Raw genomic sequence first — 60,020 nt, 5'->3', positions numbered from 1 at the left:
TTTGTGGTGGCCCCGCCGCCGCCGCCTGCCTGAATATCTGTATACTCGCCTACCGCATCAGTTTCCGTGGCAGCGGTGCCGCCTGACGTCTTGTTCGGCAAGCCATCAGCCTTATCCTCTCCATAGACGTCACTTGTGTCAGTTTTCACGGGGGCGTCTACGGCAGGCGGCTTGCTAGACAAACTCCCCGTCTTGTCCTCCTCGTATGATTTGTGCTTAGTGGACTCTTCAATGCTTGCATCAGCTCCCTTGGTGGCAGCAGTATCAGTCTCTGCCGCTTCAGTGGTGGGGGCAACCTTCACACCAGCATCAGACGCGGTGTCAGCGGCAGAGGTGGCGGCGGGTTTGGTATTGGAGGACTCATATTCTTTGAGATAACTCTCAGCCTGGTCGACATATTTACCAACTCCCTGCGTTTTATCAAGCTTCCCGTACTCGGAAGCGGCGTTAAGAATGTCAGCGGTGGCCCCGGCGACCTCAGTATTCTCATAGGTCGCCGGTTGATGGCTGAAATAAGACTGCGAGGCCCCGGCCACCACCTTGGCGCTGCTGAAAAGGTCAGTGTTGGAGGGTTCAGTGGTACTGTTTGGCTCCTGACTCTTCGAAGCTGGCTTGGAATGATCTGCAGGTTTGGTGAATTTTGAGAAGAAATCCATTGATGCAAAACTTGAGGATTAAATTAAAGCGGAAATCGGAGAAAACGAAGATTAATGGATGAACTGAGTTGGATTTGTGAGAAAAAAATGGAGGAAACCAGAGTATATATAGGGGACTTTAAGAGACTTTTGCTTTCATCTGTGGCTGGAGTGTCTCCTCAGTGTCGATGACGCGTGGCAAATTATGATAGTTTAGCCTTCGAATTAGTTTAGATTAACTTTTCTTCCATAATTTGATTTCATTTTTTTTAAATGATATTTCGTATTTGTATTTTAAAAAACTTATAAAACAATATCTATTAAACAAAAGCTTCACTTGATTTTAATCAAATATATATTGGTTTTTTTTTTTTCCATTTTTCCTCGAGTGCGATATTAACCGTCAGATACATAAGTAATATCTGATATCATGTCAATAATATGTATGTATTATCAGTCGTGAGATAAAAAAAAAGTTAAAAGTGAAAACAACATATGTATTGTACTAAAACTAAAATTTAATCTTTTTTAAAAATAATAATCAAGCTTCGACTAGTTACAAAACCAAAAATATAAGGTTATTTTATGTTTTTAAGCGAATAAGATGTTTGAAAATTGATCGCGTGAATTTATTTATTTTGGATTGGTGAAAAAATAGTGATTGGATTTTGATTATGTGAATAAATGAAAATTGATGAAATTATATTCTTTTAAAAAATTGACGAACTTAATGATTTTTTTTTAAAAAATTTATAATAGAAGAGAAGCGCAATATCTATATAGATAAAGAGTGAGTCTCATGTGAGACCGTCTCACGGGTCATAATCCGTGAGACGGGTCAACCCTACCCATATTCACAATAAAAAGTAATACTCTTAGCATAAAAAGTAATACTTTTTCATGGGTGACCCAAATAAGGGATCCGTCTCACAAATATGACCCGTGAGACCGTCTCACACAAGTTTTTGCCATAGATAAATTAGCCATGGAAGTTGAAACTCCAGATAAACGAAAAAGTTGATAATGAAATTATAATATAATCTAATTAATTTTTTTTGGAAGAGAATAAATAATTACCTACTAATTATTTAATTAAAAAGCGAACTTAAATTAAATTTTCATTTAACAAATATTGGTTCATTAAACTAATAGTGATACCCCCGGATGGAGGATGGGCTCGGCCCGCTCCCGATAGCCCATCTCGTGGGAAGCCCAGCGCTCAGAGGAGCGCTTGAAGTCATCCGCGGGAGGTCATCCGGGAGGTCATCCCAACCGACCTCCCATGTCAGCAGGACCGTCGATTAGAGAGGGTGGCCGAGGTCCCATGCCGATCTCCCGTGCCGACCTCCCAGCAAGATGCCGAGCCGACCTCATACGTTGCGATATCGGGACGGTATGAGACGCGTTGGCCGAGCTCCCGAGCCGAGCTCCCATGCGGTCCTGGCTTCACGTGGGCTCATGCCTACAAGAGCCCTTCCTCAGATGCAAAGTGCGTAGCCCACGGAGATCAAAGCCCAGAAAAGTAAAGCCCATCAGATATCTAAATCAAATCTGGGTGAAGATCTAATCAAATCTTCCGGAGATTCTGGAGATCGAAACCTACCAAAACTAGGACTCTATTGTTCTCCTATAAATACCAGGTTCCGTTCATTGTTTTAGCAATTCATACTTTTTCACATTCTCTTTACACACACAGTTTTCTCTCTCTCAGTTTTCTGACTTGAGCGTCGGAGGGGCTACGCCGGAACAACCTTCCGGCCCCCTTCTAACACTCTTGTTTGTGTTTCTGGATTTCGAGGTGTCTGATCCGAGCTCCCAAGGTGAAGATCCGACCTCCCAGACAGCGTTCAAACGTTTGGTCCGAGCTTTCCAAGCAGGGATTTGACTTCCCAGCTAGCATCACCGATTTCAGCGATATCAATTGGCGCCGTCTGTGGGAATATACTGAGAAGACGTAGACTTGTGGGGACGAACAGGTATAAGAACAGGCCCTGCGCGTGGTAACCGAGGTCCCGGAGGTGGCAACCAGGGCCATGCAGATGGCAACCGAGGTCCCGGAGGTGGCAACCAGGGCCATGCAGATGGCAACCGAGGTCCCGGAGGTGGCAACCAGGGCCATGTAGATGGCAACCGAGGTCCCGGAGGTGGCAACCGAGGTCCCGGAGGTGGCAACCAGGGCCATGCAGATGGCAACCGAGGTCCCGGAGGTGGCCAAGGCAGAGGTGTGGCTGATCTTAGTCTAGACCAATTGGCCCAGTTGATTAATAGGTCTGTGAATGAGGCCCTCCGTCGAAATCGTACTCCATCACCACCGCCACAACAACCTCCTCCTCCTCCTCCCCCTCCTCCTGAGCATATGGAAGCCATTTGGGAGGAAGTCAGGAGGCTTGGCAGGCGGATGGGGGGCCGACCTCCCGTATTGGACAGAGAAAGCCCACTCTCCCTCGAGATACTAAATGAAGACCTCCCCGTTAATTTCCGTCAACCAACCGTCAAGGATTATGATGGAAGTACGGACCCCGAAGAACACCTCGGAAGGTTCAATAATTCTGCTTTGCTTCACCGATACTCAGATGGGGTCAAATGCCGGGTCTTCCTTACCACCCTAGTGGGACCCGCCCAGAGGTGGTTCGATTTGCTCCCGCCACATTCCATTACCAGCTTTCGAGAATTCAGCACCCTATTCATAAACCAGTATGCTACAAGTAAGAAATACTTGAAAACCTCATTGGGTCTGTTCAATTTGAAACAAGGAGATACAGATTCACTGAGGGACTTCATTAGGCGATTCAACAGTGCGGCCTTGGAGGTCCCAGCTGCAGCAACGGAAACTCTGGTAAATGCTTTCACACAAGGGCTCCGAGGGGGACAATTCTTCAACTCCTTAGTCAAAAAACCCCCTCAAAGTTATGATGAGCTCCTGAGCCGAGCTGAGAAATACGTGAATCTTGAGGATGCACAAAGGCAAAGGCGAGTGGATATCCGACCCGATGATAAAAATAAGGGGAAAGAGAAAGTGGAACCAAGTAGGAAGAGGCCTGCAGAAAGAACAGAGGAACGGAGCCGAGGTCCTGGACCTTTCCCTTATGCCCCGTTGGCAATGAGCTTGGAAAGAGCTATGGCCATTTGTGAAGAAAGAAGAAAGCTGGAGCGACCGAAACAAGCCGAGAAAGGGCCGCGTTTACCGCCCTCAGAAAAGTTTTGTGAGTTCCATCAAGAGTACGGTCACGTCACCAATGATTGCCAGAAATTGGGGGAAGAGGTCCAAAGAATCATGCAAAGAGACCCTCACATGAAGAACCTCCTAGCTCGATCAGAAGGAAGATATCGAGATGATCGAAGGGATCGAGGACCTCCTGGGGTTAATCAGAGGCCACAACCCCGGGAGAACCGACCCAACCGCGGGGGTCGAGATGACCCCCCGCGACATCAAGGCCCTCAGGTCCAGCAGATTGCTAATGATCCGACCAGGGTATAATCCACATGATAACGGGCGGCGCCACCGACGGAGATTCGGGCAGAGCTCGTAAAGCTCATGGTCGGAGATTGGAAAGTTTGGGGTTAGACCTTGCCCCCAAAGATGACCCCGTCATTGGCTTCGGGCCGGATGATATGAAAGGTGTTGTGGCACCTCATAACGACGCCTTATTAGTCACTCTTACTATCGCCAACTATGACGTCGCAAGAATCTTTGTTGACACCGGAAGCTCAGTTAACGTTATTTTCAAAAGAACCCTGGACCAAATGAAAGTGGAAGGTTTCGAGTTTGATCATATCTCTACGCCTTTATTTGGCTTCACAGGACATGCGGTCCAAACTGTAGGGCAAATCATGCTCCCCTTATCCCTAGGGGCGGGACCTCACCGCATCACAAAAATGACATGTTTTACTGTGGTGGATGCCCCCTCTTCCTACAACGGAATACTTGGCCGACCTGCCCTGGCCGACTTCCGAGCTGTAAGCTCTACCTATCATCAAAAGCTGAAATATCCTGTGGGGAATGAAGTAGGAGTCGTCGGGGGGGATCAGAAATCCTCTCGACGATGTTATGTGGATGAGGTAAGGCAAGAAGTCAAAAGATCTCGGACCGAGGTAGGGATGATTGTGGCCCAACCAAATATGACCTCCAGAAGAGAGGTTCAGATCACCTCAGAAGAGGAGCCAGAAACGGTGGAAATAGGGGTCCAACGGAGTGTCAGGGTGGCGGCTGATCTTGATCCCGAAACCAAGCATGATCTACTGGCTTGTTTAAAAACTAACATTGATGTATTTGCTTGGTCTCCACAAGAGCTTCGGGGGATCAGCCCCGGGATAATGAAACACCACCTCAACACTCTCCCTGAAGCCCGGCCAGTCAAACAGAAGAAGAGGCATTTTGGCCCCGAGAAAGACAAGGTAATAAAAGAACAGGTAGACGAGCTTCTTAAGGCAGGACACATTAGGGAGATCTTTTTCCCAACATGGCTATCAAATGTTGTCCTGGTCCCCAAGAGCTCGGGAAAATGGAGAATGTGCGTCGACTTCAGAGATCTTAATAAGGCTTGTCCAAAAGATTGTTACCCCTTGCCGAGGATAGACCAACTGGTTGATTCCACCGCAGGTCATCAGTACTTATGTTTGATGGATGCTTATCATGGATACCATCAGATCCCCTTAGCAGAAGAAGACCAGGACAAAGTGAGTTTCATCACTTCCGAAGGGACGTTTTGTTATGTAGTGATGCCTTTCGGATTAAAAAATGCGGGAGCCACCTATCAAAGGCTCATGGACAAGATTTTCTCAGCCCAGGCCGGAAGAAATGTGGAAGTGTATGTGGATGATATTCTTGTAAAGTCGAAGAACTCGGCTGATCTCATAAAGGATCTCCGTGAGACCTTTGCCACTTTGAGATCTTACAGGCTAAAGCTGAACCCCCAAAAATGCACTTTTGGGGTCAAAAGTGGGAAATTCCTTGGGTACATGGTAACAGAAAGGGGAATTGAGGCCAATCCTGAGAAAGTAAAAGCTATTCAATCTATGACACCTCCTGGGAATCTCCAGGAGGTCCAGAAGCTCGCCGGGAGAATCGCCGCTTTGTCACGATTCATTTCAAGAGCGGCACATCGTAGTTTACCCTTCTTCCGAGTCCTCAGGAAAGCTAAAAAATTCGAATGGGATGAAGAATGCGTGAGGGCATTCGAGGATCTGAAGAAGCATTTGGCGGAGCTCCCCATATTAGCCAAACCAGCCCCAGGGGAACCATTGTATGTCTACCTCTCGGCCACTGAGATGGCTGTTAGTTCAGTCTTGGTCAGGCAGAAAGGCACGGAACAAAGCCCCGTATATTACATCTCTCACGCCCTCAAGGGAGCGGAGCTCAGATATACAGTTGTGGAGAAGCTCGCTCTGGCCTTGGTCACAACAGCTCGAAGACTAAGGCCTTACTTTCTATCTCACCCCATTATGGTCCTCACCAACAGCCCTCTCGGGAAAATAATGACGCATGCTGATATCTCAGGAAGGTTGGTAAAGTGGACCACTGAACTAGGGGAATATGACATTCAATATGGGCCTCGAACCGCAATCAAAGCGCAGGCCTTGGCCGATTTCTTGGCCGAGACTTTGCATGTGGAGATGGAAGATCTTTGGAAGGTCTATGTGGATGGTTCATCCACCAATGAAGGCAGCGGAGTTGGTGTGTTATTAATCTCTCCAAAAGGGGATGAACTAAAGTTAGCCGTGAGGCTAGACTTTAGGGCATCCAACAATGAGGCAGAATACGAAGCGGTCTTAGCGGGTCTAAGAGCAGCACGGCAGGTCGGAGCAGCTCGAGTCCACATCTTCTCTGATTCTCAGCTGGTGGCCCACCAAATGAATGGATCATACGACATCAAGAATGAAAGATTGATAGAATACGTAAAAGCGGTGGAAGCAGCTAAAGAACTCTTTACAGAACTGGTTTTTAAGCAGATCCCCCGAGAGGAAAATGAGGGAGCCGACGCCCTTGCTAAAATGGCCAGCTCGCTCCACAGCTGGAAATCAAGAGAGGTGGTGGTCCAAGTAGAGCTAAGCCCTTCTGTGCACTACCCCTCTCCTGAGCACGAAGACAATGACTGGCGCGCCGAGTTATTAGATTACATGAAAGATGGGGTGCTCCCCGAAGATCCGAAGAAGGCTTACAGGATGAAGCGAAGAAGCCTTCGGTTTGTAATGATCAACGGAACTCTTTACAAGAGGTCAGCCTCTCGGCCTCTTCTCAAGTGTTTGGGTCCCAAGCAATCTAACTATGTACTAAGAGAGATTCATGGAGGCTGTTGCGGGAATCACTTGGGATCTTACTTTCTAGCACGAAAGGCACTCTTGGCCGGATATTTCTGGCCCACTATGTTAAAAGATGCTCTAGCCATCGTCATCTCATGCGACAGCTGCCAACGTCATGGTAAGCTCCAACATCAACCAGCTGCCCTAATGAAGAGTATTGTGGCAGCCTGCCCGTTTGACCAATGGGGGATCGACATTGTGGGACCTTTTCCCCCGGCCCCAGCCCAGAAAAAATTCTTGCTCGTGGCCATAGATTACTTCTCAAAGTGGGTAGAGGCTGAGGCTTTGGCTAAGATAACTGAAAATGAGGTACTCAAATTTCTCTGGAAGAACATCGTCTGCAGGTTTGGGGTCCCGAGGAAGTTGATATCCGACAACGGAAGGCAATTTCAAGGAAGCCGGATCCAAGCCTGGTGTAAAGAGATGAAGATACAGCAGCACTTCACCTCCGTGGCCTACCCTCAATGCAATGGCCAAGTGGAGGTCACCAACAGATCCTTAGTGCAGAGCCTGAAGACCAGACTCGGGAGCGCGAAAGGTAATTGGGTGGAGGAACTCCCCAGCGTGCTTTGGTCGTACAGGACCACCCCAAAAATAGGCACGGGGGAGACGCCTTTCAGCCTAGTCTATGGAAATGAAGCCGTGCTTCCGGCGGAGATCGGTGAAGAGACACCTCGCGTCACATTCTATGATGAGCAAAACAATGAGAGACGAGCAGCAGACTTGGATTTCGTGGAAGAAAAAAGAGAAGCCGCGGCCATAAGAATGGAAGCTTACAAGAGACGCATAGCCCAGTCTTACAACAAAAAGGTCATTCAGAGGAGCTTCCAGGTGGGAGACTTGGTCTTTAAGAAGGTTCAGGAAGAGAAGGTCGGAAAGCTCGATCCAAAGTGGGAAGGGCCGTTCAAAGTGGTGGAAAAGCTCAGCTCGGGTGCCTACTACTTAGAAGACTGGACAGGGAAGAAATTGAAGAGGCCGTGGAATGCTTATCACCTTCGCAAATATTATGCTTAGATATTGCTAGAAGCTTTAGTTTTTTTTTATGTCATTTACTTTCGATGCAAGGACGTCAGGCTTTGATGCTTTATTCAAATACATTAATAAAGTTATGCATTTTGTTTGAAATTGTTATTATTGCAGAAAGGGTTTTCACCCTCAGTCAGGAGCCCAGAGCTCACCTCATCTTGGTCACGCCAAGTATGGGAAGGGTTTTCACCCTCAGTCAGATCAGGAGCCCAGAGCTCACCTCATCTTGGTCACGCCAAGTATGAGAAGGGTTTTCACCCTCAGTCAGTTCAAGAGCCCAGAGCTCACCTCATCTTGGTCACGCCAAGTATGAAAAGGGTTTTCACCCTCAGTCAGTTCAGGAGCCCAGAGCTCACCTCATCTTGGTCACGCCAAGTATGAAAAGGGTTTTCACCCTCAGTCAGATCAGGAGCCCAGGGCTCACCTCATCTTGGTCACGCCAAGTATGAAAAGGGTTTTCACCCTCAATCAGTTCAGGAGCCCAGAGCTCACCTCATCTTGGTCACGCCAAGTATGAAAAGGGTTTTCACCCTCAGTCAGGTCAGGAGCCCAGAGCTCACCTCATCTTGGTCACGCCAAGTATGAAAAGGGTTTTCACCCTCAATCAGTTCAGGAGCCCAGAGCTCACCTCATCTTGGTCACGCCAAGTATGAAAAGGGTCTTCACCCTCAGTCAGTTCAGGAGCCCAGAGCTCACCTCATCTTGGTCACGCCAAGTATGAAAATGGTTTTCACCCTCAGTCAGTTCAGGAGCCCAGAGCTCACCTCATCTTGGTCACGCCAAGTATGAGAAGGGTTTTCACCCTCAGTCATTTCAAAAGCCCAGAGCTCATATCATCCTGGTCACGCCAGGTATGACAAGGGTCCGGTGTCAGGGGGTTCAGACTTAACCAGCTCACCTCAGCTCGGCCTGAACTTCGCCGCTCAACCCAGTACCAAATTTGACCAAGCGTGGGGCCGAGCTCATGTGACCGAGCTGACCCTACTAATCTCGGAGCAGGATCTTATGGTTTATTATTTTGTTCAAGTGCTTGGCCGATCTCCAAGAGCCCAGCCGACCTCTCTCAGTGCTACCTCGTCGGTTTATTATTTTGTTCAAGTGCTTGGCCGAGCTCCAAGAGCCCAGCCGACCTCTCTCAGTGCTACCTCGTCGGTTTATTATTTTGTTCAAGTGTTTGGCCGAGCTCCAAGAGCCCAGCCGACCTCTCTCAGTGCTACCTCATCGGTTTATTATTTTGTTCGTGTTTGGCCGAGCTCCAAGAGCCCAGCCGACCTCTCTCAGTGCTACCTCGTCGGTTTATTATTTTGTTAAGTGCTTGGCTGATCTCCAAGAGCTCAGCCGACCTCTCTCAGTGCTACCTCATCGGTTTATTATTTTGTTCGTGTTTGGCCGAGCTCCAAGAGCCCAGCCGACCTCTCTCAGTGCTACCTCGTCGGTTTATTATTTTGTTTTAAGTGCTTGGCTGATCTCCAAGAGCTCAGCCGACCTCTCTCAGTGCTACCTCATCGGTTTATTATTTTGTTCGTGTTTGGCCGAGCTCCAAGAGCCCAGCCGACCTCTCTCAGTGCTACCTCGTTGGTTTATTATTTTGTTTTAAGTGCTTGGCCGATCTCCAAGAGCTCAGCCGACCTCTCTCAGGGCGACCTCATCGGTTTATTATTTTGTTCGTGTTGGGCCGAGCTCAAAGAGCTCAGCCGATCTCTCTCAGTGCGTTCGTCGGTGTTATTTTGTTCAAGTGTTTGGCCGAGCTCCAAGAGCCCAGCCGACCTCTCTCAGTGCGACCTCATCGGTTTATTATTTTGTTCGAAGTGTTTGGCCGAGCTCAAAGAGCTCAGCCGACCTCTCAGTACGTTCTCGGTTTATTATTTTGTTCAAGTGTTTGGTCGAGCTCCAAGAGCCCAGCCGACCTCTTTTAGCGTGAGTTAAAGTTATTGCTTTGGGTGCTGACCTAAATACGAGAAGCTGACCCGGTGCGAAAGATGAAGGAATAATACTCTTATATAAATTAAGTTCACGAATTTAATACAGCTAGGGGGAGGACCGCTGCTCATACATCGGGAGGGAGGTTCTCCACGACCTTCTTAGCATCCAAAAAGTCGGCAGAGGTCCCCTCAGGAGGATAACCCGCTTCTTTGAACTGGGCCACTGCACCATCGAAGCCTACGTAAACAAAGTTCAGAGCCTTGTCAGCAACAGTCTCCCAAAACTCCTCGGACTTCAAGAAATCCTCCTTAAAAACCTCGGACCCGTTTGCAAGGTCGGCCCGCGCTGACACGACCTCCTGCTGGGCCACGGTAAGTTCCTCTTTAGCAGCCTTCGCCTCCTCCTGAGCAGCATCTAGTCGTACCTCGGTTAAACGCAGCTCGTTCCTCAGCTTCCGGGTCTCAACAGCAAAGCCCTCCCGCATCTCGGCCTCCCTCTGCTTCGTGTTGGCCTGCTCTTTGGCCAGGGCCTCTGTCATAGCGGTAAGCCTGCTCTCCAGCTCCGCCGAGGTTGATTGAAAGGACCTCGCCTCCTTGGAAGACTGCTTCCGGATGTTATTGGCTCTGAAAGCCACCTCAGCGTTCAGCAGAGCGGCCTGTATGGGAAAATGTTAGCCAAATTCAAATAACATAAACGAATTAACCTACGGCAGATACCTCAGCACTGGCGCTGGTGGACCTCCTGACGAGCTCAGCCCAGTTAAGCCCATCCAAGAATTCCGCATCGGCCTTCGAGGCGATGTCCCGGAGAAGGGCCCCAGCCAGAGGGGATGGCCCTGCCCCCACAATGCGCAGGTCCTCCCGGTACATATCATACAGGTTGGAACGGCAACGGAGAACTTGCGAAGATGTATCTGACCTCATCTGACGCAGGGGTAAGGCTTCAGTGAGAGGGGGACCGAGCTCCCCACTGCTTGGAGACTGCCCATGAGGGCGAGGGGTTTCCGGGGCTCTGCGCTTCCGAGAGGAGCTCTGAGGTGCCGTTTGAGCCTCAGCAAGCGAAACAATGGTGACCTCCTCCGTGCTAACCTCGGAAGCCACGGCCTTGCCCTTATCAGCAACGGCCGAGCTGGCCTTCTGTTGCCTCCGGGCCTCAGCCTTTTTGACGAGAGCGTTCATGACTCTGGCAGCTGAGACAAAAACAAAAGCTCATCAAAAAAAAAAAAAAAAAAAAAAAGAAGAGAAAGGGGGACGGGGGAGCCAACATTGGCCGGGCTAAGTTCCATACCCTCGTTGCCGTAGGAAGGAATCCCGGCAGAGCTGAGCCCATAATAGCACAAGAGGTCCTCGGCTAGGAGGGTGGGTGTATGGAAACGCCGACCTCTGATGGCCCCAAAGGGTCTGAGAAAAGTGTTGTTCTTGCGGAAGCCTGAGGGAGGAGCAGGGAGCTCGGGGAGAGCTGCTCTCCACCGAGAGCAGATGTCCCACGAATCTGAGGGTTGAACGAAGAAATAGTGGTTTTTCCAAAATTTATTGGAAGAAGGTGCCCCCTCGAAGAATTGGCAGCTTGGCCGAGCTGAGAAATAAAAGGGCCCCTCTTCCGACCTCTTGGGGAGATAGAAATGGGAGAAGGAAATCGGATCGACCTCAAAACCTAAAGCTTTGAAGAGAACTACATAACTACACAAGGTACGAAAGGCGTTGGGGGTGAACTGGCCGAGGTGAATTTGGTAAAATTGGCTGAGCTGTTGAAAGAAAGGAGGAAGGGGAAATCGAAGTCCAGCTTCTAGCTGGTCCTGATAGAAGGTGTAGTAGCCAGGGGGGGGGATTATTAGCCCTCTCCTCAGAGTGGGGAAATATGAAATTATAGTCGGCAGGGGCACATGAGATAGCTCGGATGCGGAGTTCATCCGAGGCATCCAGCCACGAGGGATGGAGCTCGAACCAGGGATCAAACGTCCTGATTGGCTCCTCTGGATGACTGAGGCTGAGCTGGTTCAGGGCTGCGCCATCATCACCAGCAGAGAGGCGGGGGTCGATCCCCACCGACTCGGGACACTCACTGGACCTCGAGATAACCTCTGTGAGGGGATCGTACTGATCCACCTCACGGAATATCCCTTCGGAGGTCGACAAGGAAGAGGGGTGGGGGGAAACCATGATAGCAGTACCTACGGAAGGTCGGGGGAATAAGGCAGGGAGTTGGAAAATGAGAAATCGTGTGGAGGGTCGGAGCCGAGGTGAAGGAATCAAAGCGTAAGAATGGCTGAGTGGGGTTTGAGAGGGTATTTATAGAGGGACCTTGAGGAAATCGGACCGTGGATTTCGGGTGACGTGGGCGGCTAGGATGTTCTCGAAGAACGTGCAACCAGCTTTTGGCTTGACAGGTGGCAGCGGCGGTTCATATTCAGGTCGGGAACCTACGAGACTGAAAGTGGGGCGCCTCAGCTTTTCACCAGCTCAGCAGACGTCATAAATGGGTAACTCAGTGAAGCTCGGGACCGCTGGTCTCAGCTCAGCCCTCATAAGAATATTTCAGATCAGCACAATGAGTAACCTTTTATGGCAGAACGGTGTAGTTAAGGGAATTCGTCTGATAGCCTAGAACTGTCGAAGAAGCTCAGGACTCCGCCCGGCTAGAGGATTGGCAGATACTGACACAATATTTCAGATCAGCACATACTGACACGGTGTCACGAGAGGCCAGCACAGCCAAAAAGCTTCTAAGCTCGGTCTAGCCAAGGACCACCAAGAGCAGGCAACTATGAGCCTCTGGTTTGTTACTGCAGCTCACCCAGTCTCTCAATCATCTTGAGTTCAGCGCGATTCAATGATCTTGGGCCCAAAGTAATCATGGCCTACCGGGAGCTCATATCACTACGAGCTTCTGGTTTTCAACGTCAGCTCGACTCGAGGGGGGGACTCGTGATACCCCCGGATGGAGGATGGGCTCGGCCCGCTCCCGATAGCCCATCCCGTGGGAAGCCCAGCGCTCAGAGGAGCGCTTGAAGTCATCCGCGGGAGGTCATCCGGGAGGTCATCCCAACCGACCTCCCATGTCAGCAGGACCGTCGATTAGAGAGGGTGGCCGAGGTCCCATGCCGATCTCCCGTGCCGACCTCCCAGCAAGATGCCGAGCCGACCTCATACGTTGCGATATCGGGACGGTATGAGACGCGTTGGCCGAGCTCCCGAGCCGAGCTCCCATGCGGTCCTGGCTTCACGTGGGCTCATGCCTACAAGAGCCCTTCCTCAGATGCAAAGTGCGTAGCCCACGGAGATCAAAGCCCAGAAAAGTAAAGCCCATCAGATATCTAAATCAAATCTGGGTGAAGATCTAATCAAATCTTCCGGAGATTCTGGAGATCGAAACCTACCAAAACTAGGACTCTATTGTTCTCCTATAAATACCAGGTTCCGTTCATTGTTTTAGCAATTCATACTTTTTCACATTCTCTTTACACACACAGTTTTCTCTCTCTCAGTTTTCTGACTTGAGCGTCGGAGGGGCTACGCCGGAACAACCTTCCGGCCCCCTTCTAACACTCTTGTTTGTGTTTCTGGATTTCGAGGTGTCTGATCCGAGCTCCCAAGGTGAAGATCCGACCTCCCAGACAGCGTTCAAACGTTTGGTCCGAGCTTTCCAAGCAGGGATTTGACTTCCCAGCTAGCATCACCGATTTCAGCGATATCAAATAGCAAGACGGAATCGAATATACAAAGACACAAAGAATCATGGTGTAACAAAAACAAATTTTTAACAAATATTATTTTTAGTAAAGCTATTTTATTTATATATGTATTATATAGGTAACATTAAAAAATTGGAAAAATCATATTATTTCGACTTTTAATATATAAATCACTATAGTTTGTCTTAACATAATATATTACATTTTATTTTCAACTTTTGATTCTTCCTTGTCCGATTAATAATATGACGTTGAACGATCAATAATATCAGATGTCACGACAATAATATTCATCACTAAGCAAGTCATTTACGACTGAATTAAAATGAAACTTTGATGACTCGTAAAAACAAAACAAAAAAAACATAACAAAACAATTTTTTTATATGATCAAATTTTAATAATCTAAAATTCAAGTAAATACAAATACACAATCAAATATTTGGAGTGATTGAGAGGTCGGGGCCTAGTATCTCACTCGATTATATTGACTTTTCTTTTTTCCTTTTTCTATATTTTTGGGCAACTTGAAAAGGGACATGCAATTAACTGTCCACAACTGCCACCTCTCGAAAAGTCCAACGTAGAAGCTATCAAATATTTCCACTGATTTATTTGTTCACTAATCTTTAATAATAGCGTCGGCAAGGATTATTGTATGGAGATATTTTCTCCCCAAATAACACCAATATGCGAATAAATTTAATTTTAGATTATATATTTTGTAGATATCTATTAGGAAAATTTTGGCTCGTAATTTATTTATAAATATATAGCATCTTTAATAAATTCTATATTAGAGAGAAAAAATGGTGTCATGGTGATTTTTGATATTTTTTTTTAATTTTTTTCAACTTGCAATTTAATATTTATTAATTTTTACAATTATAGTATAATCTTAATTTAAATATAATAATTTCTTGTTGCATTATTGTCCCTCTTTAATTTTTTTTTTTAAAATTATTATATTACTCATGCTTGAATATAAATAAAACTAAATATAAAAAAATAATTTACAAGCATGCAACAATATGTTGCATTGGTTATTACTTATACAAAGTTAATTGTTGATCTTCCATCAACTTTGTGATAAAATGGCATCTGTTTTCAATCAAATTAATTATTATTAAAATTAAGTATATTGATCATAGAATGTTAAGAATAAATATTTAAAAAAATGTTTCATTTTAATCTTCTTATTTTGTTTACTTATATTATATAACTGCAGCATCATATTTAACATGCACTTTTTTAATTACTTTTGAATATGTTGTTTCAGCCGTCATTTGGTTTTATATACAAGTTTTTATAAATTTTTCAGATATTAATATTTCATTTTGTAAAATAAAATGCGTGAAAATCGTTTTTATAAATTAAGATATCAATATGTTTTCTTTTACATTATAAAATACAAAATAACAGTCCTTCGAATATCCGAACAAGAATATCAAAGTTGAATTAGAATATACTTTATGTTTTGTCACAATTAAAAAAGAGACAGCTCGAGTTGGTAATTTGTATGCTGACTATATATTATTAACCATATAATTCAAAAAGTTTTATAATTATTAAGAAAGCAATATTGTCCTTACTAAGATCCATGAGAGTGATCGAAGCATATAATTTTTGAGCTATAATTCAATTTAAAATATTTGAATTGCATTATTACCATTAACTATAAGTTTTGATAAATTGTCAAGTGTTCGATCACATTATTGGTATCAGAGTCAAATTTACTAGTCAATTCATATGGATTGTGATGTGTAAAATATTGTGTGAGAGATTGTCAATTAACGAATTATTGTCCTTTTTAGAAAAACAATTAAAACATGATGATTAGATTATTGTACATATTAAAACATTTGAGTTATAATATTATAGAAAAACAATTGAAACATGACTCTTAGATTGTTGTACATTTTAAAATGTTGAGTTGTAATATTATAAATAACTAAAATGTTTAATAAAACGAACGTGATGACTTCTACAAGTGTACTTTCTAAAAATTTTACATAAAAATTAGTGAACACAATAAAATTTAATGCATTATATACACATGTTATATGACAAAAACTTTATATATAAATATATATATTATTTTAGGGTCGAGTTAAAGTCTAGATGGATTAATAAATTCTTTTTAGATTTTTCTTCTAAACTGTGTCAAATAGTGTGACTGATCTTGATGATGTTAAATATCAATAAAGATCAGCAGTTTTTCTCAAGTCTTAAGAAAAATTCGGACCACAGATTGTGCGGAAATGGTCTAATGAATCATATGAATAATTTATGCTCAAATAAGACAATTTAATTAAGATAAATAAATGGAGTAAAGAAATAACATAAGTGTTTTTATAGGTGTTCGGAGACTCAAGCTCCTACATCATCCCTTCTCCACTTATAGAAAGATTTCACTAGAAGACACTTTGGTTTTACAAATCTTGTAGCAATCCGCTTCAATCTTAAGACATATCAACTACCTAAATTGAAACTACTAGCAGATGAGCATTAATGCAAAGACATTAATGTTTTCATCATTTCTTACTTATCGTACATTTCTTTTAATGAGCAGATCAATATTTAGCAAATATGATAGAAAACGGACACTGAAAACATAAAAAAACTAACTCTACACATAGAATTTTGTGAAAAAATTTCCGATCTTCTGACATCCTGTTTGTTGGATATAGTTAGTCTACCAACGTTTCTGAAAAAACATGTAAGATCCTTGTAAGATATATTGACTCGACCGTTTATAGATATTATTAAATACAGTGAACGGTTGAGTAGTTTGCCACAGACTAATGCACATGAGGCGATCATATAGCTTAATTTTGCAAGATTGGTTGAAAGGATTCTACTGAAGCGACTGAGTGCATGTAATACAGAGCAAACATTAGCTTGATCTAATACAATAAGTAATTGATTGTCATCATCAAAACTAAAGAATATAATATTATATATATTTATATATTGTTAGTTCCTTTAGTCTTAACGATGACAAACAATATCATTAATTTCATATAAGATGATATGTGTATTTTTTTTAAGTTTCCACAAGATGCTAAGTAAATATCATTTACCTAATTAAAAATAATTTAGGGACTAATAAAGCTGCTGTTTGGCGTCGGTACCATTTATTGTAATTTACTAATATCACTGACTTTTTATCATTTTTATGAAGTATTTATTAACTTCTCCTCTTGACCAAATTCAGGGTCCCATGCCTCACTCATGCAATGAATGTGGGGAAGACGACATCTTTTAAGCTATCACGTGACATGTTAACGTGATATATATTTATAATAAAAAATAATATTTTAATATAAAAATAATATTTATATAATATTATTTTCATAAAAAAATTAGAGTATATATCAAATTTAGGATACTAGTACATTAAAATTTTGTATCATTATTCGCAAGATTAGTATTTAATAAATTGAAAATTCAAATAAGTTCAAAGATACATAAATCAAGACAATAATGGTTTTCACGTAAAATAATTGTCAATATTCAATTTTAACCACACTCATTTTGCCGTCCAAATTCATTTTAGCCTAAGAAAAGTTTGGTATATGATAAGATAGCTACATATACAAGATATATTTTTTTTTATACTTGAAGGACCATTTAGCTTATTATGATACATATAATATAATATAAGACAAAAATTTGTATGAGACGGTCTCACGATCGTATTTTGTGAGATGAGTTTCTTATTTGGGTCATCTGTGAAAAATATTATTTTTTATGTTAAGAGTATTACTTTTTATTTTGGATCGATAGAGTTGACCCGTCTCACATATAAAGATTCGTGAGATCGTCTCACAAGAGACCTACTAATGATAATATAATGATTTATAATTAAAAGAAGAGCATTATTTGCACTCTAAAAAATGTTAATAAAACTCTAATTTATTTTTAAGATTTCTTACTCGACAAATTTACCTTTATTTATTTATTTCATTATATTATAAGATTTTTATTTGATCTTAAATATCCAATTAACATTTTTGCAGGTTTCTCACTAGATTTTTTACGTTTTAAATGAAGATCCAACCAACATATATATTATTGGAACCTGATGTGTATTTAGAAATAAAATGGATGAAGTGGATTAGTTATAAGAAATAAAGCTAGACTTGTAGCTCGGGGATATAGATATGAAGAATGAATAGAATATGATGAATCATTTGAATCTGTAGCTACACTTGACACCATTATAACATTTCTTGTATTTGCTGCTTATAAAGACTTTAAGTTCTATCAAATGGATTTCAAGTCGACATTTCTTAACGGTCTGCTTAATGAAGAAGTATATGTTGAAAGACTCCAGTCTTTGTTAGTCATACTCACCCTAGTTATGTATTTAAACTTGACAAAGCTTTGTATAGCCTTAACCAAGCACCTCGTGCATGGTATTATACTTTAACCAAATTATTGCTTGAGCATGATTTTATGATTAGAACCGTGTATAAAACATTGTTTAGATTCACTAAAGACGATCATTCCTTTGTTGTGAAATATATGTTGATGAAATTATATTTGGTTCCACTAACCCAAACTGTGTGAAAGATTATTTGAGAGTATGCATAAACATTTTAAGATGAACATGATAAAAGAATTAACATTCTTCTTTGGTTTGCAAGTAAAGCAGCTTGAAAAAAACATTTACATCAACCAGACCAAGTATACAAATGATTTTTTTAAAGAAATTTGGCATGAAAAATTGTGTTGTGGCTTCCACTCAAATGAGCTCATAAATCAAACTAGAATAAGATGAAGGGGAAATCTCAATAGAAATCACAATGTATTGAGGGTTGATTGGATCACTTTTGTAAATGACCGCAAGCCGGCCAAATATTATGTTTGCAGTTTGTCTGTGTGCTCGTTTTCAAGCTAATCTTAAGAAATTTAATTATACTGGCACTAAACACATACTTAATTACTTAAAGTAACTCGACGTGTGATCTTTGGTATCCTAAAAACTCAAGTTTTAACTTATTGGATATTCAAATGCAAATTATACAGGTTGCAAAATTGACCAGAAAAGCACCAGTGGATCATGTCAGTTTCTAGGAGATAAATTGATCTCTTGGTTAAGCAAAAAACAAAAATCTATTGCTATACTTCAATGGGTAAAGGTGAATACCTAACAATTAAAAGATTATGGAAGTCAAGCCGCTGAATCCCCAATCTTCTATGATAATACAAGTGACATAGCAATAACCTAAAATGACGTTCTTCATTCTCAGACCAAGCATTGACATAAGGCATAATTTTCATCCTAGATCATGTAATGAAGAAGAACATCCATCTAGAGTAAATCTCGACAGACGATCAAGCCACTGACATATTTACTAAACCACAACTAGACGCTAATTGTTCTTATTTTCTTAATATACTTGTTTTAGATTATTTTGAATTAATCCATATATTTAGGAGAACAAAATTTTAGCCAGTAGAACAATATATTAAGTTATAACACAAAAGTTGACCGTAACGACTGTAGTTTGCGGAAACTTAATCTTGCCTATTGCTCTAGCAGTTTCTCTTTAAAATAAATTAATCTTATTTGAATGGTCTAATTCTAAATATTTCAATTTTTGAATTAAATTTAATTTCGTATTTATTGTTCTGACTGTTAATATCTATTTTCAAAATATATTTTTACTTGGACATATGGATCACTTAAAGTAACTTTTTATCATTTCAAATTTTCAATTGACATACAGACATGTGGACTATCATGTCTGCCAGATTGGATCGTATATAGGTGTTGGGATCGACTAGGGGGATCACCGTTGAGCTACAATAGCTCGGTTTTTGAAATATTGAACACCGATGAATTAAATCAAGTTTGGTTAAAAGACCAAGCGGAAGATACTCGAAATAATTCTTTGTAGAAACCGATTAAATATTTTGTAAACCATTTAAAATATATAAAAATTGAACGAGTAAAAATATTTCAGTTGAAGCATTTTATCAAAAACTTGTATGCAATATTTTGGTATTTGAAGAACACAAAAAGTGCTTCAACAATGCATCTTTAAAACTATGAAAATGATAAGTAAATGCAATAAACAAATTGACACGAATTTGTTTATGGATGTTCGGAGATTTAAATACTCCTACGTCACCCCTTCTTCCCCTTGGGAAGGATTCACTAGAATAATTTGATTTATACAACACTTTGTACAAACCCATTCAGCTAGGACTTACCTACTGCCTAAACTGAACTCCTAACACTCAAGATTGTATGCAACACCTCACAATCAGCATATTGTTTAATGTCTCATATGCAAAGACTACATACACAAGTTTTACGTCTTTTTGCAAGACTCACTCAACTAATCTTTGAACTTCAACTCTCTTGTATATGTGTGAGTGATCGTGTGTGAGGAATTTATCAATTACAGTGTACATCTCAAATGTATCCTCACACAAGGATTTGTGCTCTCGACTAGCTGATTTCTTCATGCTAACTGCCCATGCTTTGAATCCTCTTCGAAAGCTCTTGTTTGATCTTCAATATGTTGTATTTATAAGCATCAACAATGATATATACGTTAGACACAAGAATATGACCGTTTGGAAAGTTTCTGTACTGTTTCTGAAATTGCAACGGTCAAATTCAGCTTGCTGGGCATTTTTCCGACTGGTCAACTCTGGTCAACTGGTCAACTCTGGTCAACTCAACTGGTCGTTCAGTTCAACTAGTCAGCAGCTGGTTCAGTTCAGTTCAGTTGGTCAACTGCTGGTTCAGTTTAGTTCAACTGGTCAGCAGCTGGTTCAGTTCAGTTGGTTGGTCAGCTGGTCAGCAGCTGGTTCAGTTGGTTCAGTTTCAGCTGGTGTGCTGAAATCAGCCTAGCTGATTTCAGTTTGTGCAGAACCAGTAGCTTCATCGTCATTTATCAGCATTGTAAGCTTCGATTCAGACTTTGACTTCTGAAGATGATTTGTAGATCTTTGTTTTATCTTTCCAACGCATACTGAATCGCTTCATTTCGATAACTGAGCTAAGAGATATGACCAAAATACCGCAGCTACTCAAACCCAACTGATTGTTGTTTTCGTGTGATCAATTCGGTAATTGAGCGATCAGTTAGACCATGATAACATCCGATTTTTCCCAACTGACGTGAAATATGACTTGTTCCAAATTGAGTTTTCTGATAAGTTCAATTGGTGGATTGTCATTTGAATCATCCAGCTGGGAGATATCATCAAAACGCCGAAGCTCGCCAGAAATTCAGTTTGTGCAGAATTCGGTTTCAGTTTGCTTTTTGTGTTAACAACTTCGCACTTGAGTAAATATGTTAGAAACACAATAACAAGTTTTGTTAACATCAAAATAAAGATTGCGAACTTGATAAGTTCCAACAATCTCCCCCTTTTTGATGATCACAAAACTTGGATAAACAATCAACTCAACTAACATATTTCTTCCTCTTATTGTGTAAATCAAAAAGTCATATTTTCAAAACATTTTAAACAAAATTTTCTCCCCCTCAATATTTAAAAATAATAACTCCATTAAAATTTTAATGAGTTCTCCCCCTATATTTTTGAAATCTTGAAAAATGTAAAAGAAGATGGATAACTAACAAATTTTCTTTATGGCTCATTTTCTGCTGCAGCACATATGCTCTGTCTTCAACAAATAAACTGTATTTTCTCGTGCATAATTAGGCTGCAAATTTTATACCGCTGTAAACCTCTACGAGTCTAGTTTGCAATGCAAAAAGCGGTTCGTCATTTGGACACTCGAGCAAGGATATATGACATTTTTCCCATGGTCGCTAAAAGCCACTGCCTAAACTGAACTCCTATCACTCAAGATTGTAGGCAGCACCTGACAATCAACATATTGTTTAATGTCTCATATGCAAAAACTACATACACAACTTTTACTTCTTTGTGCAAGACCCACTCAACTAATCTTTGAACTTCAACTCTCTTGTATATGTGTGAGTGATCGTGTGTGAGGAATTTATCAGTTACAGTGTACATCTAAAATGTATCCTCACACAAGGTCTTGTGCTCTCAACTAGCTGATTTCTTCATGCTATCTGCCCATGCTTTGAATCCTCTTCGAAAGCTCTTGTTTGATCTTCAATATGTTGTATTTATAAGCCTCAACAATGATATATACGTTAGACACAAGAATATGATTGTTTGGAAAGTTTCTGTACTGTTTCTGAAATTGCAACGGTCAAATTCAGCTTGTTGGGCATTTTCCCGACTGGTCAACTGGTCAACTCTGGTCAACTCAACTGGTCGTTCAGTTCAAATGGTCAGCAGCTGGTTCAGTTCAGTTCAGTTGGTCAATTGCTGGTTCAGTTCAGTTCAGCTGGTTAGCAGCTGGTTCAGTTCAGTTGGTTGGTCAGCAGGTCAGCAGCTGGTTCAGTTGGTTCGGTTTCAGCTGGTGTGCTGAAATCAGCTCATTTCAATAACCGAGCTGAGAGATATGACCAAAATACCAAGCTGCTCAAACCCAACTGATTTTTTTTACGTGTGATTAATTCGGTAATTGAGCGATCAGTTAGACCATGATAACATCCGATTTTGCCCAACTGACTTGAAATACGACTTGTTCCAAATTAAGTTTTCTGATCAGTCCAATTGGCGGATTGTCATTTGAATCATCCAGCTGAGAGATATCATCAAAACACCAAAGCTCGCCAGAAATTCGGTTTGTGCAGAATTCGGTTTCAGTTTGCTTCTTGTGTTAATAACTTCACACTTGAGTAAATATGTTAGAAACACAATAACAAGTTTTGTTAACATCAAAATCAAGATTGCGAACTTGAAAAGTTCCAACAATAAGTTTCATACTCCAAAGCTTCATCTCTTTCCAATTACTTGCAAACTTTCAGCTTTCACTGCTATATTGCTTTCTTGCTCTCTTGCATTCTGGCCATTATACAAATCAAGTAAAGCTGTTGCACTTAAATAATTTGAAGATGAATTCTTTCTTAGCAAAATTCTTGATATCAACTTTGTATCTTTGACTAGCCATGAAAGATGAGGCCATGGTTACTATGTTAAAAATGTTTGAGGCATCTAGACTCCAAAAGTTTCTAGGATGGGCGTGCACTTATCTGAAACTATAAAAATCCTTTTTTGATTTAAACACATGATTCAGTCAGGTATGATTTAAAAAGCATGTAGGTTTTTCAACATATACTTTTCTTGCAGTAGTCAATTCAAAAAGTCACTCTTAACATCCACCTGAAACACCTTGAAATTTTTATAAACATCACACACAAGAAAAATTCTAATTGCTTTTAATCGAGCTACCGGTTCAAAGGTTTCCTCAAAGTCTGCTTTTTCTTGCCTGAAATCTTGTGCAACTAGTCGATCTTTTTTTCTTCCAAATTATAATTTTTTTCCATTTAATTTATTTTTATACACATCGAGTTCTTATAACTGATTGATGAATAGGCGTAAGTACTAAATACATACATTATTTCTTTTAAATTGATTCAGTTCATCCGCGTAGCTTTTATCCAATTACTATCCTTAAGTGCTTCATCAATTTTCTTAGGTTTCATTTGTGAAATAAAGAAATAATGTGAATATTAATTATAATTTGTTGCCTAATTTTAAGAGGTGCTGAAGGGTTACCGATTACCAATGAATCTGGATGAGTAATGCTCCATCTGTAGCATGGTTTTGTAAGAGGATTGTTGTCAGCATTGTTATGAGAGTTCTAGTTTGGTTTCTTTTGGTAATGGGTTCATCAGGAAGAATATCATTAGTTTGGTTGACTACAGTTAGGTTCGGATTAGCTTGGTTGTCAACAAAATTTCCTTGATCTGCCTGGCTAATTGATCTAGAATTTTGATTCTGGAGACCGATTAAACCTCTTATTCATATTAACTTAATTTTCGATATATATTTCCAAATAAATGCTTCTCCTCTGATTACTTAGATCACCAAGGTTAGTTTAACCATCAATAAGTCTCGTTTCATAAAAAACATGTATAGTTTCTTCTACATTTAGAGTCGTTTTATTAAATACTCTAAATCCTTTCTAACCACATAGTAACCAAGAAAAATACCAACATCAGACTTATCATTGAAAGCAAATAAATGATTTTTGACATTGTTACGAATATAATGTTTACAACCAAACACATGAAAGTGAGATGTATGTATCCAAATAAGTCTGTGTTTTAATCTTTACATAATTTTCAACTACGTACTGTTGTAACAAACGACCTCCTCGAAGTAGTAATGATGAAGAATTTGATCATATCTAGTATAAAGTTTAGTTACCATCAGTTTAGCGGTACATTAAAAGTTGACGTTATTGTAAGAATAAGTTTTGAGAAAGCATAAAATGTTATGCTTTTATTTTTGCTAACTTGTAACATGTATGCATAGTAGTTTAAGTATGTAACATGAGTACCGACAATATTTCGGATGTTAGTGTCCAACCATATGTACCATATGACAAAAAGAGAGGATATTGTAGTGGATTATAATAACCAATGATATCTTGTATATTCATAAGATTTCCACCAATTTTTTGTATAATAACGTCACGACTAGTGAAGTTATCTGAGCATTCATTATCAACGATTACAGCCACAATCTGATATGCCGTTGGTAAATTGTACTGATGTTCCTTGGTGATAAGCTTGCAGCTAGGTATGCCTTGACGTCGGCCAATTTGCCGAAATACGTACACAAATGGATTGTATCGATCCAATATGTTTTGTATTTTTATCTGCATTGCGTCTCTCGTCTTAGTCTTTGATTGTATTCAAGTCTGTTATCTATTTATGTCTGTGTATGTGTCCAAGTGGCCATGGCAAGGCTCACTGTCTAAATTTAACTTCGCAGTAAGAAAAAAGTGCATCTTTATTCAAATATTTTTTAATCTTGAAAACTTGAGTTGAAACAATTTTTATTGTTATTATTTTTTTAATATTTATATTTATGTTAACAAAAGAATTTTGTTTGTGATAAATTCATACAGTTTAATGATGGGAATGGACGAAATAACTCAACAATTGAAAAATTGAATTATGATGATTTTTCTAAAATATTATTGCAGTCTGCTAAGGTAGAAATTGTAATCAAAGTCGATAAATAAATGCTTGTTATAAAGAATTTTTCGAAGACTATGAATGACTTATTTGGTCAAAATGCTATGAGATGGTCTCATGAATCAAATTTGTGAGGCAGATCTTTTACTTGGATCATCCATAAAAAATATTCTTTTTTATGTAAAAAAAAATATTACTTATTATTGTAAATATAAGCAATATTGAACTGTCCACGTTTCACAAAAAACCTATTATTCTATTTTTTGTACTGATTTTGAAATTTTGGTATAGATTTTGAACTTTTTAACTTGATGAGTCCCATATTTGGTTTGCTTTGACAAAATTCAATTGTTGAGTTAATGATTATGCTGAGATGTTTATTGCTAGTTGATTGCTGAGATTATTTAGATCGTTCAAATGCATAAATCTTAAGAAATTTTAGAAACATATATAATTCTTCCATTATTGGTTTAGGGGAAGAGATAATTTATATATTATTTTAATAAAATTGCAAAGGGAGAATATATACATCATTCAAGTAATTATTTAAAATATTTTAGTTTCATGACTCAATTTTATGGCTTCGATTCATATCTTAAAAATATCAGGTACGATACTTGACACTATCTCAAATGTGTATTAAAATATGAACATTTATCGATATATTCGATGTATGTTAATTAATTTGTCAGTTTACCTGCCATGTATTACTAAATTTTCTCTTTGATATATAATTAAAATAGTGCCAAAAGATAAGTATTAACTTCCCGAAATGAATCGAATGAACATGTAGGATCGAGCGATTGCCGCTTTACCAAAAGCTATAGCTAGTAGTAATGGTGCAACTCAAATATTTTAAACCGCACAGCAGTTCAAGCACTACGGTTCGATCGCTCTACCAAGCAGGGACAATTATTACATCCAACAATCTCCCTTCTAATAATTGCACTCCTTGCAATCAATGAAAATCGAACCCGTGACCTTGGCTCTGATACCAATTATAGAACCGAGCGCTTGCCGCTTTACCAAAAGCTATAGCTAGTGGTAATGGTGCAACTCAAATCTTTTAAACCGCACAGCAGCTCAAGCACCACGATTCGATCACTCTACCAAATAAGAACAATTATCCCATCCAACAGAACAAACACAAACTAATTTTAGACAAGCAAGTTTCATACACATTTTAATCAATAGCGGAGTCCCAATTCAATAGATTATCAATCTTAATTCTTAAATGCAAATTGTTATTATTAATCAATAAGGAAATAGTTGGTCACTAGATTGTCGGTCATCTGATATCAATGTTCTCAAATTTGACACGAGTATCGAATAAGAGACTCAATGACAACAATTCTCACTTTCAACTTAAAAAAATATCATACCACTTAACAAAATCCTCCACCCTCGTGTATTAATATAATTATATAAATACATTGTTCAAACTTAACGTTTTTTTAAATGACACCCATCTATTTTAATAACACAAAAACTCTAATGTGATTGTCTCGAAAATTAATTTTGTGATAAGAATAATTTTTTTTAATGTCAAAATATTATGAGTAGGTCTCATGTGAGACCGTCTCACGGATCTTAATCTGTGAGACGGGTCAACCCTACTCATATTCACAATAAAGAGTAATACTCTTAGCTTAAAAAGTAATACTTTTTCATGGATAACCTAAATAAGAGATCCGTCTCACAAATACGACCCGTGAGACTGTCTCACACAAGTTTTTGCCAAATATTATATCATCCCTCTCATGTTTATGTCAAAATATTAAATTTTATCCATCTCACGTAGATGGCTTTTTCTTAACAAAGGGATGAGGGCCAATTGTCTCATATTTTGGGTTTTTAGTTTAATCTTCGCCTACAGTAACAGAAGGGAAAGACACCTCCAGAGGCTGCGAAGTGTTTCAATTCAGACGGCATAGAAACCCAAGAAAAGAAGCTTCAAATCGGTCTCGCAAGCTTCAATTAAGAGATTTATTTCCTCATTTCTTGAGTTTCCGCAGGTGAAAATTAACTTTTTTCGCGAACCCACAAATTTACAGGCGCTCTACGTACTGTTGATTGAGCTTGTTTCATTAGAAATGATAACTTCTTTGCTTAGTTTCTTGAATGTTTCTGTGATTGTTCCGGGGTGGGCCGTGGGGGTGTAGCCTTGTTGGGGAGGAGGTGTTTTGTTTTTAATATTGGATCATGGATTGGAGTCATTCTGGGGAGTGATTCTTGTGCGCAATATTCTTGAGAATTGACACGTTGCTAAACATAGTTTATTACTCTGTGTAGTTTATTTCATCAAGTGGTTTCTAAAAATATAGTATACTAGTATTAGTTCTATTGTTAATTTTGATTTGTTCACAATTCTTGATAGCGCATTTGATTTTCCAGTGCTGCTATTTAGTTGATGGGGTTGAGGGAGTGTACTTTAAAATCTGATTTATTTCTGGCAACCATGAATGGAGAATTGGTTTAATGTAGGTGCAGTCTAATTATTTGAGAGATTGAGGAGCAAATATCGAATCTTAAGTTGGCATATAACTGACGAGGATTATTTCTTCAAATGGTGCAAAGCATGTTAATTAATGCATTAGCGCCTTCTAGTTGCGGTGTTACTTGTGGATTAAACGAAGAATGTAGGAGAAATTTCGTTCAAATAAAGGAACCCCATTCGTTTCTTGGGATTGGAAAATCATGCTTGTGTTCTTATGGTGGAAGAGCCTCGTACCTTGGGGCGTTTGATATACCTAGACCTGGATCGTGGAGAGTTGAAGCTGGATGGTTGTTCAAAGGAGGTGATAAGGGAGCCAATTTGGATGCCAGCTGCGAGCAAAGTGAAATTGCCAACGAGGATATACTAATGTTTTTCTTTGAGATCGACTTAGCAACACGGGTACAGGTACGAACAGCTTGGTCTGACTGTTGATTTACTTTGTAACAGCTAGAAAAATAATGTTGTTCGCTTATCGTTATGCTTATATTGCAGTATGCTTTGAATTTGGAGCAGTATGACATTGCCAAGCAGCTGAGGAACAAGTTGACTGAGGTTAGAATTTTTTACCTGCATCAATTTTGTCAGAAAACCTCCGACAATTGGAAGAAATGCCTCAACTTTTACTTGGATGGAAAGGGATCTTGATAATCAAACAACTTATTAATGGTGAGGGCCTCTTGATCATTAATGCTTTTGTATGAAGGTTGAATCAGAGGTAATCAAGCTACGGGAAAATAGAAGGGGGCCTGCAGCAAAAAGTGAAGCTCAAGATATGGCTATAAGTATCTTACGGCTACGGTATGTATCCGATTCACTGAAAACTAATTGCCAAATTAGCATATTGCTTTGGTCTTTTATCCTCTTATTGGTTTCCCATTTCAGAGGGTTGTCTGTTAAACAACTTATGATTTTTTTTTCGCATAATTTTTTCGCTTCGTACAGTGCAGAACTGCAGAATGCGATTCAGAGTGAGAAATATGATTTTGCAGCTGATTTAAGAGACAAAATTTCCAAGCTTGAAGCAGAGTCACTGACTGCATCAGTAAAAGCACGAGCATTTGAGAATGCTCAATATGCTTTCCGTTTAGGCCAGAAAGTGAAGCATAAATTATTTGGTATATTTTGTCTCAAAAAAGTTATCCACCTCAGGGTGTAATGGGTTAGACATGATTGATCTACCTAACTGAACACTCACTCTTTTGCCCCTAAAAATTGTTTTGGATATGTTAGGTTATCGAGCTGTCATTTGCGGCATGGATCCGGTGTGCTGTGAGTCAAAATCTTGGATGGAAAGCGCAAAAATCGATAAGCTGACTCGCGGTCCTGATCAACCATTTTATCAGGTTCGACTACACTCAACTCATATGTTTGTAATGACCCTTGTTTTATCAAATCACCTGCCCTTTTTCTATGGTATATTGCTTGTCATTAGTTTACTCTATTGTGTTTTTGCTTCTGTATATAAAATAATTACAATTGTGGCTTAGCATCAGTAGATCCAGCTTCTGCTTAACTACTATGCAGCATCGTATGACATAATTTTACCACTCTCCTTCATGAAATTCCTAAACGAAGTAAAGTCAATAATTCCTTTCCAGTTCTCATGTTTCTATTGTTGAAACGAGTTGCATCATTAGATTTGAATACGAGCTAAACTCATAGTCAGTTCAACCTGTTGTTTCGCAGGTATTGGTTGATGCACATGAAGACCCCAACCTTCTAGTAGCATACGGTGAGCCAATGAAACGGATTTTGTGATGCTTAGTCATGTTCTCATTTTAGCTACTTTTAACTCCTAATCTCTAATCCTTTTTTTGTATCTATTTGATGGAGCACTTTGAAACCCAAGGATATAGGATATTCTTTGCCTGCGCTTTTCAATTTAAACCTGAGAATATCCTATATTATCTGACTGTGCTTTTCAAATCTGAAGTTCCCGTATTTAAATTACATTGATTAACAGCTTATCATAAGTTGTGAAGTAAAAATTGCCCCACTATCATGTGCATCTATGTGTGTGCAGTTTAAAAGATGTGAGTCGCATCTTTAATATCTATAGACTATACAGATTTTGGTAGAGCAACAGATACCTGATTGTACAAGTGATATCAAACTCAAAATCACGTGGGTGATTCACGTGAGTTGCGACATGATGTACTTGTTTGATCTAGGACTATGTTGCATGGATACAAGTACGGCCACGGTTATCGTATTGAATACGATATCGATACGGCGATACGGAAAATTTTGAAAATATAAGACACGATATTATTAGGATACGACAATTATTAAAATATATACAAATATTATATATATATATATATATATATATATATATATTTAGTATTAAAAATGGTAGAGATATACATATTTATATAAATATATTATAGAAACATATATACATATTTATGTAACTATATACAATGTATAACTTCATAGAAGTAATTTAAAAAGAAAAAGCCTCAAATTTTCTTTTACCGAAATGTATCCAAAGACGTATCTTTGCCATATTCATGGCGTTTCTTAGCCGTGTCCAAGACGTATCCGACTGGTCAAACCTACAAAAAATCAATGACATTGATTTTTCTGTCGATACTTCAGAATTTTTTTTAGGAGTGTCTGTGCTAAATAGATCTAGAATCATTAAGAAGCAATAGTTACTTGTTTTATTCTATGTATGGCACACAAACTGAAACGTTGTGCTTGGATTATTGTATAATTTTAATGAATTGTACTTTTACTATCAGCTATAGTTTTAGACACAACAGCATATGTGTAAGGCAACTGAAACATTTTTTTAGTTGAGGATATAGCTCCATTGTGTTAACATTCCCCTGATTACTTCCATGAGCATCATTGTCGGGTTTTTTTACGACGAGTACCTCGTTTCATGATGTCTCTCATTTTTTATAGTCTCACGATCTCTCTCATTTTCTTGCAGTCCCCGAAGAGAATTTACTTGCCCCTGTAAAGCAAGACAAGGTGAGTCGAACCATCTTTTAATGGAAACTGGGTTTTCGAATAAATATCTCGAAGCTTGTGGATTGTGATCGGTTAACTTTATGCAGGATAAATTTGATCATCCTTACGCCTCGTTTTTGTTTTACGGCATGGATGGTGCTGGAGATTTCATCCCAATAAAACAGCTGCGCGAAAAGTACAACCAGCGTCGCCATGAACTTCCATACAATCCACAGGATGAAGATGATGGAAAAGATGCTTGATTTGGTTGATCCCTTGTTTTTCCTGTCTCGGAAATTGTCAGTTTGATCCAATGATAGCAAATATGCAATATAGAGTTCTTGTATATTCGTTCCTTAATATCTCAAATACATTGAAATTGATTTAGTAGACGTGAAATTATCTCAGGAAAGTATTAAACATTTCAAGCTTAAATTGCTTAATCGGAAGTTTAAACTTAACAAACATTTTTAATTGGCAAAATGTTAGTTTTAGTCCAGTATATATTGGAGCGCGACTTTTTTAGTCTTGTATCTATTGTTGAATCCATTATAATCATATAGCTATTTTGGCGATCACTTTCAGTCTTTCTCATCAAAATTATGTAATTAAATTATTAATATCGTTGTTAAATTTTTAAAATTCTTATAATTATACAGTTAGAAACATGTGTATTAACGCTATTTTTTAAAACATGTAATTATAAAATTTAACATGATATGTGTCATTTAATTGCATTATTTAGACGAGAAAAACTAAAATTGATTATTAACACATAGTTATTTGAACTAAAAAAAATTGTAACATCTCAAACACATAAAAGACTAAAGTTGACATTTTACTTTTTAATTTCTAATATTCGTTAAGCTGCATCAAGTCCAATAGTAGGTAAAATCATACACAAAATATAATAAATTTTAACTATAAATATGCATAAATGTTTTAATTGTTGAAAATATAAAAAGCTCAAAATCAATATATATATGTTTTTGTTATATCGGGACGTTACACCTGAATTGTGTAGTCAAAATATGTGCAACATATAGAGGTGAGCAAGATTTCGTTAAACCGAATTAATCAACCGAACCGAGCCAATTCGAAAATTCGGTTCGGTTATTTCGGAAATTCGGTATTCAGATTTAAAAAATTCGGTTATATCGATTAATTTGGTTCAGTTACGGTTTTCAAAATTTTGATATCGGTTAACTGAATTAACCGATATAATAAATATTATTATTTAATAATTTTTTTTAATTATCAGTTTTTATAAATATTTTAATTTTTAATTTTAAAATCAATATAATATGTATTAATTGTGTTCAAATAAAATTTATATATTTGTGATGTGTGTGATTTTATGTTTTTATGCATTTGTGTAAAGTGTAGTGTTAAAAAAAAAATTAAATATATAATTAAAGTTAAATCACAATTATTTTTTTAAAATAATTGGTTAATTCGGCTTTTAATTCGGTTCGGTTTTCATTGATTATGAAAATTAATTCAATCGGTTCGGTTATGGCTAAATATTTCGGTTCGGTTCGGTTATGGCTTATTCGGTTCGGTCGGTAACCGAATTAACCGAATGCTCACCCCTAGCAACATAGCGTTCTGTTTTCATTCCCTAATGCACATAATATGAATTTACAGATGAAAAAATATTTTCCAATAGAGTTTGCATTTCAAAACTTTCAATATTAAATGCAAGCATAATATTAAATTTTCATGTCCATATCAAATAAATAAATATCTATTTGACATAATATATAACATGCAAAATTAATTTTTAAAGATGTATTGAAAATTTCTTAACTTGAAACTTAAGAATCTAATTCTCAAATTAAAATTTATTATTATTATTATTATTTCAAATTACGAAATAAAAAACCCCGAAATTGACAATCAATACCAAGAACCACATCTTAATGATCATTATCAACAAAATTCGATTTGTATAAAATAGTGCATTCAAATTTGTTCCAAACAGTAATTCAAAATTGTGATACTCACGAAAAATTTAGGGTCCGACTCCGGTAAGTGTCACTAGTACAGACGTAGGGTTTTGAAATTGTCTCGAGCCTGAAATCACGAATAAGACCGTTAGAAGGGGGCCAGGAAGGTGTCCTAGCATAGCCCCTCCGACCCTCAAGTCAGAGACTGAGGATATATGGGGGGAGCAGCTAAGGGTGCTGCTGAAAACAATATAATGAATGAATCAACTGAACACTCAAACCTGATATTTATAGGAGAATACCTGGGCCCTTGATGGGCTTGTCTTCCATTTGGGCTTGGGATGGACCAGGGGTAGTGGGCTCATCTCTGGGGTATCACCAGTCTCCCCCTCCCGAGTCGAACTGAATCGCAGGTTCGAAGTTCGATTAGTTGTGCTGTCCTCGGGTCACGGGTACGAGTTGTGCATTTTCTTCAAGCCGTTTGTCAGTCTCCAAAGATTTGGAAACAAACATTGTCTGTAATCTTACTTTCATTCTCACTTAACCCATACAGAATTTTTTCTTCAATTTCATTTATCAGCTTTCCCCATCCGTGCTAACCCTAACGCAACCTCACCATCAGCCCATCATCACCGTCGTACACCCCCTAGCCACCGCCTCACTCGAGCCACCGCCCCACATCGCCACACTCTCGCCTAGCCACCGCCCCGCACCGCCCGAGACAACACGCAACCACCGCCCAAGCCAACGCCTCTCCTCGCCTAGCCCGTTCTCGCCCGAGCGTCCCGCTCGCCATGCTCGCCCAGCCACCGCCTCACACCGCCTGAGACAGCTCCTCGCCCAACGCACAACCACCGCCCAAGCCAACGCCTCGCCTCGCCCAGCCAGCCCTCGCCCGAGTGCCTCGCTTGTCACGTTCTCCCAGCCCCATTCTCGCCTGAGCGCCCTGCACGCCCGAGCGCCCAGCCACTATCCCGTTCTCGCCCGAGCGTCCTGAGCGCCCCGAGCTCGCCCGAGCGCTCAGCCCCGTGCTCGCCCGAACGCCCCAAGTTCGCCCGCCTCTTCACGCCTGAGCGCCCAGCCCCGTGCTCGCCCGAACACCCCAAGCTCGCCCGAGCGCCCAGCCCCGTGCTCGCCCGAACGCCCCAAGCTCGCCCGAGCGCCCTGCCCTGTGCTCGCTCGAACGCAACCACCACCCAAGCCAACGCCTCTCCTCGCCTAGCCCGTTCTCGCCCGAGCGTCCCGCTCGCCATGCTCGCCCAGCCACCGCCTCACACCGCCTGAGACAGCTCCTCGCCCAACGCACAACCACCGCCCAAGCCAACGCCTCGCCTCGCCCAGCCAGCCCTCGCCCGAGTGCCTCGCTTGTCACGTTCTCCCAGCCCCATTCTCGCCTGAGCGCCCTGCACGCCCGAGCGCCCAGCCACTATCCCGTTCTCGCCCGAGCGTCCTGAGCGCCCCGAGCTCGCCCGAGCGCTCAGCCCCGTGCTCGCCCGAACGCCCCAAGTTCGCCCGCCTCTTCACGCCTGAGCGCCCAGCCCCGTGCTCGCCCGAACACCCCAAGCTCGCCCGAGCGCCCAGCCCCGTGCTCGCCCGAACGCCCCAAGCTCGCCCGAGCGCCCTGCCCTGTGCTCGCTCGAACGCCCCAAGCTCCGTGCTCGCCCGAACGCCCCAAGCTCGCCCGCCTCTTTACGCTCGCCCAGTGCATTGAGCGCTCGTCCATTACGTAGAGAATTTTGATACATTCCCTTGCGAATGGTTGTGTGATTTCTGAATAGCTTTGGGGGCGTTCCCCCCAAACCCTCAAGACCTGACTGGACAGGTCGATCCCCGTAATTTTCTCAGCGGCAAACATTGTTCGTTAACGACAAACGAAATAAATTTTTTCTAACACAGTATGTCCTCGTCGCCCCCATCTTCAAGGTCCTCTACTAAGCTTTTGAAGGGAAATAGTTTCCACTTCCTCGCGCCCTTGACTCCTCTGCTAAAATAGTCCTCATCATCTCATAACTACTCTGCTAAGTCGGGCCTTTGCAGGAAAATAAAAATTCTCCACCCTCATACTCTAACTCCTCTGCTAGGCGACGTCTTAGCAAGAAAATAAAAATTCTCCACCTTCACCCTCTAAATCCTCTGCTAGGCGACACCATAGCAAGAAAATAAAATTCAACACCTCCACCCTCTAACTACTCTGCTAGGTGATACCTTAGCAGGAAAATAAAATTCAACACCTCCACCCTCTAACTCTTCTGCTAGATGATACCTTAGCAGGAAACTAAAAATTCAGCACCCCCACCTTCTAACTCCTCTGGTAGGCGATGCCTTAGCAGGAAAATAAAAATTCTCCACCTTCACCCTCTAAATCCTCTGCTAGGCGATGCCTTGACAGAAAAATAAAATTTAACATCCCCATCCTCTGACTCCTCTACAAGGTGATACCTTAGCAGGAAAATAAAAATTAAACATCTCCACCCTCTGATTCTCTGCTAGGTGATACCTTAGCAGGAAAATAAAAATTCAACACCTCCACCCTCTCACTCTTCTGCATGGTGATACCTTAGCAGGAAAATAAAAATTCAACACTTCCAACTTCTAACTCCTCCGCGAGGTGATACCTTAGCAGGAAAATAAAATTCAACACCTACACCCTCTAACTCCTCTGCTAGGTGATACCTTAGCAGGAAAATAAAAATTCCACACCTCCACTCTCTAACTCCTCTGCTAGGTGATACCTTAGCAAGAAAATAAATTTTTTCTCATTCACTCTGCTCCTCTACTATGCGATGCCTTAGTAGGAAAATAAAATTTAATTCTCCTCATCTACTCTGCTCCTCTGCTAGCCGATGCCTTTGCAGGAAAATTTAATTCATTTCATCCTCACAATACAACAATATCCCTCTAACTCCTCTGCTAGGTGATACCCCAGGGATGGACCCACTAACCCTGGCTCATCCCAAGCCTAAATGGAAGACAAACCCATCAAGGGTTCATGTATTCTCCTATAAATACCATGTTTGAGTTTTCAGTTGATTCATTCATTATATTGTTTTTAGCAGCACCCTTAGCTGCTCCCCTCATATATCCCCAGTATCTGACTTGAGCGTCGGAGAGACTACGCCAGGGCACCCTCCTGGCCCCCTTCTAACGGTCTTATTCGTGATTTCAGGCTCGGGACAATTTCAAAACCATGCGTCTATACCAGTGACACTTACCGGAATCGGACCCTAAATTTCTCGTGAATATCAAATTGCAATAGGATGGTGGTTAGGTTTGTGTCAGTAGTCATGCATCTCAATTGATCAAGATGGCCAACTATCAACTATGTATCTCAATAAATGACATATAATAATTAAGATGATCAACAATCATGTGGTTGTAAATCGGAATTGAAATGCAAATTTTTTAAGTCGTCATCTTCATTATATGTATATCTAAATATCTTAATAGACTTTCAGAACTTGTTGCAACTTTCATTCAATTTTTCAAAACCCTTCTCATTTCATATCAAAATTTCAAGAATCGATTATCATATTCAAGACTTCAACCGAAATATACTCAGAAGAAATTTTCAAGTAAATTTCTTGGTAATTTTTTAATATTATGATATTCGAACTTCAACATTCAAGTTTATTACACCAAACTTTCATAAATCATATAAGAATTCCAGAAAAATGAAAAACACATATATTCAAGGCAAATGTATCAAGTCTCTGATTACAAATGTTAGAGTTTTATGCCAAAAAAAAATGTTTATATACATCTATGAACATGATAAACAATTATGCGGAAGCAGATCGAGTATTATCTCTGGCCATCGAATAATTTATAAGTATTATGCTTTCTTCCGATTAGAAGTCTTCTAAGCACTACAACCCTCTGTAGATGGTGTAATATTATTCTTATGGAATGTATGCTTAGAGATATCAAACTCTGCTATTTTTATAGGCATTTCTCATCCATCAATGAGCTGATCAGGAGTTCGAGAATCAAAATAAGAGGCGCATACACGTCTCAAATTTCTAAAGTTGAAGCGACACATGTGCCATTTGTAAAAAAAATGCAGGTTATGGCTGCCGTCGATGTCGACACATTTATTCTTTTAATGAATATAATTGATATGTGTCTTTTTTTTACACGGACATCTTGCTTATGATAGGATCGATTAGATTTATGTCCATTGTTTCCTATGTAAACGTTATCAGAGAAATTTCCACACTAACAATAGTGTTCCTCGCTGAGCTGCTTGTTGGAGAACTTCCCCTCGGCTTCTGTGTTATTAGTTAAGAGATGTGTAGCCAACCTCGTCACCTCCTCGTGATCCATAAACAGTATCAGTTGTGTGTCTTTCCCACCTAGATCAGTAGTTATTGATTGGAGGAATTAAAACCTACATCGAGGTAGGAGATGACCCAAAAAAATTCACAAAAATTTTGTTAAACAGTTTAATAGGTCAATTTTGTTAAATATAGTAAATATTTTGTAAAGTCAATGTATATTGTTAGCCGTCTAATTAGCCTCCTATTCTCTAGCCTAAAATCAGTCAATGTATATTGTTAGTTAGCCTCCTATTCTCTAGCCTAAAATCAGTCAATGTATATTGTTAGTTTCCTATTTTGTAGCCTAGGATTATGCTACAATCTTGAAGATATATTCCGACGATTGAGAATGAGAAAGCTACGAAGAAAACATTCTTTCATGGTGCTTCAACTTGTCTCTGGTCTCACTACTCCGTACCGTGGTGTGGGTACAATGATCCGACAAAGTGATCCCCTCCCTCTTTTTTACCAAGCCAGGTCCATGATCACTCTTGAAGAATAGGGCTTAGCTAAGGAGGCGAAAATGGCGTCCGATTCTGCCATGGTCATTGCTCCACATGAGGACGATGGCTCCTCCTTTGTTCCTTCTCATTCGGTACAGGGGAGGGTGCAGCAACATTCTGGCCGCAAACAACAACAGAATGGCCGGAAAAATTCAGGCGTCCGTGGCAATGGCAAGCAGAACAAGGACGGCAATGGTGATCGTTCCGGCAAGGCTGGCCCGCCAGCACGGCCACCACAACAGCGTCCATTCTGGGGGTGGGGTCCGTTTCCTAACTGGGGGTGGTCTCAGTGGGCTCCTCCCCCCCTGCCCTATGCCTACCCAAGGATGGGCTCGCCCACCTACTGCCACCTTTGGGCCTGGGGTGTTGGGACCACGCCCCCAACAGCAAGCATATCAGGCTTTCACTGCTCCTGTGGCTCCTTCTTTCAATGGTCAGACTGGTTCATATGTGCCTACAGACATTGCATCGGCTATGCACACCATGACTCTAAATCCACCAGATCCTACTTGGTATATGGACACCGGTGCTACATCACATATGACCTCGTCAAATGGTTATCTCTCGTCTTATTTTCATTTGAGCAATCATAATTCTGGTATTATTGTCGGAATGTTCATTCAATTACTATTAATGGCTATGGTCATACCTGTTTTCCCTCTCCTAATCCTCCATTGTCCTTACAAAATGTTCTTCATGCTCCCAAAATAATAAAAAAAATCTAATTTCTGTTACGAAATTCACCACTGATAATTCTGTTTCGGATGAATTTGATCCATTCGGTTTTTCTGTGAAGGATTTTCAGACGGGGATGCCTCTACTGAGGTGTGATAGTCAGGGTGACCTATATCCTCTCAAATATATCCACAATCAAACTACTCCATCAACCTTTGCAGCCATCTCTTCCTCACTTTGGCATGATCGAATGGGCCATCCGGGAGCTCCTGTGTTAGATGCTCTTAGGATCAATAAAAGCATTGATTGTAATCGAAACACTAATTCTAGTATTTGTCGTTCTTGTGTGTTCGGAAAACATATTAAGTTGCCCTTTGTTTCTTCTACTTCGGGTACTTCTTTACCTTTTGATATTATTAATAGTGATATTTGGACTTCACCTATTCTGAGTTCTGCAGGGCATAGATATTACGTGTTATTGTTGGATGATTTTTCTATTTTTTTTTGGACTTTTCCTTTGGGTAAAAAATCAGAGGTTTATGAAAAGTTTTTGATTTTTAGGGCTCATATTGTTAGACAATTTGAACGTAGTTTTTGATTTTTAGGGCTCATATTGTTAGACAATTTGAACGTAATATTAAAACTATGCAATGTGATAATGGGAGGGAATTTGACAATGGACTTTTTTGGGATTTCTGTAAGAAAAATGGTATGTCATTCCGTCTTTCTTGTCCTCACACCTCTCCTCAAAATGGGAAGACCGAACGGAAAATTCGGTCTATCAATAATATCACTCGTACTCTTCTCTCTCGTGCCTCCCTTCCCCCTTCCTTTTGGCATCATGCATTACAAATGGCAACATATCTTCTTAATATTCTTCCGAGCAAACTTTTGGGTAATAAGTCTCCTCTTCAAATTTTATATCAAAGGATTCCCTCATATTTTCATCTTCGGGTTTTTGGGTGTCTATGTTATCCTCTTATTCCTTCCACTAAAATCCATAAATTGCAGCCTCGATCTACTCCTTGTGTCTTTTTGTGTTTTCCACCTAATCATCGTGGTTATAAATGCTATGATTTGTCATCCCGTCTAATTATCATTAGTCGACATGTCATTTTTTATGAGAGTGTCTTTCCCTATGCATCACTGCATTTCCCTTCGTCACATACATATGAGTTTTTGGATAGTGGTCTCTCTTCTTATGTCTTAGATCACCTTCAACAATCTGCGGCTCCTCTTCCAGCAGCTCCCCCCTCCCCAACCACTCCTCCTTCCGCATCTCCCATCTCTCCTATTACAATCCCTATTCCCCCTTCTGCCTCACGCACGGCCCGACCCTCACCAGGCCCAGTCATTGCTCCTCCTCTCAATACTCCTCTTCCTAAGCCCACTATGGTCACTCAAAGTCAGCATGGTATTTACAAACCCAACCCAAAATACCAAGCATTACACAGCACGGTTTCGCAGTCCCCTTTGCCTCGAAACCCAATAGCGGAAATTCATGACCCAAATAGGAAAATGGCCATGGATGATGAATATCATGCTCTTATGAAAAATAAGACGTGGGATTTGGTGCCCGACCTCCTGGTGTTAATGTTATTCGGTCTATGTGGATTTGTACTCATAAATTTAAATCTAACGGTGATTTTGAGAGGCATAAAGCCCGTCTTGTAGGTGATGGGAAAACTCAACAAGTTGGCATTGATTGTGGGGAAACTTTTAGTCCGGTTGTCAAACCAGCAACTATTCGCACTGTTCTCAGTCTTTCTCTTTCTAAGGCATGGCCAATCCATCAATTGGATGTCAAGAATGCCTTCCTTCATGGTGAGCTTCAAGAAACATTATATATGCATCAACCAGTGGGATATAGGTATCGTACCCATCCAAACTATGTTTGCCTCTTGCGTAAGTCTTTGTATGGGCTTAAGCAAGCTCCCAGAGCTTGGTGTAAGCGCTTTGCTGATTTTGTTATGTCTATCGGTTTCACTAATAGTCGGTGTGTCAACTCATTATTCATTTACAGCAAGGGGTCAGAAATGGCTTATATTTTATTATATGTTGATGACATTATTCTTACTGCTTCGTCTCATGCTCTCTCTTTATTATGGATCTTCTTAGTTCTGAATTTGCTATGAAGGATCTTGGTCCATTGAATTACTTTTTGGGTATTGCGGTGACTCGACATAAGGGTGGTATGTTCCTTTCTCAACGCACATATGCTGAAGATATAATTGAACGTGCCGGAATGATCTCTTGTAAATCATCGGCTACTCCAGTTGACACCAAATCAAAGGTTAGTGCTACATCTAGTGCTCCCTTTGATGATCTTTCTCTGTATCGGAGTCTTGCAGGGGCTCTACAATACCTTACCTTCACAAGGCCGGATATCTCGTATGCTGTCCAACAGATTTGTCTACATATGCATGATCCAAGGATGGACCAAATGTCTGCTCTCAAACGGATTATTAGATATGTTCAGGGTACATTAAATCATGGCCTACATTTGTATCCCTCATCTTTTTCCTCTCTAGTATCCTACACTGATGCGGATTGGGGTGGGTGCTCTGATACGAGGAGATCTACATCTGGTTATTGTGTATTTTTAGGGGACAACTTGGTCTCTTGGTCGTCAAAGCGTCAACCCACATTATCTCATTCTAGTGCCGAGGCCGAGTATCGTGGGGTAGCGAACGTGGTTTCTGAGTCATGCTGGCTTCGAAACCTTCTCTTAGAGTTGCATTGTCCGGTTAACAAAGCTACTTTGGTGTATTGTGACAATGTCAGTGCTATTTATTTGTCGGGTAATCCAGTTCAACATCAACGTACAAAGCATATAGAAATGGATATCCATTTTTTCCGAGAAAATGTTGAACGAGGAGAAGTCCGCTTTCTCCATGTCCCCTCCCGTTATCAAATAGCAGATATTTTCACTAAGGGTTTGCCACATGTGTTATTTGAAGATTTTCGGGACAGTCTCAGCGTTCGTAAACCTCCCGTTTCAACTGCGGAGGAGTGTTAAATATAGTAAATATTTTGTAAAGTCAATGTATATTGTTAGCCGTCTAGTTAGCCTCCTATTCTCTAGTCTAAAATCAGTCAATGTATATTGTTAGTTAGCCTCCTATTCTCTAGCCTAAAATCAGTCAATGTATATTGTTAGTTTCCTATTTTGTAGCCTAGGATTATGCTACAATCTTGAGGATATATTCTGACGATTGAGAATGAAAAAGCAACGAAGAAAACATTCTTTCAAATTTCATAAGACTCGATCTATAAAACATGAGTTTAACGATAAGTATATTCAACGAAGTTATTTAGCAGTACTTTCACTTCATGATGTGCAGCGGAACTTGGGATATCTTTTTTAAAACTTTGGTAATACTCTGGACGTGATCATTTTCTTAAAAAAATAATTAATCAAGATTACAAATTTTCTCTTGGAACTTAGTATTTAGATCAAATATTATATATAATGAAACGTAAATTTATTATTCACATTAACACATTAATTTTTTTGTCGACAAATTTGGTCACATGAAAATGTACAGGTCTATATTTACTAATGCTCACCCAAGTTTGAAATCAGGTTTTGCCTCTAATAATTATGCAATATTACGCTAAAATATTTATTATGTTGCATCACTCCAGGGTAGAGCCAAGTATTGACCAGATGAAGATTTATTATCTTTCGATGTTATAAAAAATTTAATTATTTTTAAATGATAATTTCATATCATATTTTCAAATTTTCCTTAAAATAATACATAAACGTTTTTCATGTTTTATTTGACGAGTTTTCACCTTAAGACTTATAACTCATCTGAAATTATAGTCTAAAGATGACAAAACGGGCTAGTGGGGGCTTTTTTGCAGATTGAGAAATTATCAACTTAGCCTATCTATTTAGGTGGTGGGATGAGCTTAGCCATTTTTATATGTTATTTTGCTGATTGGAGCGGGCCAGCCTGGAACCTACCACAACATACTGTTAGGTGGGGCATGATCGTCATTTTGGATGATTGAGAAAAATTAACAACTCAACTCACTTATTTTATATGATGGAGCGGGCTTAGCCCATTTTGAATTCTCTATTCAGATACAGTATTTGGAATGAGATCTCAAGTTTAAGAATTTATTGTATATAACAAACACATCCCAACTCAAAAAAAAAAATATGAAAGATATTGTCATAATTATCATTCTATTCTATCTATATTATTATATTAAAATAGATTACTAATTTTATATGTGCTAACAAATTAATTTTTAGTGTATAAAATCTTTTGCTTGTAAGTAATTCACATTTAAATGTTATAACAAAATAAAGAACTTCAAATTGAATGCTATAGAGGTAGTATTACTATACATCATTTGAACTCACAATAAATTTGGATAAAATTCTATGATATTCTATAATAATTGTTTAAGAGTGGAACTATTACTATATATCATTTGAACTTCAACAACAATTTTTTTTGTTGATAAAATCGATATAGGATTACACGTTTTTCATCAGTTTGTCATCGGATCACATTGTACATGTCAAGAGGTCGACTTCAAAATGTCCTTACAGACCAACACAAGACTTTCTAGCGTACTTATTTCCACATGCTCCTTATGAAAACTTTTTGGCATAGTTTGGTACATGGGATAAGAGATGATTGATAAATAATCCTCCTTATCTCATGTTTGGTAGCTTTTTAAAAAGCTCATGATAATATCATGGGCCCTTGATAAATAATTTTTTAGAAGGATAAAATATCCCTAATAGAAGGTGTGATAATTTTAATTTAATGATAAAATACACTACAAATGACTTAATTACCCTCAATTTATAAATGATTTTTTTATAAATCTATGTTAATAGGTAGAAATTAAAATAAATAAATATTTTATTTATTTTATATATTATATAATATGATAATTATATAAATGAATTCAAGATTATTATATAAATAATTTTTATAAATCTCAATAAAATTATTAGTATCACTCGATTAACCTTAAAAATTGATATTTGACTTGACTCACAAAATCAATGACTCAATTATCATATAATATAATATATAAAATTAGCTAAAAATAAATAAATAATGCAAGTACTATCGGCACATGAACATATAAAAAATATGAACTCAAGCAACAACTTTGAAATTATAAAATTTATTATGATAAGGCTAATCCGGAGTGGGGGCTTAGAGAGGTTAATTAGCACGGCAAACGTCATGGTTTGACGCTAAGCTCAACATGTACAATATTACACAACAAGATGGTTCACAAAAGATTGGCTCAAGCTACACGTCCATATGAAACAGTAGACAGTTTACAAGTGAACGAAGTTAGGGATTTAGGTGCAACGTGCATATCAGACAACACGACTACGCACAACTCAAGCTACATGTCCAGCTCACATAATAAGATGATTTACAAGCATGAAAAGTTATAGATAATTATTGTACCCAGCAATTAAGAAAAGTAGAAATATTTATTTTTGAACATCAATAAGTATATATATTATTTATTTTACGCACTTTAAATTCTTGTTCTTTTTTCATCTGGTCTTTTCTTGTTAACTAATTTCTTACACCAAGAAGATATCTTATCACTAGTAAAACTAGTCATTAATGAATTTGTCTTAACATCCTAAAAGTTGTTAAGGACAACTCTTTTTTAAGAAAATAATATTAAGAGATTATTCAACCTAAAAACTGTCAAGGATAGCTAACAAATTAAATTTTTAATGTATACTATCTTTTGTTTGTAGGTAATTCAAGAATAAAATTTAAATATTATAGCAAAATAAAGAACTTCAAAGATGAGTTTTATAAGTTTTTTTAAAAAATAATTAGAATAATTATTCAACTAGAATACTTATTATTTTTAAATATATGATATTTTATAATAATATTAGCGGGTCTATTCCATCTTAGTGTCCGACCACGTACCGGACCAAGGGACAGTCTCCGGTAGACAATTTCTATAGGACGTAGGCCTCCCATTGTTTAAGCTAAGAGTGGTACTTTTAATATATATCAGTTGAACTTCGAAAACAATAAAATTTGAATAAACTTGATGTAAGATTGAATATTTGTCATCGGGATTGTCACTGGATCACAACGTATTGGTCGATAGGTCAACTTTGAGTTGACGATGTCATCACAGACCAACACGAGACTTTCCAAAATGTTTATGTCTTCACTCACATGCTTCTTTGGAAAACTTATCAGGGGTTAAGCACACTCGCTTTGGAGTTTTTAAGTTATTGACTTTTGAAAATAATATGCACTTTGTTCATATGTGTAGTACCTATCAATTTTTTTAACTCTTATTTTTTTAATATGATGTGGGGCCTCGGAGAGGTTCATTAACAGGTCAAATATCACGTTTCGATCACTTATCTCAACATGTCTAATATTACACCAAGAAGGTTTATAAGCGAACGGCTCAAGCTACACGTCCAGAGCACACAATATGAAGATTTACAAACAAGAAAGGCTAGGGGCTTATGTGCAACCAAGGGCGGAGCCAATGTATTCTTCACCCGGCTTTAGCCCGGGTGGTGCTAAATTTTTTTAAAAAAATATAGGTAAATTTTGGTATAATTTTGGATAAATTTGATATTAGTCCGGGTAGATCAATTTAAAATATTAAAAGATTTTAGAGTTTAAAATTCTAGCCTGGGTAGACTGTAACGTCTCACTCTTTTTTTAAAAAAATTCTACTGGACAATTTTTTTTAAATACTCACATTTTCGAAATATCATTTAAAATTTTCGCATGCATGCGCTCTACAGAAAAATATAAGATTTAAAAATGATCTTAAATATTTGTCAGTAAAAATAGCGCAGTTTAAAATAACCCAACTCGTCTAAAATCATACGTAAACATAAACGTATAAAAATTCTTAAAATCATCAACGTATGAAAATATTCATCTCCTCTCAATCTCATAAATCGTAATGCGGAAAACATGTGGTCCTCGGGTCGTGTCACCTACCAAGTCTGCCTACTCAGAGTTCGGCACCTCCAGTCCCCTCAGCATTTAGCTCACATGCATCACACACGCCTAGTGAGTCTAAAGACTCAACACGCCTGTACCAGGAATAACAAGTACATATACAGGCACATAACAGTGAAAAATATCATACTAAACATATCTTTCATGAACTTAAAAAGCTTAATGTAAACGTGTTGTGTAAAATCATATCGTCTCAAAACATGTCATCTCATGTCATCATATACATAAACATGTCGTGTAAAATCATATCGTATTAAATAATGTCATATCATGTCATCATATACGTAAACGTGTCATGTAAAATCATATCGTATTAAATCATGTCATCTCATGTCGTCATATACGTATACATTTTCTTTTTAATTGAATTCAGTTCATTAGTTGTGACTTTCGTATCAGCTCTATCGTATCAGTTCTATCGATGGATCCATCTATAAAAACCGCGGTACCCGGCGGCGGGGACATCAGCGACAGCATTACCTGTTCACTGAGCCTTGGCCTCAGCTCATCATATCTCATATCATCGTATAAATATACATCGTCAGTCACAACCAAATCACATCCTTCAAAAATAGCATCATAATCATCACTTAATAAAAATATGCATATACGTAACTTTTTCCTTTAAACCAAGCATGCACCGTATTTATCATAATTGCGTAAAAATCATAAACGTGATGCATAAACATTTAAATCATGATAAAATGTGCTCAGGGCGCTGTCAGGACCAAAATCTCACCCCGGGTGCAAAATGACCATTTTGCCCCTGGAAACCCAAAAATTACCGTTTTGCCCCTAGACGTAAAATTTTACCTTTTTGACATTTTCTTGATTCCATTGACTCTAACATGTCCCAAATAATTATTTAAGCCTACATGAACTTTCCCATATTTTTATTTGGCTTAAATCTATGACTTTTAAATTAATCTTTAACTATAACATATTGATGCGTTTTAATCCCAAATTAAACCAAACCTTAACATAAAATTCTCAAATTAAAAATTTAGACTTCTAATAATTATTTGAGCTTAAATATAATTTCCCATAATTTTATCAAGCTTAAATCTAGGCGTTTCAATTGATCCTTTAATTTATGTTTCGTGCGGCGACTAAATCCCAGATAAATCCAAAACTCGTTATTTTGATCCGAAACTTACCAAACTCCTAAAAATGTCCCAAAACATATTCAAAAGCATCCCTAGACGTAAAATCGAGCTCATTTCATAACTTAACCGAATTGTTTTAAAACTTGGACCGAGGTCTCGGTTTTAACCCGAATCGAACCGAAACTTCCCCAAATTTTACCAAACTTAAAACATGACTTAACAACACCATACCAGACTTAAATCCACTCAATTAGAACCCATTAGCACCCTTAAAATCTCTCTGGTATGCTGCTGGATTTTCAGAACATACACAACTCAAACTCTAGTTCATGTACCTCCCTTAGTTTCGTTCCTAGCCTTCACCCAATGGCCCAGACCCTAACCAACCACACCTAGACCACCCTAGGCTCCCACTGGACCTGCTGAACCCACGGCTGCACCTCCATGCAAGCCGCAGCCCCCTACAACTCTCTACTCTCCCCAAACGTCCAAACCGAAGCCAAACTTTTACCATTTCGATTTACAGCTCTTGGGACGGTTCCAGCACTAGCCGAGCCTTTCCAAGACCTGTCTCAGAACCACCAGGGTCTGGTCTAAGCCTCAGCGAAGTCCCTGTAGTGCTGGTTGAACCCTGGACTCTAACACACCAAAGATCGAGCCACCCCGAAGAACCCACCTCACGTCCCTTCACTCATATACGTCCAGCAATTTTCTAAATCCCATGATAGCAAAGTAACACCACCAGAAGCCTCTAGACACTCAAGAACCGCAGCCCCTTGCCCGAGAATTCAGAAAAATCGTGAGCAACAATTATAGGATGCAAGAAAGCACATGAAAACCAAACAACTTTTATGCACAAGCTTAGATCTAAAAGTTACTTGCATGAGCACAATTATCAGCGTATAAAACATGTATGATGCAGAAAAAATGATACAAAGCGTGCCTTAGATAGTTGATGAACGAAAACGAGACGGAGGAGACGCCGGATAGCCTTGGATGCAAGAACAAGCCAACAACCGTGGCCTTCAGCTGGTGCATTTATTTGAAACCGTGTACTGAAATATAAATGGGGTGTCGGCAGGTGGTGGTGGGTGATAATGGTTGTAGGGTAGAAATTATAATCTTTAATTAATTATTAATCAAATAACTAATGACCCTAAATGGTTTAATTAAAAGATTAAAAGAGTTTTAAGTCCAAAGAGCTTAAAAGTTGTCTCATTAAATCCAAACACACTCCCGAAAAATATTTCGTGTTGAAAAGTTTTTTGAAAATATTAGCCGAACCCTCAAAAAGTCATCCGATTCGATAAAATTCGCGTAACGTTAAAAATAAAAATCATGCGGTTAAAAATACCCAATAAATCCCAATTTTTGAAAAATAACTTTAACACATCTTATATTAATTAATAAAAATTAATCGTGTAATAAAAATAATTTTCTTTAAAATTTCTCCGTCTCCGTTCTTCGTTCCAGCGTGAATTGCAAATTTAAAAATCTTTAATACATGAACCTTTAAGATTTCATAAAATAAATCCTATCATGCAATAATAATACATAAAATGCATAAAAATAATTAAACACAATTTAATAAAGTAATCATGCATTTAATTCTTTAAAACAATTTAATAAAATACGTAAGAAATTTAATAACTTGCATGCATGTGGTTCACGTGGACTTTCCGATTTTCGGGACATTACAATCTCCCCCCCTTAAATTGAATTTCGTCCCCGAAATTCGCTTATCTTTGATAATCACAAAGTTTAGACTCTAAATTCTAATATCCCAATAATTCACGCTTCCGTTGCGGTACTCTGATAAAATAAGTGTTAAATTGTCCTTACATCTCCTCAATCCTAATTATTTTTCCTATTGAAATCCTTATTTGTGAATCGCAACCTAGAACGACTTATGGCGACTTAGTTCTATTCTACTGAAGCCTCAAATTCTGACTTTTCTCAAACTTCCCAATATTAGAAATGGTGGTCCGAATTTTATTGCGTCCTAATTTTCTTATACTGTACCCGTAATGTTCATCAACCTACTACATTGTCTTTTCTGCTCTTCAACTTAAGAAATATTAGTACCAAAATTTACTGATCAACTTCTATCATTGGTAATACACTTAAAAGTTAAACCTTATCTCAACCCCTTAGTAAAATTAGCATAAGATCCTTGAATCGAATATTTATCTTACGACCCCAAACTTCCGTAAATTAACTATTTACAAGCACATCTCAAATATCAAATTGTTGCAAACCTTAAATTTGAGTAGCGTTTCCTTAAAACCTAAAGTGTACGATACAGATTTTCTACCTAAATAATAAAACCATTCTAGCACCAATTACATGCTTTAACTATTTTCTCCCCCGTTACAATATAGTTGAGGCTTAAGACCTTTGGACTTTCTTCATTGAAGCGAATGTCGTGTTCTTACGTATCCTTAATGCTTAATTAATACTAACGTATAAAACTTAATAAGTTATCTCATGATAACGATGGACTAACTCTAATAAATCAATTCACTTATAACCCATAAAATTCTAGAATTCTTTTATCAAAATTTTAGATTTCTTACTCAATAAAAATCTTAACATTCGTCCATTGATAACTTATATCGAACACAACTAATTCTCTTTTATTTTTATTTCACCCAAAATTTCTGTATGAAAGCATATCTCATAAATTTAAAAATTCAAACTTACGCAACCCAAATAGTTTTGGATAACATAATTCCAACACACACATTCACGTATTCCCAAGTTTCTTAATGACTTTAAAAAAAAAAAATTCTCAAAACAAGTGTCTACATCAACCCTTACATGCGTCTACCAAATATCCTAACCATCAGTCATGCCTAACTTTCTAGAAAAATCAAATTCCAACAAACGTATAAATTTAACTCTTAAGATCATGATTAAAACTTATGATACATCAAACTTAATTTCCCAAAATTTTGTTAGCTCCATGTCTACTCTTATAACTTAACTAATCGATCAACTTTACCTTAGATTGTTATCACTTTAAATTATTAATTTGCCACAAAATTATTTCACTAACGCTTAAATTTTTAAGCCCAAGATTGATTCATCCTACGAAGCCCTGGATTACCATCCCTTATAACATTATAACTCAGATGATTCAAAGTTCTAAATATTCATTCAAGTCTAAATCATCGAAAATTTCTATCCTTTAAACCATTCGCTTCTCACTTATTGCTAAACTATTCCCCAAATTTCTTAAAAATTGCAAAATTAGTTCTTAATTTCCTCGAATATTATCCGATTTGTCCAATTTCTGAAATTCCGCAATTACCTATAAGTTCTTGGCGTTCCTAATTCCATTTTATAGGTTTCCCGTAACATAAATTTCAGAAATTTTAAGCTTATTGAACTCAAAATCAATTCTCATAACCTCGAAAAATTACTTATTTAACCCAAGTGTTCCTCAAAAGTTCGAATTTAATCCTCAAAAATCTCAGAATTTGCAATTTAGCCCTTAAATTTCTCGAAATTTACATTTTTTGCTCTAATACTCTTCGAAATTTGCATTATTGTCCTCGTAGAATATTCGACTTAGCCTCATTAAATCTTAAAATTCTCGAAACGTAGAATTTAATCCCAAAATTCGGTAAATTCAAAAATAATCCCTTAATTTTTTTTTTTAAACTTAGGTCCTCAAATTATTGGTTATTACAATTAGGTCCTTAAAATTCTCAATCAATGCAATTCAATCCTTAGATCCCATTAGTTAGAGCATGCATCCTAAATAAATTCTACGTTTTTATACTTCCAAAAATCATCATAGTCTTCAAATCATTAATCCTTACATGGAATCTACAAAAATAATTAATTCAACTAGCAACCACGAACCATCAGTAATTTATTAGAAAATCTACAAGTCCCAAAAACATTCATAATTTTTTTAAGATTAACTTATTACCCCAAAGAGTAGAACATCAGTACTTCTAACCTAAAATCAATATAATCAAATCATTTTCAACCTCTCCTAATGTCCAATAGAAAAATTCTTATACATGTCCAATTCCAAACGTAACCAACATGCAATTTAATCTGTTTTTTTTTTTTTTTAAAAAAAACAATAAATCTTTAAATCATAAAAGCAGTTAAACATATACCGTAAATCGTCATAAAGCGTAAATCATGTTAACATGCAGGTGATAAGATTAAATCATTTAAAACATTTAAATCATAAAAGCTTACAGACTTGAGGCTTGAAGACTGAACGGCAGAAGCTGGCGGTGGCACAACCCTTATACAGGACTCTTGCTCTGATACCAACTGTAACGTCTCACTCTTTTTTTAAAAAAATTCTACTGGAAATTTTCTTTAAATACTCGCATTTTCGAAATATCATTTAAAATTTTCGCATGCATGCGCTCTACAGAAAAATATAAGATTTAAAAATGATCTTAAATATTTGTCAGTAAAAATAGCGCAGTTTAAAATAACCCAACTCGTCTAAAATCATACGTAAACATAAACGTATAAAAATTCTTAAAATCATCAACGTATGAAAATATTCATCTCCTCTCAATCTCATAAATCGTAATGCGGAAAACATGTGGTCCTCGGGTCGTGTCACCCACCAAGTCTGCCTACTCAGAGTTCGGCACCTCCAGTCCCCTCAGCATTTAGCTCACCTGCATCACACACGCCTAGTGAGTCTAAAGACTCAACACGCCTGTACCAGGAATAACAAGTACATAAACAGGCACATAACAGTGAAAAATATCATACTCAACATATCTTTCATGAACTTAAAAAGCTTAATTTAAACGTGTTGTGTAAAATCATATCGTCTCAAAACATGTCATCTCATGTCATCATATACATAAACATGTCGTGTAAAATCATATCGTATTAAATAATGTCATCTCATGTCATCATATACGTAAACGTGTCATGTAAAATCATATCGTATTAAATCATGTCATCTCATGTCGTCATATACGTATACATTTTCTTTTTAATTGAATTCAGTTCTTTAGTTGTGACTTTCGTATCAGCTCTATCGTATCAGCTCTATCGATGGATCCATCTATAAAAACCGCGGTACCCGGCGGCGGGGACATCAGCGACAGCATTACCTGTTCACTGAGCCTTGGCCTCAGCTCATCATATCTCATATCATCGTATACATATACATCGTCAGTCACAACCAAATCACATCCTTCAAAAATAGCATCATAATCATCACTTAATAAAAATATGCATATACGTAACTTTTTCCTTTAAACCAAGCATGCACCGTATTTATCATAATTGCGTAAAAATCATAAACGTGATGCATAAACATTTAAATCATGATAAAATGTGCTCAGGGCGCTGTCAGGAACAAAATCTCACCCCGGGTGCAAAATGACCATTTTGCCCCTGGAAACCCAAAAATTACCGTTTTGCCCCTAGACGAAAAATTTCACCTTTTTGACATTTTCTTGATTCCATTGACTCTAACATGTCCCAAATAATTATTTGAGCTTAAATATAATTTCCCATAATTTTATCAAGCTTAAATCTAGGCGTTTCAATTAGTCCTTTAATTTATGTTTCGTGCGGCGACTAAATCCCACATAAATCCAAAACTCGTTATTTTGATCCGAAACTTACCAAACTCCTAAAAATGTCCCAAAACATATTCAAAAGCATCCCTAGACGTAAAATCGAGCTCATTTCATAACTTAACCGAATTGTTTTAAAACTTGGACCGAGGTCTCGGTTTTAACCCGAATCGAACCGAAACTTCCCCAAATTTTACCAAACTTAAAACATGACTTAACAACACCATACCAGACTTAAATCCACTCAATTAGAACCCATTAGCACCCTTAAAATCTCTCTGGTATGCTGCTGGATTTTCAGAACATACACAACTCAAACTCTAGTTCATGTACCTCCCTTAGTTTCGTTCCTAGCCTTCACCCAATGGCCCAGACCCTAACCAACCACACCTAGACCACCCTAGGCTCCCACTGGACCTGCTGAACCCACGGCTGCACCTCCATGCAAGCCGCAGCCCCCTACAACTCTCTACTCTCCCCAAACGTCCAAACCGAAGCCAAACTTTTACCATTTCGATTTACAGCTCTTGGGACGGTTCCAGCACTAGCCGAGCCTTTCCAAGACCTGTCTCAGAACCACCAGGGTCTGGTCTAAGCCTCAGCGAAGTCCCTGTAGTGCTGGTTGAACCATGGACTCTAACACACCAAAGATCGAGCCACCCCGAAGAACCCACCTCACGTCCCTTCACTCATATACGTCCAGCAATTTTCTAAATCCCATGATAGCAAAGTAACACCACCAGAAGCCTCTAGACACTCAAGAACCGCAGCCCCTTGCCCGAGAATTCAGAAAAATCGTGAGCAACAATTATAGGATGCAAGAAAGCACATGAAAACCAAACAACTTTTATGCACAAGCTTAGATCTAAAAGTTACTTGCATGAGCACAATTATCAGCGTATAAAACATGTATGATGCAGAAAAAATGATACAAAGCGTGCCTTAGATAGTTGATGAACGAAAACGAGACGGAGGAGACGCCGGATAGCCTTGGATGCAAGAACAAGCCAACAACCGTGGCCTTCAGCTGGTGCATTTATTTGAAACCGTGTACTGAAATATAAATGGGGTGTCGGCAGGTGGTGGTGGGTGATAATGGTTGTAGGGTAGAAATTATAATCTTTAATTAATTATTAATCAAATAACTAATGACCCTAAATGGTTTAATTAAAAGATTAAAAGAGTTTTAAGTCCAAAGAGCTTAAAAGTTGTCTCATTAAATCCAAACACACTCCCGAAAAATATTTCGTGTTGAAAAGTTTTTTGAAAATATTAGCCGAACCCTCAAAAAGTCATCCGATTCGATAAAATTCGCGTACCGTTAAAAATAAAATCATGCGGTTAAAAATACCCAATAAATCCCAATTTTTGAAAAATAACTTTAACACATCTTATATTAATTAATAAAAATTAATCGTGTAATAAAAATAATTTTTTTTAAAATTTCTCCGTCTCCGTTCTTCGTTCCAGCGTGAATTGCAAATTTAAAAATCTTTAATACATGAACTTTTAAGATTTCATAAAATAAATCCTATCATGCAATAATAATACATAAAATGCATAAAAATAATTAAACACAATTTAATAAAATAATCATGCATTTAATTCTTTAAAACAATTTAATAAAATATGTAAGAAATTTAATAACTTGCATGCATGTGGTTCACGTGGACTTTCCGATTTTCGGGACATTACATAGACTTTGATTCTTGGCTCCGCCACTGTATGCAACAACCAGTAGGTTCCACAATGATGCGCAAGACATTGAGCCCAGATATAGTTCCAGCATCCCTGGTCGCTCGCCGTTGTGAATCATTGAAATAGGCCGGCACAGTAATAACCGCGTCTCTTACTTTAACTCCAAGAAAAGCTTCGGCGATCTCCTTCATTTTTGTGAGGACCATGGATGAAATCTCTTCAGCAGCAAATTGTTTCTCTTCATCTTTGTAGGTAACCACAATCATGGGTTTGTTTTCATGACCAGAAACGACCTTGAATGGCCAATGCATCACATCTTTCTGCACCAGAGGGTCGCTGAATCTCCGGCCAATCAATCTCTTCGCATCTGCAAAAGTAAATTATTTTGTAGAAGAATTACATATTCAGATACCATACGAGCAAAACTCTCATCACACAACGCAGTTTCTTTTTTATCCTATAGCCCCACAAATCGTACAACATCATACATGCACATAAATGTATGCAGATCATTATCCAGGCATTTAATTTTTTTTTAAATATGTCACCCCTAGTAAATAGGCCTGACTTGTTGCATTTTTTTAAAAATAATTGTTGGACGTTTGTGGTAAAGAACTGTGGCATGCATGTGAAATACGGACAACCCCTGTACTCAATAATGCATACATCTTTTTTTTTCTTTTGCAAAGAAGACGATAAAAACAATTTGAATTAAAATTTGCGTGATAAAGTGATGTGATGTATCACTAATAAGTATTAACATGGTGTGTTTTTTATCTGATGAAAATTTGCTTATATATGTTTGTCCTCGGTGCAAATGTATTATTCTTGTGCTTCTATCATTCGTTTCTCTGCATTTAAATGCATCGTTATTGTTCATTCCTGTAGATTTTCATTCGATGTTTGATCAAGTAATTGCAGCACATGAGGTCTGTATATTTTAAATTAAGTTTGTGGTTTAATGTTTGATTAAAAATCGTTAATTTATTTATTTGTGATTATATATTTGCAGATAAAATTTTGATTTTGAACTTCTATTTGATGTACGCGTTGATATAAATTAATTTACTTGACTATTCGAATATAAATTATGAATTTGTCATCATCTTACGTTTTGAGTTTATGATTAAAATGTTTAATTATGTCTCTATGTATTATTAGTTATTTTTATTATTTTATATTATGCAAATGATAATAAAAATACTTATTTTTGTTGTTTTATACAGGTAGTATACTAGTATATAAAAAAATTAGTATAACGATTTATTTATTTTACACCAATAATATAAATGTTTTTATTATAAATACGGTTAATATTGTTTTTTATTACTTAAATGAAAATAGTTATTACAATTAATTTCATATGTTATTATTTTATTTGACATGCGTAGTATCAAAAATTTATATTATAAAATTATTATTTATAATATTATTGACTTATAAGATACAACTAAGAAATATATATTTTTTATTTTAGAATAATAATCAACTTTTTTTTTGAAAATAATAATAATACTTTTATTTATAATTATTATTGATGTTGTTGTTTTATAAAGGTAGCATATAAAAATTAAGTATTACAATTTTATTTTACACAAGTAATATAAAATTTATTAGTATAAATATTATATTTTTGTTCTTAATTTATTAAACATAAAATCAGTTGTATAATTAATTTTTTTAATTATTATTTTATTCCACGTGCGTATTTGTGAAAACTTACTATTATTAATATATTATTTATTATAATTAACTTGTAAGATATAAATAAGAAATACGATATTTTATTTTATAATAAAAATAACACTTACAATTGTAATTCTTATGGTTTTTGTTTTATTTAGGTATGTTATAAAAAAAAAGTATTACGCTTGATTTGTTTTACACAAATAACATAAAATCTATTATTATAATTTTTTTTATTAATTTATTAAATAAAAATAAGTAGTATGATTTTATTATTAACTTAATTTGTATTTAGTAGGATTTATTATTATTTTACATAACTAAAATAAAATTTATTATTTATAAAAACTTTATTAAAAAAATATACATATAAATGATTTTACTATTAATTTTTTTTTCCTATTTAGTATGAAATTTATTATCATAATTATTTTTATTATTACTTACTTACTAAAAAAATAATAATAATATTATTGATAGTAGTTGTTCAGTAAAACAAAATAAGCATTATCATCATTATTATTATAATTATTCTTAATAAAAATGAAAGCATATGTAAATTAATTTTTATAGTGTATTATTTTGTTATATTTCACATTTTGTTATTCAATTGAAATTTTATAAAATTTATTATTACCTTTTTATTTTGTGTGACCTATTGATTTTTTTATAGGTTCATCGGCTACATCATCATCTCTCAGTCTTCGCCTTCTGTTTGAAGTCCTAGCATGATGATGTTGTTGCTCGGGTGTTCTAAAGGACATTTCATACAGTAAATCACAGGTCTGGATAGTTTTTTAACAACTTCAGCTAATGCTTCACTCGGTTGATCATCAACAGACAGTCCTCCAAAGAAATTCTTCAAATTTGATGTCTCATCTCTCTATTATAAAATAAAAATAAAAAAATTATCAAACACATGTATAATAAATTGTAATAGAATAATGCAAAGTGTTGAAAATAAATTGTTTAACAAGCACTTACCACAATACGTCTGAAATATGCATATCCGGGCTGATAACCGTAATCGATTTGTTGAGGCTCTATAGGAGATATGAAACGTCGAGTTATAGAATCATACCATGTCTCATAATCATATCTCATGCTATAATTTTCAACCAAATCACTCTCAACAATCAGATTACGACGATTTTCCCACGCATCCACCATCAGTCTATGATGTTTGACCCAATCGTAATTTTTGCGTCCTCGTCTCGAGCATTCATGTAAATGATCTCCATCAAGTGCTGATATTGGAATGTTTTGTGACATTCCAAATTGTCGAAGAACTCGATTTGGGCGATGCATCTCCACAATGTGAAAACATATCAATGTGCACGCACTTCGCCAGAGAGTGGGATGTCTACATTCTAAAGACAATGACAAAACATCCACAGTTTCGAGGTCGTAAACAAACCATTTGAACTATAAATAATGAAAAAACGAATCATGTACCCAAGAAATAATATATGACAAATACGAAATTTATATTTAATGAAATGTAAACACCTGACAATCTTCCATCTTGTCAAGTACATCACAAATGATTCGCACAGAATGTGTAGGTGTATGTGTCCACGTGAATATATTTTTCCATCAGTATGCACATTTAATTCGTAATACTATAAAATAAAGATGACGTTATCAATTTTATATCATATGTTGCATTTATTACCTTACTCCGTATGGTGGAATTGGAAGAATATTAGCACCGTTGTTCTCATTTTCAGGTCGAGCGATGAGGTTGTATCCTAAGCGGTCAGGACATAGAGGAATCATTCTTAACCATGCCCAAAATCTACAAAACAATTGAGTTTAATAAATGTGTATAAAAAGGAGTATACATTGAAATAAAAATTGTAATAAATATACCTGCAATATGTATAAAGGGCCTGCGATTTCTTGTTTTCCTGACCTAGAGGCGGAACATAATTCATGATATAAATATGCAAGTACAGCACTTGCCCAACTATAACTACGAACCTTATGTATATCTTGCAGAAAATGCAAGTACAACAGTTTGACCGCACAACCTTCCGAATCAGGTAACATACAACCACCGATAACCAACATCGCAACACATCGGGAGTATTGTGTCACTTCTATGTCTGTATTGTTTTCATCAATTACTGTTTGTGTACAGTGTAAGTACAGAGTAGTCAAATTTAAACTGTTGTATCTGAAGTCTGTCTGAAGTGACATAAAACCTAACCAATCATAACAATAAATCTGACATACAGTAAACTTGCAAGATACATCAGTCCCGATGATAGGATCACCATCAACATTCAGCCCCCAAATTAACGCAACATCTTGTAGCGTGCTTGTGGCCTCGCCAACTCGCAGGTGGAAAGTATGAGTTTCTCGGCGTCATCGTTCCACAAGAGCGGTTATCAAATGATTATCATAAACATAATCACCACATAAGAGGATGCCGTAAAAGCCCATTTCGTTTAGACATGATCGGACACGATGGTGTATTATACCACTGTTCCACAATGCCCAAATTAAATTATCTGATCGACGCACTCTTAAGGTGTTATCTAAGTTGTTAGGCGTAATAAAATTAGATATATGTGTTTGTTGCTGATAAAGAACAGTAGGATCAACAGGTCCAGCATGTAACGACATCTTACAATCAAAATAAGAATATTATTATTATTATTATTATTATTATTATTATTATTATTATTATTATTATTATCTATCACAATATTGTATAAACAAAACAAATACAATATCAATTATAAAAAAAAATATAAAATAAAACATTAACTACAAGTAAAAAAATAATAATTACACTAAAAATAAGATTTTTACAATCTACGAGTTTTGAAAATACGAAGTTATTTTAATAATAAAAATTAAATACTCACACATATTTAAATTTTCGAATCTTTTTTAAAGAATTAATTGAATCTAACGTGAAATTAATAATAACAATTGGAAAATGTATTTTATTAAAATATTTGAGAATTTATTTATTATTATTATTATTATTTCGAAAAAAAATACAAAAGTCACGTTTTTTTAAGAAAAACAAGTTCACACAATTATAAATACAAAACATATTATATTTACAATTAGTTTTATCATAACATATGATTATAAAAATATTATAAATATTAACAATAACCAAAAAATAAACATATAACATTATCGTGGTTCATAATTAACGGATATCGTATTTTTAAAAATAGTTATTTAAGTTAAAAAAATTATAATCAAACATATATCAATAATTAAAAATAATCTATTTTAAAAAAATAATTAAAAAAATCATATCACTCTAACACATAAATTAGTTTAACATAAATAATAATTTCGTTTAAAATTTTAGTAATTAAAATAATAATTTTGTAAGTATACATACCTTAATATAAGTTGTCCAAATAAAAAGAACTTGCAAAAACAAAAAAAAAAACATATGCTGAGTCCTCGTCTTTTGAAAAATATGCAAAAGGTAAAAAAAATAAATTGAAACATATACAAAAACTTACCGATGAAAAAATGAGAAGAGTGAATGAAAAATATGAAACGAGTGAATGAAAGGAGAGAATCAAGTGTTCAATTTATAGAAGGAAATTTATAATATTATAATAAATTCGAAATTATTAAAAATATGGTGTCGCAGCTTTTAACATGTGTTGTGTTGAGTCCGCGTCAAATTTAATGTGCCGCAGCTTTTAACATGTGCTGAGTCGTCTTTTGCATCACAAAAGCAAGTCACTTTTTTTAAAAAAAAAATTAAAGGCAAGACACGCCTCTTGACTTGCTTTTTTTAAACAAAAATTTAAGGTAAGTCACATCTCTTGTTTAAAAAAGGCAACTCACGTCTCTTCAAGAGGCGTGACTTGTTTTTTTTAAAAAAAAATTAAAGGCAAATTACGCCTCTTTAAAGTCACGCCTTTTCAAGAGGCGTGACACTTTAGTTTGTTAATTTTTTTTTACATTATTTTATTAAACTTTTAACAATTTCGTTATAAACGGTGAAATAGCCCCGAATATGTTGTTCCCAAATCGATCCCAATAGCCGGTGTTTCGCCTTTTCCGGACATGGTAATCTGCCACACAGTACTGTTAGCTGCTTAATAGATGAGTACTTATCAAACTCTAGGTTCTGGTTGTTTCTACAGTGAATGATTATCAGTCACTTGCTTTAATGAATAATGCAGGGAATCTCGTCTTTATTGAAATTTGAATTGCTGCATGATAATATATTTCAAATATTTTAAACAGAAATTTTAGTTTCGTATTGTCTACATTTTACTCTACCGAAACACCTTACTTATCATTATTATTATTACTATTTTTAAACTTCAGTTTTGTATAGAAAAAAAAAGAAAAAAAAACCAGTAATAATTTGAATCTTAATAAAATAAAATAAAACTGTAAAAATATTTTTTCCCGACTTTATATTTTTGTTAACGATTCCATACACGCTAATCGATTTTTATGAACAATATTTTTAAAAAGTTAAATAAGATAATTTGTTTTTTTAAAAAATTATATCAATAAAAAATAAAAAAAAATCACATAAATTCGAAATGAAATTTCTCAATATGTAGAAATGGATGAAAGTAGCAAGATTCACGTAAACAAGCCAAACCTACATAAAAATATAAATAATGATGAGAATAATTCAAAAAAATATAGTAATGATATGTGATTATTTTTTCCGACAGATATAAAAAATAATGAAAATATCAGAATAGGATGTAAAACAGAGAATTTGTGTTTTGTCAGAATTAGGTGTTGTGCCAGATGTTACAACATCTCAGACAACATCTACACGCAGCAGAAAATTAACTTTTATAGCACAAATTGATTTTAAATAAATAGATGGACAAGATTAAATATGCCTTATGACAAAAATTAATCACTAGAAAACCAAAACCGTTTACACAAAAACATATCACTAGTGATTAAGACTAAAATCAATTTCCTCAACAAGTTGAGAAGACAAATGCTTTCTAAAACAAATAACCATAATAAAAAACTTAATCAAGAAAGCTAAAAACATGAGCCAAAAGATTGGAGTAACAGAAACGATCTTCAGCCAACTTCGTTACGGATGTTGTCTGCAGATGTTCCCAACATTAAAGGCAACACCCGATTTCTGCATTATTCAAAACAGCACGTCCCTCGAAGGATTATTTCTCTGACTTTTTCACGACGTGCACAAGTGCGTGTAAGTATGTATGATTGAGAGAGAAGAGCACCACGAAAAACTCCCACGAAAAACATCTCCACGAAAAACTCTCTCCACGAAAAACTCCACCACTAAAACTCCTCCACTAAAACTCTCTGAATTTCTCTTCGTCTCTCTCAATTCTCTCTCATCACCTCACGTTGATCATCTCTTATTTATAGCTTTCATCTCTTCTACAGTTTAT

General features: G+C 37.3%; 3 protein-coding genes and 1 long non-coding RNA gene across 4 annotated transcripts; 2 read left to right on the top strand and 2 right to left on the bottom strand.

The window, feature by feature from the left end:
- Positions 1–26,466: 26,466 nt before the first annotated feature.
- LOC140837187 (clp protease adapter protein ClpF, chloroplastic) lies at positions 26,467–30,498 on the top strand. Its single transcript, XM_073203241.1, has 9 exons — positions 26,467–26,653; positions 27,123–27,540; positions 27,628–27,687; positions 27,839–27,933; positions 28,078–28,250; positions 28,366–28,478; positions 28,822–28,867; positions 30,077–30,117; positions 30,204–30,498. The coding sequence occupies exons 2-9, from the start codon at positions 27,205–27,207 to the stop codon at positions 30,357–30,359; spliced, it is 1,020 nt and encodes a 339-aa protein (XP_073059342.1). The 5' UTR covers positions 26,467–26,653; positions 27,123–27,204; the 3' UTR covers positions 30,360–30,498.
- A 6,309-nt stretch (positions 30,499–36,807) lies between these two features.
- LOC140836122 (uncharacterized) lies at positions 36,808–37,847 on the top strand. The gene is made up of 2 exons (XM_073201530.1): positions 36,808–37,420; positions 37,661–37,847. Exons 1-2 carry the CDS (start codon positions 36,919–36,921, stop codon positions 37,693–37,695), a joined length of 537 nt encoding a protein of 178 aa, XP_073057631.1. The 5' UTR covers positions 36,808–36,918; the 3' UTR covers positions 37,696–37,847.
- Positions 37,848–50,064: 12,217 nt separating this feature from the next.
- On the bottom strand, positions 50,065–52,405 carry LOC140836121 (uncharacterized). Its single transcript, XR_012118982.1, has 2 exons — positions 52,182–52,405; positions 50,065–50,322 (listed from the first exon to the last, which is right to left on the bottom strand). It is a non-coding gene; the product is annotated as an uncharacterized lncRNA (long non-coding RNA).
- A 526-nt stretch (positions 52,406–52,931) lies between these two features.
- Positions 52,932–53,451, bottom strand: LOC140835676 (heat shock 70 kDa protein 5-like). The gene is made up of 2 exons (XM_073201077.1): positions 53,427–53,451; positions 52,932–53,305 (listed from the first exon to the last, which is right to left on the bottom strand). Exons 1-2 carry the CDS (start codon positions 53,449–53,451, stop codon positions 52,932–52,934), a joined length of 399 nt encoding a protein of 132 aa, XP_073057178.1.
- Positions 53,452–60,020: the final 6,569 nt, after the last annotated feature.

The sequence above is a fragment of the Primulina eburnea genome, chromosome 7 (genome assembly GCF_022965805.1).
Source record: "Primulina eburnea isolate SZY01 chromosome 7, ASM2296580v1, whole genome shotgun sequence".
NCBI lineage: Eukaryota > Viridiplantae > Streptophyta > Magnoliopsida > Lamiales > Gesneriaceae > Primulina > Primulina eburnea.
This window is presented reverse-complemented; position numbering and strand designations above follow the sequence as displayed.

Coding starts and splice junctions, on each gene's coding strand:
- LOC140837187 (XM_073203241.1), top strand. CDS start 27,205: ATGGTGCAAAGCATGTTAATTAATGCATTAGCGCCTTCTAGTTGCGGT. Junction 27,541..27,627: donor ACTTAGCAACACGGGTACAG/GTACGAACAGCT, acceptor CTTATATTGCAG/TATGCTTTGAATTTGGAGCA. Junction 28,868..30,076: donor CAACCTTCTAGTAGCATACG/GTGAGCCAATGA, acceptor ATTTTCTTGCAG/TCCCCGAAGAGAATTTACTT.
- LOC140836122 (XM_073201530.1), top strand. CDS start 36,919: ATGAGGACGATGGCTCCTCCTTTGTTCCTTCTCATTCGGTACAGGGGA. Junction 37,421..37,660: donor ACATATGACCTCGTCAAATG/GTTATCTCTCGT, acceptor TTTTCTGTGAAG/GATTTTCAGACGGGGATGCC.
- LOC140835676 (XM_073201077.1), bottom strand. CDS start 53,451: ATGATCTGCATACATTTATGTGCAT. Junction 53,306..53,426: donor CTGCATACATTTATGTGCAT/GTATGATGTTGT, acceptor TTACTTTTGCAG/ATGCGAAGAGATTGATTGGC.